The 58,249-nt window shown below is 39.4% G+C and overlaps 4 protein-coding genes across 4 annotated transcripts; 1 reads left to right on the top strand and 3 right to left on the bottom strand.

Moving 5' to 3' along the window:
• Positions 1-923: 923 nt before the first annotated feature.
• Positions 924-4,205, top strand: LOC121886047 (keratin, type I cytoskeletal 13-like). Its single transcript, XM_042395947.1, has 8 exons — positions 924-1,434; positions 1,829-1,911; positions 2,010-2,166; positions 2,303-2,464; positions 2,626-2,751; positions 3,455-3,675; positions 3,794-3,807; positions 3,923-4,205. Exons 1-8 carry the CDS (start codon positions 1,018-1,020, stop codon positions 3,970-3,972), a joined length of 1,230 nt encoding a protein of 409 aa, XP_042251881.1. The 5' UTR covers positions 924-1,017; the 3' UTR covers positions 3,973-4,205.
• Positions 4,206-10,255: 6,050 nt separating this feature from the next.
• On the bottom strand, positions 10,256-20,959 carry LOC121886024 (stromal membrane-associated protein 1-like). The gene is made up of 10 exons (XM_042395910.1): positions 20,657-20,959; positions 18,712-18,845; positions 17,263-17,348; positions 17,078-17,153; positions 16,835-16,897; positions 16,660-16,735; positions 15,005-15,135; positions 14,424-14,631; positions 11,688-12,025; positions 10,256-10,936 (listed from the first exon to the last, which is right to left on the bottom strand). The coding sequence occupies exons 1-10, from the start codon at positions 20,772-20,774 to the stop codon at positions 10,802-10,804; spliced, it is 1,365 nt and encodes a 454-aa protein (XP_042251844.1). The 5' UTR covers positions 20,775-20,959; the 3' UTR covers positions 10,256-10,801.
• A 1,291-nt stretch (positions 20,960-22,250) lies between these two features.
• On the bottom strand, positions 22,251-27,281 carry cenpk (centromere protein K). The gene is made up of 10 exons (XM_042396022.1): positions 27,126-27,281; positions 26,819-26,920; positions 26,666-26,722; positions 26,073-26,136; positions 25,778-25,824; positions 25,586-25,668; positions 25,380-25,478; positions 24,996-25,131; positions 24,825-24,878; positions 22,251-22,670 (listed from the first exon to the last, which is right to left on the bottom strand). The coding sequence occupies exons 1-10, from the start codon at positions 27,126-27,128 to the stop codon at positions 22,515-22,517; spliced, it is 801 nt and encodes a 266-aa protein (XP_042251956.1). The 5' UTR covers positions 27,129-27,281; the 3' UTR covers positions 22,251-22,514.
• Positions 27,282-33,951: 6,670 nt separating this feature from the next.
• Positions 33,952-35,987, bottom strand: lbx1b (ladybird homeobox 1b). The gene is made up of 2 exons (XM_042396011.1): positions 35,410-35,987; positions 33,952-34,882 (listed from the first exon to the last, which is right to left on the bottom strand). The coding sequence occupies exons 1-2, from the start codon at positions 35,735-35,737 to the stop codon at positions 34,395-34,397; spliced, it is 816 nt and encodes a 271-aa protein (XP_042251945.1). The 5' UTR covers positions 35,738-35,987; the 3' UTR covers positions 33,952-34,394.
• Between the last annotated feature and the right edge of the window lie 22,262 nt (positions 35,988-58,249).

The raw sequence follows: 58,249 nt of genomic DNA, 5'->3' as shown, positions 1-58,249 counted from the left end.
ACACACATACACACACACAGGATACAGTGCTGAGGGGGGATGTTGTGTGTGATACGGTGAACAATGGGGTGCTGACGAATTCCTTCAAATGGGTTTGACTGAAAATATAGAAAACAAGGTCGGTTTGTGTTTCAAGGCTACAAAGACTTCATGCAACTGTCAATCGGTAACAACTTTATCAATTACCTTCTAATTTGATTTGTGTGACTGCAATGCCACTCAGATAAAATCTACATGTAATTAAATGCCAAAGGCTATAACTGAACTTGTCTGCTATTTCTTCCTATTCTCTTTTGCCTCTGAAAGATTTACTGCCCAGAACACACACAGTAACAGTATGTTGCTATAAATTAATGATGCTAACATTGCAAACAAGGATTCATCAGACCAGTTTGGACACATCTACTGGATAAAATACTATAATGGCTGTACAATTAAATGTTTCATTTGGATTACTTCAACTGTAACTTGATCTTATCGTCATGGGTAATTTCTGACAAAAGAACACTGATGAAAGATATTATTTACAAAGTGTGTAATGTGAATGTTGACTTATGGTGGGACACTAAAACAATAACCATGCCTATTTGCATGAGGATATAAAATGACTGCTGTGGTCGAGACTAGACTAACAGGTATTTATAAAAGCATGCAAAAATGATACACTCACACTCAATGAGATCCTGACAGACCAACACAGCCCCCTTTCCCTCACACACAAACAGAAGCAGAAACACACACACACACATTCCATAACAGTGTCCTCACAGGAGAGGAAAGAAACCGGACCCTGGTCCTCAAAGGAAAACAAACGGTGGTTCTGCCAAGCTGAACTGTAAAGGAAAACTCCCTCTTTCCCTCCCAACCTCCCTCCTCCCAGCCAGGCCCGCCCCAGGTCAAGCACTATATCAGGAGGCTGCCTCCCTCTATCAAACTCCAGAGTCCTGCTACAGTCTACAGCTGTGTAACGCTCCTTTCTCCTCATCTCCTCTCTTGACCAGCAGACAGTCAGCCATCATGTCGTACAGCTACAGCGTGCACACTGGCCCTGCCATGATCACCAGACAGAGCCGCAGCTACACATCAAGCTCTGCCCCCAAGGCTCACAGCGTGTCAGGATACAGCCTCAGGGGAGGCCCTCGCATCTCCTCTACCACCATGCGCACCGTCTCCTCTGGGTATGGTGGTGGCTATGGGTCTGGTGGATTCGACCTGTCCAACGCCCTGGACCAGTCCAACGTGCACCTGAACGAGAAGGCCACCATGCAGAACCTGAACGACCGTCTGGCCTCCTACCTGGAGAAGGTTCGCTCTCTGGAGGCTGCCAATACCAAGCTGGAGAAGCAGATCAGAGAGTACTACGAGCAGAAGGGCCCTGCAGCAGAGAGGGACTACAGCAACTACTGGGCCATTATCAACGACCTTAAGGACAAGGTATAGTGGTTGCCAGCCTCAACCACACGAGTTAAATGTTTACCGTACTGTTAATGATTATCAAGGGAGGGTTGGAAAAGGTTAGACACATTACAGGCATAACTAGAGTCTGCATGATCTATTGAGCTTCTGAAGCCTTGACTATAAATAATGATGTATAATGTGTAAAACCACAAAATAAACAAGAGAAGGTTATACTCTGCATAGGAGTATGACCCCATGTTGCCAAATCAGATGTAGCTGTGGGACTTAAAAGGGTGATGCTTCTGATACAGCTGAGAAGTTAACTGATAAGTTTTAAGTTAGTTGATACTACTGCATGTAACTGCAAAGTTAACCACTGAAGTGAGACCTTTGTCTTTTGACCAACTCCCAATGTTGTTCCTCACTTAAGATCGCCGCCGCCACCATCGGCAATGCCAACATCCTCCTCCAGATTGACAACTCCAAACTGGCTGCTGATGACTTCAAAATCAAGTGAGTATGACTCTCCAGACTAGAACTCTTCATCGTTTACAGCAATAATTTAGGGATTAGGGTTGTCTGACATGTTCTCTACTCTCCAAACAAATTAGATTCGAACATGAGCTGATGATGCGCCAGTCAGTCGAGGCTGACATCGCCAACCTGCGTCGCCTGCTGGATCAGACCACTCTGACCAAGGCTGACCTGGAGATGCAGATCGAAAGCCTGCAGGATGAGCTGGCCTACCTCAAGAAGAACCATGCAGAGGTACCTGATGCACATCCTCTAGTTGTACTCATTACTGTGCTTGCTATGACAACAGTACCTTGCTCAATCACACCTATAGAACTGTATGAAAAAGGGTATTAATGATGACTCCCCCCCCCCCACCATGGTTGTTCAGGAGCTGGCAGCACTGCGTTCTCAGCTCACTGGCACAGTCAACGTGGAGGTTGATGCTGCACCCCAGCAGGACCTCAACAAAGTCCTGGAGGAGATCCGCGCCCAGTACGAAGCCATCAATGACAAACATCGTCGCGACCAGGAGTCTTGGTTTAATGAGAAGGTGAGAAAATTCTCGGATAAACAAAAGTGCCATAACACACACGTTGCAAATCACTGGGTTTTACTCCTTCAGGAGTCGAACCTGTAATTAAACATAATCTCAGTGAAACTCAGACAGGTAATCACTACGACTTCTAACTGTGTCTGTGTTTCTTGCTCTAGTCGGCAACCTTGTCCAAGGAAGTGGCTATCAGCACAGAGTCAATCCAGACATCCAAGACAGAGATGAGTGACCTCCGGCGCACACTGCAGGGCCTGGAGATTGAGCTGCAGTCTCAGCTCAGCATGGTGAGAAAAGAAAAAAAAAAAAACCCTGAACACAGACCATCTGTTCACGTCCCACTGATCTTGCCTTATATGAACAAAATTCTCAGATCCCTGTCTTGTCAGGGGACATGAAGAAAAAGAGGGTAGAGGGTTAAGAGCAGAGGGGGAGCGGTCAGAGAAGGAGGCTTTGTTGAAAGAATGAAGGGAGGGAGAGAAAGATAGGAGAGATGGGTGCTGTGGAGGAGCGAGGAGGAGGAAAACATTTCACAGACATCTGCACAAATTCTGGGAGACATAAAAGAGCTTGAAGAAAGCTGAAGGAATGCTGGACTGGATGGCCCAAACTTTGTACTCCGGTGGGTTATCTGTGCCCAGCTGGAGTTAATCTTTCAACACTCTGTGAAAGAACAGCCCACTGCTTCTGTGTAACACTCGGGGCGCAGCTAAAATGCATAAAGGAAAGAATGAAAAACACCATACATAGGTCTCTGTGCAAATTATCCCTTTGTAAAGGAATAGAGAATACTATACAAACACATGCATGCTTTTGTGTCTGACATATAGTACATGTCTGACATATACAATCCAGGGTGTGGCTGGTGGATAAAGAATTGTCAGAACTGTCACAACTCACACTACCACAATTAATAGGTTTGCAGGTGTTTTTTGTGTTTGCGATTCACCTGCATGAATTCAGCTTCTTTTCTGCTTTTATCTCTAACAGAAAGGCGCTCTGGAGAACACGTTGGCAGATACAGATGCTCGTTACAGCGCCATGCTCACCGGTTTCCAGAACACGATCAACATGCTTGAAGCAGATCTAGCGAACGTGCGCTCCAGCATTGAGCAGCAGGGCCATGAATACAGGATGCTGCTGGACATCAAGACCAGACTGGAGCAGGAGATCGCCACCTACAGGAGCCTGCTGGAAACAGAGGAGTCCAGGTAGACCTAGTTGTGCAGGACTCATGAAACAATTTAGACCAAAATTCACACATTTACTTAAACAACAATGCACTCACTGTTATCTCTACTTTTTTTCTTCCCTCTGTCTCTCTTTTAGGCCCATCAGCTCAGGTAAGTGACGTCTGTTTTAATGAGACATTACATAACCACAGAGAAGTTAGTGTAATGAAAGCTTGAAGCACTGCCATGATATTTTTTTCTCTCTTTTTTTTTTTTTTTTCAACAGGGGGCTCTAAGACCACAGTCACAACCTCCACTGTGAGAACTTCCAGCTAGAAGGTCTAACTGGCAGGACAAGCTGTTCTCAGACTCACACACACACACACACACACTCTGACTAAGAAAAGCTGTTACATGAGAAAAGTGAAACTGTACTGAAAATACCTGAGCTATGCTGATAATGAAGTCCGAGTTAAAGTTTATGAAACAACTCAGAAGAAATGCTTGACTCTCTGTGAGTGTGTGTTTGTGCGTCCCGTCTGAAAAATAAAATCTGCTGGTGAATACGAGCTGTGTTGTTTTGTGACTTTACTGGACTTTCAGAAATGATGAGAGCCTGCTTCTTTTTTTTTTTCCATGACATTTCTCTGTTTATACAGTTGTCATGGCAACTGAGTTACATTCTGGGAGGTGGGGAATGGGCTTGTGGAAATCCATGTTATGTAACAGTGTTGTCAGGAAAGGGTGAACAATGGTTAACAGCACCAGTGTGGAAAGCATTGGGAGTTTTAGGGGGAAAAGACCACTCAGAAAGTTCTTTTACTCTTGATGCTCTCAAAACTCAAACAGAACAGGAAAACCTTGAAGAAAAGTGCAAGTTATGTGATCAAATAAAAATGAATGACCCTGAGGTTTGCCCAGAGAGTTTTTTTAAACAAGACACACCCAAATGGTTGACTAATCTTTGCCCCGGAGGCTTTCAACACAGTGTTACGTGTATTCTGTCTCCCTCCTGTCACCTAGTAACAAGAACACACATGGTTTGGTACGGAAACACTGAATGTGAACACAAACACGGACTAACTGAACTAAAAGAGCCATTGTGGAAACAGGTGTTATCAGTGTTGCACTTTGGCCCCTTTTATGAGGACTGATTCAGAGCAAATGATAAATGTGTAGTCATGATAAAGTATTGTGAAGGGTGGGGCTCTGTGGCTGCTGGCTGATGATTTAATGTGTGTTTTGTGTGAAAGAGAGGAGGGAAATTAGTATGTTCATGCAGAATGTGTTTGTGTGTGGAAGAATAATATTGTTATTCACATTATTTTTTGTTAATTTCATTCCTTATCATTGTCCTTTCATGATCGTAATTGTGCTCTGGCAACACATCTGAAATGTCAGGCCAATAAAGCTTGTTAAACTGAACTGGAAGAGAGATAGAAGCAGAGAGAGAGAGAGAGAGAGAGAGAGAGAGAGAGAGAGAGAGCAGCGTTTGAACCTTTGCACACAGTTCAGCAGTAACAGCAGTTGAAATTACGGTGAAATCCTGTGAAAAGGTCATAATTCTCAAATGATGGTGTAATGCTGGTTTTAGACAAGACAGAGATTATGGAGAGGATCAAATTGCAAAATCCAACCCCCTGTGAGAAGCTTGACTCACCCATATTAGGACCCATTTGGTTGCGCACCAGCGTCTCCTCTGCACTGTTATAATGATAGTTTATGACAAAGCCCTTCCAACTATGCCTGTTATTTGATAGGAAAATCCAAAACATAGGTCATGAAAAGATGTTGCCACCATCAGAGTATTTCTCTCAAATCAGTTTTAAAATATGTGGCTGCAGAATCACTGGTCTATAAGAGGTGAACAAGGAGCAATACTGGACATAATCAGCTCTTGGGTGGTGACATCTTGATCCATGACTCATTTCTTCATTCTGTCCTCATTTTTTCTTCATCAGTTTCAGTGTTTTTCTGTACAAATGCTAAAAGGCCTCCTAATATGTACATTAAAGGATGGGTTCACAATTTTCGAGTCTGTCTTAAAACAATAGTCAAGTGTGCAATGTTCATTTGGGCTCCTGACTATTGTTTTTGGTCTCTACTGGTTGTCAATTTCACTGCGAGGACAAGACCGATAAGTGGAAATAGTCCAACATCTATCAATAGTCCAATCTCTTCCTTGTAAAACCACAACATCTCATTTATATACTTTGGTTTCTGTACAAACAAATTAGATATAATGTGCTGACTTTAGAGGTGAGCTTTAGAGGTGCGGCTGAGCAGATATTGTTACCTTTGGACAGAGCCAGGCTGTTTCCAGTTTTCAGTCCTAAGCTAAGCTAACCGCCCACTGGGATAGCTTCCTGTTTAGCATACATTTAACTCTCAGCAACAGAGTGAATAAGCATATTTCCCCAAAATGTCAAACAATTCCTTTAATTACTCGCCAAACTGGAATGGTAGTCATTGTTCTACTAGACTTTGTACAGATGAAACAGAAACTAAATATCCAGTGCAGCCAACTCTATGTGGACAATTATGCAAAAGACCTACATAGCTACAGTGGAAGAGTTGTTACCTTTTAATCATCCTGATCTGTAGGTAGTAGGTAGGTTAGTTTGCACCACAGGAGAGGCTGTAGCTCAACATGCATAAAATGGCGCTAATGGTGGATTTTAGATGCACCAGGTCACCAGTTCTCATTATGGGAAAGACATGAATTGGGTGGTCAAATTTACAATCGGTTTTATGAAAGATAGCTAAACCACCATCATGCCCATATAATTAGAAGTGGTAGCGATTGGAGGATTTGCTTCATTTGGTGGTGATGCCTCACTTTGGCATATTAGCTGGAATCATGAATAAGTAAACTGTCAAAGTGTATGAGGAAGTTTTGGCTGGTGATGGATTTAATGAGCTAGGTGAGATAAGGGGCAAGACCAGACAAGCCATAAAACTGACGCTGAGTAGTAGGTTATTATTTGCATGATTAAGCAGACTGCTTGCGCGTGGCCGCACAAAGGAATACGATGGGAAGCAGTGTTGCCAATAGTAAAGTCTGTATTTTCTTCCTGTCATGGCTGTCTGCCATGCAACGCTGGCCTGAGGCTAGCAGAGAGTGAGCTCATGGTAGAAAATAAAAGATGTTACGCACTTGATGTCATGACAAGTTCATGGTGAGAACATGAAAGGCGGCATTGTTTAGCATACTTTGATGCTTTCTGTCTTGATATTGTCAAACATTCCTACACAGTCCCATGTCTGCAACCCTTCCTTGTCCTACAACTAAATCCCCAGTTCTTAGCTGTAAAAATTATGTTAACTTACTGTATCTAGTGCAGCAAGCTTCAGAATTACATATTCTTTTTGCCGAGTCTGTACGAATAATATGAAGCTACCCCCAGCAACCAGTTAGCTTAGCTTAGCACAAAGACTGGAAACAGGGACAGAGGTTGTTTAGTACTTCTGTTTTTGTACTGATTAAATAATGTGTTAAATAGTGAGCTTGAGAAGTGCTAGCAGGACAGAGCCAGGCTAGCTTTTCCCCCCATTTTCAGTGTTTGTGCTAAGCTAAGCTAATTGGTTGCTGGTTGTAGCTTCATATTTAGCGTACAGATAAGACAGTGGAAACCTATCAATCTTCTCATCTAACTCTCAGCAAGAAAGCAAATAATTGTATTTCCCAAAACTGTCCTTTACAGTAGTAACACAATTTAAAGTATTGATTGATTGACTTAAAGGATGTAAAAAGTTGAATCGGCAAAACTCACTTGAATGTAGGCCTGCTTTACTTCAATAGGGAATTTTCCCAAATTACATTAATCTTTTAGGCTTTCATATCAGTGAAATGTTAAGTTAAGTGTTAGTCACGTCTGCAACAGTTAATCTGGAGGCTGACGTCAGTATCAGCAGGAATGTTGATGTCTCAGGGTCAAGAAGTCCATTAAGGGGTTGGGGTAGAGAAGGAACATTCTTCACTCGGCTGGCGGACTCTATTCTGGATCAGTGTTAGGTTTGACACACAAGCTGAGAGGAATGCCTAACCTCTTTGCTAAAGGTCTCAGACGCAGTATGGTCTCAGACCTCTCTGTGAAAGTTTTCAAACTGTGCCTGAGTTGCAGCAAGGCGTAGGAGCAGTTGAGAGATAGACAGTGGAACACGACCAAATACACTTCAGGGGCTTTCAGGCCCTGCCAAGCATGAGATAGATGTGATTTTTCATCCATTTGCATAGGTGTGAGTTTGATCCTCCTGTGCAAGTGAGAACAGTCACTGTCGGTCAATTCCCACCATGAAATTACTGTCACTGATGTTGAGCATGCACCCCTCATGGGCAGTGCAGGGTGGCTGAAAGGTGGGAGTTTAACAGGTAGGGCTGCTTTGAAGAACCACACCCAAGACAGAAATTCAGCATGAAGACCAGGACATACATATGTGGGCAGGGCTTACAGCGCTTATAGCAGCACTATATATACAATGCATACTATTATGAAATAGTCAGCTTATAGAAAGAATGAGTTTAAAGCCTCTTGTGAGCTGGGTGGATGTGTACTGTACTGGAACATATCCCAGCATGAGCTGGGTGGAGAAACCCAAACCTAGATGTGCTGTTGAAATCCCTATTAACAGACACAAAACTCAGAGTAACTTCCGAGGGAAAGAACTACTGATCAAAACCGCTCAGATGCAGAGTGAGGCACATTTTCCTTAGAAAACTGCTACTGACTGTAAACTTGTAGTATTACTCTGATTTTCCAAATTCTGTAGGTTTGTGTGAATGTGCCTTAAAGGCTCACAATAAAATTCAACAAAAGTGCATTCATTGCACCAGCTATAAAAAAAGGTAGGAGTGTTAATAAACCAGTACTACTTTCAAACCAATGTTAGGGAGGGGAAAATGGCTTAGTGTCAAGTGAAATTCTCAAACAAATTAATTAAATCATGGAAACTACAAATTAAATCAATTAAAACACAAATGAAAAATACAGTATGTGCATTTTGGCACTGCACAGTGAGCGTACAGCGTATTGTGATTTACAGAAGGTCATTTAGGCCACATACCAACTCGGCAACTCCCTTTTCTTTTAAGAGTTAATGCAATACTGACATCAAGTGATGGTTTCCTGTAAATCTAAGAATAACTGTCACTTTGTCAATAAGAGTTGACTAAGATAAGAGAGAATAAGATAAGATTTAGACTGTTCAGTCATTTTAAGACCTAAAGAAAAAACACATGTTGCACATTGTGACGACCAAAACCACACAGCCATTCATCATGCCTGAAATTAGCTCCATACATGCAGGTACTTGCCAAAACGAATCCTTGCATCATAAATCAGCACTCAGTTTCTCAACATTTAGGCAATTCATAAAGACTTTGTAAATGTGTCAGTTTGAGGAAAACATCAAGCAGATATTTTTGTTGATAGTTTAAGGACTGCTCCATTTTAAAAATGTGTTTGAGAATCTTTTCTTCGTAGCAATAAAGACTGAACCAACTATGCACACTTATATCAGTATAAAGACTGAATTATAAAGGCTTCTTGCACGCAAGTTACATAATGTGGATGCTTCTATATAGTGATCTATCACACTCAATCTCTACATTGTTTTAGCTCTGCTAACAGGAGCAATTATGATGGAAGATGGTTCAACAAGAGTGCACAAAACGAACAAACTCCGAAATCTGTTGACCCTAAAGGTCCATCTCTTTCACTCTGTTCTCTCCCAGCAGACAAATGTGACCCACTGCTGAGCAACTGCACACATTTACAGGCCTGAGTGCCTTTTAAGGACGTGTTCTTTCTGTTAAATAAAACCCAGCTCTGAGTAACCTTGTTCAAGCTATGAAGCATTTCTGACCTGCTGGGAATTTCAAAAATGACAATGCTGCCACCTGCAGGGCAGGTTTTAAATGTTTGGTTAGCTTTTGCATGTTGTTTCCAGAATAAGTGATATATTTTGTATCTACAGACCTTATTAATTAACCAATACTATTTGTATTCTGAAATTATAATCAAATAGTTAGAAAGTTGTGGTGTAAGTTGTTTTTTTTATTCACTTTATTTTTCCTCTCTTTGTGATCTGCCAAGAGGAAAGGCTCTTAACCTGCCTTAACAATGGATCTGTTATCAAATTACCAACACACAAAATCTGCTGCGCTAGTTACTGTAGGTTTAGTGACTTCATAGTTAGGCAAATACAACATAAAAGTGGGAGTATCCCAACAAATGTATGTCTTCCCGTGACCATGACACCAGTCACAAAGACATTTCTTGCTTCCACAGTGGTTTGGACAACATTCTTCAATTGCTCTGTTGACTAAATTGCAACCAAGAATAATCATTTATTATATACATGGTTAAGCAAAAATCATAGTTTTCAGCCCCTTAGTTTAGTTTGTTATGGTTCACACAAACATGCACATAACTTTACTTTTACAATAGAGGATAAATACTGACGCTAACTGATCTGAGAAAGATGAGAATAAGTGAACACAGATCAAAGGCAACATCTTGATCCAGATAGATTAATTAAAGCCATTCAATGACGTCACAAAACCTCACACGTTTTCCTCTATTTTAAACTTGAATCACAGAAGACACGACAAAGCAAATCCTTTATTATCACTTTAATTTTATAGGGGAACCACAAGTACTTTAAAAGAAGGTTATACAGCGCTGTACATTTGGGAGCAGTACTGACAGACTTGATAGTCATATCTTCTCCCGTTAAATACTATTCATTTAAATGTTCTATAATCTTATAATGATACAGTGATACAATAAAAGCTTGTGTAACTGGTCCTGCAGCTTTTCTGATATGTCGATATCATTTTTGTTAGGACTGTTATTTCCTTGTCATTTTTTTTTTTTTCCAAAAAAGGAAAATAAAAGTTATGATCAAAAACCATACGACAGGCAGAAACTGCCAGGCTGTAATCCTGTATGACTCCCAATTCACTCACACAATAGAGAGAAAGAGAGACAGAGAAAGGGAGAAGGGGGGAAAAAAAAGAGATACAATTTTCATATTCTGAAGGCTGGTCCATGATGGAAATGGACATCAGTTCATAGTGAGGTACAGAGAAGCACAAGATATATTTTGTACTTTCTGCAACTTTGACTCCTTACTCTGCCCGACCATCAATCCCATTGGAGGCTCACTTCCATAACTGAGTGCTCAGAGTCTGGCCAGATCCAGAGGCAGCCCAACCACCCATAGCTGACGGAGGCTGACCGAAGGCCATCTGACCACCAGCACCGTTCAGGGCCAACCCTGACATCTGCTGGTTCACCTGGGGGTGTTTGAGAGATCAGTATTAACACTAATAATCAGGATTAAATCATGGACTAAAACCTGTAGTGGTCAACTGGCCTCTAGCCTTAAACTACTACAAGCTGAAGATTTATTGACGCATCATTATACCAATCACTATCTACATGTTGGATGCTATTTTTACCTCTTTTCAAAAGTGGTAAAAGCATGTTTTTAAAAATCTGCTCTCAAAGTTTGTCTCAGACTAAAGCTCTTCCTGTTCCACTGCTACCTTTACACACAAAACTCACTTCTCTCGCTTAAGTGTCTCGTGTTCTGCCCTTTAATAGTCAGAATTCAAATACTGCAGATCTAAAAAGTATCTAAACCCAGTTTTAAAATCCTGCTTGAGGTGCCATCTAGTGGTTGCTGCAAGCTCTGTCCACACGCTGTACAGTGGAGCTTTTCACATGACACTATTGTGCAATGCATCATCACAGCCGGGTGTGGTCATAAGTGAAAGATCTGACGGAAGTGCTACACACTTTAACCCAACCCATAGTGCAGGTGATGTGTTTGTATTAAATACTTTCAGGCCTCTAAAAATCCTTCAAATGCAACAATCCAAGAATGACAAATACTGCTACTGATCCTGTAATGAGGGGACACATATGCTTCTCTTTAAGGGGCCACAAGCCAAATAGAGCTGTTATTGCAGAAGAACAAGATATAATGTGAAGTCGTTTGTTAAATAATCTATGACAATAGTGCTGTTAATCTGATTGTCATACCTGACCCATGTTCCACTGAGCTTGCTGCCCAGGCTGGATGGCGTACATGCCCTGAGCAGGCACCATGCCTGCAGGCATTGCACCACCCTGTGGTCCCATCATTCTGGGGGCCATGCCCATCACACCAGCGGCGGGCGCATTCCCCATGAAGCCATTAGGCATTGTCATCCCAACCATCATGCCTGGACTAGGCCCCATCATGGCTGCCCCGCTCTGAGCCATCATAGCGCCCATGACAGTTGTAGGCGGCATGGCTGTGCCCATGCCAGGGAAGGCCTGATAACCAGCAGGGGCCTGGACAGGAAACTGCATCTGAGAGGGGCCCATGAACATGCCAGCTGTGGGGGGAAGGAGACATGGAAACAGAGAAACAAAACAAGTTCATATTTCGTTGTATGCGTTTCAGGAGCCTGTTAGTGAATCAGGATTAGAAGTTAGGACAGCTATGTGTGACTGTGTTGGGAAATAAAGACAAGCATCTACTTGCTCCTTATGGATTCAGTTCTAGTGATGTCACCACATCCTCAAGTCTTAGCTACTACTTGGTGAGTAAAATGTTACTCTAGCCGACAGAAATGATGGCCAGAACTAAAAAAATAACATCTATGTTGTCAAAAATATGGGCTTCCAGATGGGCTGGAAGAGGTTTTATCTGAGAAGAGCAGACAGCTGGGCTTTGGGTGTGTCCGACAACCAGAGATGTAGAGGGTTTCAGCATAGAGGAAGGTTAGCTATCAAACCTCAGTACTTCTTTGGTAAAGACTCAAAAGTGTCTGTAAGACTGAGAAACCACAGCGGTAACTTTCCTTTTTACAAAACGAAACACAGCCAGTAGTCCTTCAGCAGATCCGGAGGTGTAGAGATATGAAATGCCAAAGTACACGTTATCACGAGCTTGTTATCTTTAGAAATATTTCAAAAGAAATCGTCATCAAATGTTTGCATTGTACAGCACCTTGTAATTCTGGTTTTGAAAGGCGCTTTATAAATAAAATTTACTTTTTTACTTACTAATTTAATTCATAATGTCTAATTATTTTCTTGACATGCATATACATACATTTTTTTCCTTCTTTTCCCCCGAATTGTTTTTCATGTATTTCTTTGTTTTTGTTGGATTGTTGTCTACTAATTGGTTAGTTTTTCTGCTCATTTTGTTTGCTTCTTGTTGTCATTTATTTTGTGTTGTATCTTTCTAAATTATGTTAGCTTACTTTGTTTTTCTTTCCCCATTCTTGTTGTTTGTTTTTCTCCATAAGTTGAGGAGAGGTCCATTGTGTAAGCCTGTGGCTTCTTGATCTCTCCTAACACATCTCTTTATTTTTATTATTTGGATTTTACTGCAGTCCTATGTGTGTGCAAATAAAATAACAATAATAATAATAATAGTAATAATAACAGTCATATACCAAAAGCTGGCAATGAGTGGTCAGATTTGTAAGATCTGTAATAAAATATAGACTGCATTTTATAAAGTTAACAGGCTTGTGTTTAGACAACATTTTTCAATTTAAAAGGTGCACTATGCAGGATTTTCCTAAAAAAAATAACCAAACATACAATACAACAATAATCCCTCTCAATCATCACTTATGACCCACTAGAAGTGTGTGGCAGTGTATTTATCTACAGAGACGCTTTGCTTTAGAACGTAACCGCCGTGAACATTCAGAAAACAACACTGCTTTGTTCAACCACTGATGCTCTCTCTCTCTCTCTTTCATTCGTGCTCTCAGCTCGCAAAATGGGGTGGTGGTGCAAAATTTGACCATTTTTAACCACTCGAGAATTGACAAAAACGGTCAAAAATCCCTCCAAAATACCACATTAAGACATCAAGACCTTGAGGAACACCACAGAAAAAATCATGCTGTGATTTGGTAACAAAAACATTTGACATTTAGAGTTTTTTGTAAGAACTGCACTTTTCAGCGATTGGATGGCGAGCACTTCTGCTCTGGAAATTGCTCAGAAACCCCCTTATTGTGAATGTACCTAGGAAAGCCACACATCCTCTGAATGCCCTCAGTCTTTGGTTTGTGGTTGTAAAGTTTCATGAGGCTGTGATTATCCTAGAGGTCACAATAGGTCATTTTACAGAGTGAGGCGAAGTTTCAAAAAATTGGTCTCACTACAATGAAATGGCTATTATGAGGATTAACATCATCACACATGAAAAAAATTGGGCTAATTGAATCCACAAGAGTCTCAGCTTTCCAGTCATACCAAATTTATGAAATTCAAAGACTGTTTAGGGACCCCAGTGTGCCAAAATATTCCAACCCACCATTTTTAGAATAGGCTGCAAATAAGCCTATACTGCATGCAAAAAACTGCATGGGATTAACATAAAGTGGGCATGTCTGTAAAAGGGAGAGTCATGGGTATGCCTAGAACCCATTTTCATCTGTCTTATCTTGAAGTGAGAGGTCAAGAGACCCCTTTCAAAATGGCCATACCAGTTTTTCCCTCGCCAAAATTTAGCCTAACTTTGGAGTGTTAATTTTTTATTTAGCCCCCTTCCTGACGAGCTAGCATGACATGGTTGGTGCCAATGGATGCCTGAGGTCGTCTAGTTTCATATAATACCAGTATATTCACTCTAGTTTTAAAACTGAGCCCACTACGGCCTAAAAAAACATTTATATTTCTCAATCCACAGAGACTAGTAACACAGATGAGTTACATCATAATAACAGGTTAAACTTCTAAATTTCTGAACATTAGGGTCCTTACCAGCAGGAGCCTGCTGGGACATGCTGTTGGTTCCATACAGGGACAGGATGGAGTCCTTGGACAGCGGCTTCTTGGCATTGTCCTCCGTCTTAGTGGTGCTACTGCTGTCACTGAACAAGTCGAGGTCTCCCTGTCCTGACCCTGAGCTGGCTGCACCTCCTGCTGCTGGAGCTTGTGTTGGGGTGCTGGCTGCGTTACTGGAGCTCACCTAGAAGGAGGAAAAGGACTCTGCTGTTTAGAGGACACACTGATAAAGAAAAAGTATGAAGTGACAACAGATGTCTCAGATTCACTTTTTAGGCTAAATAAATAGTGAAATGATTGACAGAGAAGCGTTAGCATACTAAATTTGGACTGGCCATTTGATTGGTACTGTAGCAGTAAGGTCATTTATGACAGAGGGAAACTGATGATGTTTCTTCTCTTTCATTTGGTTTCACTGACTCGGTTTCACTATCACTGCCTTGTGGGCTGTGGATGCTGATTTTTTATTTTTTTTACTGCACTGTTAATTTCAGTTTTTTCAACTAGACAACCATTTCTGTTGAGCTTTGGATGAGGGAACCTTTGCTTGGTTTTACCTGAGAAAACTGAGCTGTTGATGTGGATGCGGGGAGGGGGTTGGATACCATGGGGCCAAATATATCCAGGTCATTGTTGTTCTGGCTTGTGCTCGTGCTACCGTTGTTAGTTGATGCAGCTGCCGGTGCGTCTGCGACAGAAAAGTGAACAGACTGGTTTTACAGGTGAAAAAGTAGCTTTAACAGGAAGAAAAACAACACCGTGAGACTCTTAACATCAATTCAGAATGTCTAACTGGTTGTTTACCAACGTGAGGCTTCATTTCACTGAGAATAAAAATCCTAATCCAACATCTAACTGCTGTGAAAAAAAGAGAGAATATTTATTCTGCAATCCACCCTCACTGCCACAGAACTGCCCACACAGTGACAATAACTATTAATATAGTAGTATAATAAAAAAATAAATCAGCTTATGCTTATTGGCTCACTGACCACAGAGCAAAAACAACAGTAAACATGCTATTCTCCTTAAATAATGCCTAGTCCCCTCTAAGCCAATTGGTAACATAAATAAGTAATCTTTTTAAACAGTAAATGCTGTAATGAAGTATCAACATCCAATCACAGTCTGAGCTACCTCATTAAATAAACAGATGGACGAGTACACTGACAAATGGACAGATAATCAGGTGTGCCTCTACCTAAATGTTTGATCACAAAGGACAAGAAATATCGACAAGAGCACAACTTTCTACACATCAAGACACAACTAACTGCTATTTGTACACTGTAAGAACTACTGCAACAGATCCATAAAAAACAAAATTATCTCTCCACTAGAGTTAGGCGATATGGATTTAAAGTAACATGCCATGTCTCTATATGTTTGGGATGCCTGTGCTGTGCTGTAGGCAAGTGTGATCATGTGTTGCCTCTTTTTTGGTGAGACAACAGCTACACCGCTTCCTCTAGCTGCCTCACAAAAAAAAAAAAGCCTTGCAGTGGTTCACAAAGTGTGTAAAGCAGCAGGAGGAATTTTATACTTTCCTTTTAACAGGAACTTAAAAGAACAACAGACTTCCTTACAGCTCTGACACAGAGAGCGCGCTGCTGCCTGTTAGTTGAAAGGAACAGGGGCATACAGTCATAGTGCTTCCTTTGTTAGGCGGGTGCTGCACGACGAGTAGCAAGCAAGAAAGGTGACAGTTTCTCTCTAATCCGCTGTTTGATCCATACAAGCTGAATCGATCAGTTTACAGTGACAACACGACTCGGCTGAAGAAGGAGAAAGTCACAGTTTGATGCAGGATCACAACACGTCGGTCTAGTTAAGTCGTCCCCTGCTGTGAAGGTATATAATGTCAGACACAGCTCGATCATGCTGCATCAAGCCAGAGGTGAAACGGAAACCTGCACCCATCATATATATACAGTGAAATGACTGTATACTGTGGCTCCTTATGCCATATACATATTAAATATCAGTGTGAAATATCAGAAGCTTGATCAAGAATTATGAGGCACCTGAAGTCCACACAAACTCCAAACAACTGGCTCAATCATTTTCATCTAATCATTTATTAGATGAAACTTTATTTAGGCTGATTCCATAAACAATATCTCGGTCTTAGTCAGCAGATTTTTATGGCAGTTTTTTGACAATTATTTTTGTCCAGTAACATATAAACAGCAAAGATATCAGAAACACTCACCAAGGCCTAGTAGGTTCACAGCGGGTTCTGAAGTCTTAGCGGGGCTGATTTTGGGGGCTGGCCTGGACTCTTCACTCTTTAAAAGAAATGTAGTAGTTGTGATAAGTAGGACACACTCAGTATGGGTGAAAAACAACACTGAGGAGCATGTTTATGCAGCTCTACTCATACTTACTTTGGTGTAGGATGACACCTTGCTCCCTCTGTCAGGCTCCCTCTCTTTCTTACTATCTTTTGGCTGAAAAAACAAAAAAAAAACTCAACAGTGAACAGCAGGCTTGAGTACACAGAGAAGTGTACACCAGCTGAAACCAGTTGTCAGTAAATGTGCGTACACTAATTCACTGAAAAAAACCCCTCAAAGTGAACAGTAGGGAATATACACAAGAAATTATAGAGAAAATGAAGTGAAACATACACTGCTCCCATTGGTCACATTCTTGCTGTAGTATTTCTTCTTCTCATATTTATCCCTGATGAAGAATTCCACTGCTCTGAGGTCAGAGTTAAGGGAGAAAAATGTGTCAAGCAAGCCAAAATGAATTACTATATATACAGTTTGGCACTTTTAGGTTCAATGTGTCTGCTGATAGTGAAGGATACTGGTCTGTTTGAGGTCTTCTGAAGTTTTCTGGAAGGTTGGCCTCATAAAGCTGCCTGGCCTTGGTGTTACCCATGTCCTGTATACTCTGAGAAAAGGAAACACAAAGGGTTAAACAGAAGACAGAAACTGTTCATATAAGCTGAAATATTTAAAAGGCACACTCCATTGAGTTTACACATGATGATCAGCTTGCTCATCACGAGGAGAACTACTCATCCTGTGAAGACGGCGGTATAAAGTCTGTGGCTCGAGCGCAGCTTTCGCATGTATGAGAAAATAACCCTGATGATGTCATAAGGGTTATCTTGGTTTGGATTTAAGAGCTTGAGTCTGTGTTACAAACTGGGGGTGTGGAGTTTGTGACAGGTGGGTGTCTAACAAGTAGCACATCAAATGAGATGGGGGGGGACTTACAAATGTGTTTTTTATATTGTTACTGCAGCTGGAATGTTGACCTTCACTGTACACAATGATGTATGTGCAGAGTCTGACACTAGAAGACTGTTTTCACATTCATCTACTGAAAGTGCAAATTTCTCTGTGCTCACTGAAAATCTGATTTTAAGGGGTGGGTGTAAGAGCAAGATTTTGTGACATCACAACTAGTTGGAAGCCAATAATGGTCGAAGTAGCACTTGACAGAAGTGTGTTGTGAGAACCTGAAGAGTGGGAGACATCTTAGTAGAAGTTAAACCTTTAGATATTCACAGATTCTGAAGTTTTCCAAAGAGGGAGAAGGAGTAGATTTTAAGAACATATGACAGGTAATTTAACTTTTTTTGTGCAAAAACCATATTAGTACAACTGGGCTGATGTATGACATCAATATTTGTTTAACTTTACCATCACTTCCATATTAAAAAGCAGCAAGTCAGATACATTTCAGGTTTCACAAAAATGTTTCCCGGTTGTAATTATGACTCAGATCTTCAAGTGAACAGTAATTTGAAAGTTGAAAACTAGTCATTATGGTAACATCCATATGACTATATAATGACATATGAAGTCAGCATACTGAAATACTCTGTCAAGTTGCATTATGGGACGCGTAGGATCTAGCATTTTGGAAGCTTGACCCACACTAAGGATTTAAAGTTAGGATGTCTCGGCCTCTGCTGCACAGAATCTAAACGTTCTGTTTTTCATCCGTCTCTCCCCAGTCCATCAACTTTATTGAGGTGCAGTGCTAAATTATTGGGAGTGCCCTTTAAAAAGGAAATGGAAATTTGCAATATTGTCACAGCTCTATGGGATTAAAAAGAGAAGGCTGGTGGTCAATAGAGGACAGATGTGCACAAGTAAAAGGATGCTGAAATCAACCTGCTTATGTCCTATAAAACAAAGCCTTTGAAATGATGTTTCACCAACATTACTTAAATTAATTTAGGACTGAGGTGATAAAAGGCAGGACATAAGCAGATACACTGTCATTTTCTGATACACAGTACCTGGATTTGATCTGAGGTCCATTGGTCCAGGTTGACTGATTTGACCCTGGATATGTGTACACCCAGGTTCCTGTGGATGCCAGCACACCGGATGCAGATAAATACTCCCAGATTCCAGGATGCCCATCTTGGACCTGATAAAGAAAAAAAAAACATTGTGATTTGAAAATGGAGAAATGTCTGAAGAAAAAACATAAACATGAACAATCTTGTAGTGACTTAAAAGTGCCAAGAACAGTCTCTGCATTCTTTACCAATGAGCTCACATGAAAGCGAGAATCAATTTGCCACACTTCTCTGAACGCTTGTAAAAAAAACACAACAAAACAGGCAGCTGAGCTGGAGGTGTTACAGTTTAACTGGTGTTGAATCAACTGGTGGTTTCCACGTGTGTGAGGCTGTTGTTGCGATGGTGATCTCAGGACGCTAGAAGAGAGGACTAAGGAATGTAGGTGACTGTGTCGATGTCTGTTCAAAACACTGCAAATATCAATGAATCGTTCAAGTTGTTAGCATCATAATCTGATGTCAAGTGGATCTGAGAACTGTTTAATACAGCACACAAGTGAAACATAATGTTACATGCATCTCATACTCAGCTCAAACGCAGCAGGGATTGAGCAGGAGGTAGAGCTTGCGAAGTGTGATCGACCAGATTAACTTGCAATTCATCAGCCATCAATCGTGTTTTCTATGAAAGGCTATTTATTTCTCACCACAATATTCTACATTATTCATCACACTCATTCACTGGAATCAGACATCACTAGACTTCAGCTTTCATTCTGCAAACAGGAACTGAAATTAGAGAACCTTTCACTGTATGCGTTTAAACACAATCACGTCTGATCAGTACTGTTGTCTGTCCTTATAACAGGTCACATTATTAGGTTAGTTTAGTTACCATGTAACAAGACACAAAGCTGCACCGTACTGTTAATGTAAATCTGTAGGATTGACACTATTATTGTTATTTTTCCCTTTACATCTTTACGCCAGAGTTGGCATGTTGTCTGAGCTGTTATGTTAACTATTTGATTGGTTTCACTGATGCAAGATGTAAAAGGCAGCCAGTATTACTTGTAAAGATACATGATATTATTGTTTAAACAAAAACAACTCTTGATATTTTTCCCCTAACTGGATAAGAGGGCAGTGAGGGCAGACAGGAAACAAAGGTCCCTGGCTGGAGTCGTACCAGGGAAGTTGCAGTTCGGTGGCATGTGCAGTGACCATTCAGCTACTGGGGCATTACACTGTTTGACTATATTATATAACACTACAATTCACTCAAGGCTAAGGTGACCAAGTTCACACCAGTGTTTTTAAAAGCATCCAGGTTTTATTACTGATTACTGATTACTAATGTTAATATCACAGCCAGCTCTGGGACTCGCAGTTTCATGTCTCTCCTATTGCCTCGATGTCTCCATGATAGACTTTTTAAGACAACAGTGGTAATACGTTAAAACGTTCAACGGTCCAGTAGGTCGTTACCTTAATGTATTTCCTCATGTATGTTTGTTCAGACGAAAATGAATGTTCCAGTAAACCGTTTCTATTGTAATGTTTCAAAAGACACCGAGAAGACAAAGGTGATACAGAGAAATACATCCGAATTTATTGTTTATTAATGTTTATTTCCTGGTTAGTCGACAAGCCACGCCTACGACACATCTGTCTCACGCACGCGAGTCCCACCAGTCAAACTGTAACAGAGGCGGCGGAGAGGTAGAGCTTATGTAGATTTAGAGAAGTTAGCTTGCTAGTTAGCCACTTTGTTTAGCTTAAGGGGAAGAGATGTCAGCTGACACACCAGCGAAGTAGCTTAGCCTTGCTTAGCTTAGCCGACGCAGATGCTACATAAACACCAGATTCTGAGTGAAACTGCGAACTTTGTGTGGTTAAAAAAAAAGAGAAATATCCGTCAGTGTGAGTGTTTTACCTTTCGCCTCGCAGTCGGCGCAGTACTTGTTGTCTTCCTCCCTCAGCATTTTGGACAGGATGGCCTGGTGCTGCTCGTTGAGTTTCTGGGCCTTCTCTCTCTCCGAGCGGGTCGTCATATTTACGGCTTAAACTGGACTTACTAAATAAAAAAGAACTCTACTTTAATCAGTCGGCAATCGAAAGAAGTTTCTGATAAAAGAACATAATCAGAGGAGCGAGCGCCTCCGACTGGGATCTGAAAACACCCGGAACCGGAATCCCTTCTCCGCCCACAGGGATTGTAGCGCTGACGCGGCGACCGCACTGGATTGGACGACGAGTTCTGACGTTGTATGACGTCGGCTTATGAGTTGCTTATGAGTTAACTTTTAACAGCTGTTGAGTAAACTGTCACGATTTATTACTGATAATATCTACCCTCAGTTTTTATTACTTTGGAAAAATGTATTGTTTGGATTCACTCACTTAAATCTCTGCTGGCAGCTCTATTTAATTCATTTGTTTACTATTTTGACCAAATTTTATATTCACAAATGCAAATTCTTAACCAAAAAGCCAAACATTTCAGAGCTGACTGTTAATATATCTAACATTTCTTCAATATCTCAATGTACAAACAAAAAAGCTGTTAAAACTTATAACCATTGTAAGCTTTGTAAGATATTTATTAACTGTTTTTTTTCATTACAACTTTTAGTCCTCCTTGCATGTTTGTGATTGTAGACTCAAGTTGTACACGCAAGGCGCTGTAAACTGGTTGTATATTTGTTTCAATAAAGCTGTTTAAAAAAAGAGTTAACTCTTATATGACAAAATGCTCCTCAAAGTTTCTTCATTCCAAAAAAAGAAAGCTACTGGCATGATTCACAAGCATAACTTCACTCCTCACAGGCTTTTTATCTGGAACAATAGATATATTTTGTATAAAAATAAATCCATTTTATAACAGTAGTTTTGTAATAATATCTTATTATGTCAGTTATTCAACCAACATGGTCAACTCTGTAATTATGAAGAATTTATTCAACTCTATGGTATCTCTGTTCCACCAAAGGATTTCTCAGTCGTCTTTGATGCTGTCCCCTCGGGTATTATTTAGCTTTTTAAAGGCTTTAAGAGAAATGGCAATCACCCTATACTGTTAGATGCAAGTCAGTCACGTAAGTTGTACGTTTTATGGGGAGCTCAGAGAAACACTGGTATATTTATTTTGGTCCTGCCTGTATACAAAACAACTTGTACCTTTTGTTTTCAGTCAAGAGTGAGGGACAGCCAGTAGGCCCTGGTCAGAAGACCTCAGTGACCTACTGGCGATATAGGGATAGAAAAGGTCACAAATGTACTCAGATGCCTGTCCATGCAGGGCTATATACATGAAAACAAGAACCTTAAAATGAATCCTAAACCTGATGAGAGGCCAATGTAAAAAACATAAAATAGGTATGATGTGAGTAAAAAGTTCATCCATCATCTCCTATAGATAATTTAGACGGTGAAAGATGCGTCCTGGTCACCTACAGCATTACGAGAAGATCATCGACGATCCGAATTTTGAGCTTTTGCCTCTGAACACAATATCACATCACAACAAATGCAGTTACGGAGTTTAATGAACATTAGGAACATACAAATGAACAAAATCTACATATTTACAGTACATCTTGTAATGGGGTATCTGACTGTTTCAGAGAGTCAACTTAATGAAATTCTTTTAAATGAAACTGAATTTTTAAGGCCAGTTTAACGTAGCTGGTAAAACAGCTAATTGTTGTAGAAACGCTGCCAATGAGCAGACACTCTCTAATTAGAAATACAGGCAGATAAGTGGTGCTTGAGATGCTTAATACACCACTGCCTCAGCAAAAGTCTTCCAGGCGGATCTTGAAGTTATCCTCTTGGTGCCTCACTGCAATACAGTAGCGGAGCAGCATCTCTATGTACGGTGGCCAGAAGGTGGAGTCTATTGTCACGTAGGGGTCATGTGGTGTTTCCAGGGCCTTGTTCATGAGAAGCTGCACAGAAGACAGCGGGAGACGAGGGTTAAGGTAGTAATGGGGAAAGATGATATAAACATCAGGTATACAGAGAGATGGCCGACATTTACACAGGGACCATTCAATAGATTTTGAGTTGTATTTTTCCTTTATCTGACAATACACACTGGAAGCAAAGGAAATAGATAAAATGTGACAAAAGTGCTGTTCCACATTTAAAGGATAGGTTAACAATTTTTCAGGTGTGTCTTAAAACAACAGTCAGGTGTCCATGTGAACACTGAGAGAGGTTTTCCTAACTGTAATCATCCCTCCTGTTCATACTGGCTGTTAAAAGATTCCCTTCAAATGTGCTTTCAGTGTAAGTGATGGGGCCAAAATCCACAGTGTATCCACACAGTCATTTTGTGCAAAAATACATTGAAAAGTTGATCTGAAGCTTATATGAGGCTTCAGCAGTCTGAGTTAGTCATATCAAGTGGATATCTGCCACATTTACAGTCTTTTTAGCATCAAATTCCCTCTTTGTGTTTCCTCGGACAGTGTTTCCCTGTTGAGCTGCAGGTGGAAGTATAGTAACAAAAAGAGGGACTTGACAGATATCTACTTGATTTGACTCATTTGGATGCTGAAACTTCATATTAGCTTCAGATACACTTCTAAATACATTTTTGTACAGAAGGAGGCTTGTGGATTTTGTCCCCCATCACTCATATTGTAAATGCATTATGAAGGGATCTTCTAATGGTCAGTATGAAGAGGAGGGATGATTATGGCAAGAAAACATGTTTTAATGTTCATCTGGGCAATTGACTGCTGTTTTAAGACAGACTTGAAAAACTGTGAATTTATCCTTAAATACAGGATGTTTATGTGTACGTGGTATGTGCCATGGCCACCAGGACATTAGATCTGTGTTTAAGAAGAACTTTTATATACATATTACAAAATGAGTTGCTGACTATGCAAATCTTGACACCTTGAAGCAAATTGTGACTGTGTATTTACTTCTGTACTCTAAGGGGATGTTAGGGATGGGATTATAACTAATTACTACATATTTATATAGAAAATACAAAGAGTTACAGTATAGCTTTTGTTTATATTACCGTCACCACTGCAATAACTAATAACAAAACACAGATGGGAGCTTTTCCTTCACCACAATTAATTAACTAATTCACATTAACGATGCTCTGGTACCCGTAAACCAGCATACAGAATACCAAGGGCTTCTGGAGACGGCTGACATAAAAGATACGCAGCTGTTATTAATTTTATTAATTACAGCTGTGCTTTTCCTGCTATATTTCAATATGACTGCAGTGAAAAAGGCTGTATCGAGACCTGCATCCTTCAAAGAACATAACACAGTCACTACCATCAAGCACTGCTGTGTGAAGTATAGTCAACAAATGTTTTAACACTATCTCAAAAGGTTTTCATCTTACCGTATTTAAGTTGTTATTATTAAGATTATGTTGTAAACCAAGACAATTTACCCAAGATAATTGAACCATTAAATGTTTTTTTCAAATCAGCTTTGCAAAAAAAAAAGAAAAAGAAAAGAAAACTAGTAGAAGCAAACTTATCAGGATATGAGCTCCATAAACACTGTTGCAATTCCTGCTGTTTGTTGACAGAGGTCAATAACCAAAGGTATCTATCACTATCACTGACTGTAGTAAAATCAATGATTTGTCCCGAGTTGCAAGGACGCTGTTCATGGAATAAAACACATTGCTGGTGAGTTTTTCAAATGTCACTTTTGATGCTTTGAACACAATGAACAAAACATTTTTTCCCCCAATTGTACTGTTGTGTCTCAACAATTAATATCACAAAACTTAAATGTAATTTAAACAAGCTGCCTAATTAGGGATCCACCAGATGTGAGTGGATTTTTCTGTTATTTGGGTAAACTGAGCATTTTGCATTCATTCTTATCCTGACAGAATAACAAACATATTTAAAGTATAAGGAGGTGGAAGTTGATTTTTGAAAAACCTACAGATTTTTAAAAAAGAAAATAAATAAATAAAAAAAAAATCCATCAAAACAGAACCTTAGTGGCAGACAGCTAGGCTTAACAAAGCTAAGTAAAGACTGCTTTCACTTAAAGGACAATGAATTTGACACACAAAGCTGATTATGTGGTGCATCAAAACCCACCTCCAGAATTTCATGGAGTGAAATCAAGTCTTCATTCAACTCCTGGGGAACGTTCTGTAAATAAAACCAACAGATGTTAAGCTACACGGGAGTAATAACGACACAGATTTGGCCTGTAAAACAGGCTGCAAAAGCACAGACGACCATCAAACACAAATCGGGTCACTGCACCTTCTTCTTCTTGTTTGCACTGAAATCATTCTTAGGAACAGGAATGTGTTTCTCCAGGATGTCTGCCAGACACTCCATCAGCCTCTCCTGGTAGACCTTCATTTTCTGGATTTTCACCTTGGTGTCCTGTAATATTCTGTGAAATGTCAACAAACACACAAACGTTTAGTGCAATATTCAGAATTTTGAGAATTCTTCCAACATATGTCATTTGTCATTGTTTTTATGAGTTTCAAATGTTTAATTTGAGTATATTCACATTTATTCATTTAAGCAGAACTGCATTATTTTTTCCAAGTTTCTCTTAAGATACTTTGCTGCCCTCCAGTGGAGATACACTTCTTAAACTCCTCTGGTTCAGTGTGTCTTTGCCATCACACTTACGTTTGCTCTGATAAATTCTCCTTTTCCATTTGAAGTCGTTCCAGGTGGTCATTGACAGCTGCCAGCACCTGTTTCTTCTCCTCTAGCCACTTCTGTTCACTGAAAAACATCGACATGAAACTGATGAAATGTCTCCTCCATTCACCTCTGAAAAGCATCGGTAGGAAGTTATGGAAAACCTCCACTCAAACTAAAAGGTTACATACAGTTCTTTAGTTTCTCTCAGTTTGGCTCTCTTGGCTTCATAGCAAGAAACAACCATCTCAAGTTCAGAGCACAGCTTGAGCATCTGTGGAAAACAAAGAGGGAAGAATGGATTACACGACTGGAGCGATGCATTTAATTTGACACTTTAGGAAAACACATTCTTCAGTGTTGCATTTCACACAGAGACGTACCTCCTCGTTCCCAGCTTGAAGTAAAACTTCAGAATTTGCCGCCAGCACTGCAAAGAGCAAAATAAATAAATACATAAAGTGAAAATGATATAATCTCAAGTTACATGCAGCAAATATACAATGTGAATTTGATTTGAATTTGTGTGGAATCACAATTACATATAATCAGGGATGTTTAAGGCACCAGCAAAAAAATCAGGTGATTAGTGTTGATTTATGAAAATCATAATTCAGCTGTAAACAGTCATATTTATTTCATATTTATCGGTGTTGTATTGTTAACGGGGAAACTTACATTTAGGCTCCACTGTCAGCCACTGCTTCAGTTCAGCTTCTGTTGCGATCAGCCTGTTTACTGACTACAGAGATTAATATTCTCAACAAACAGAAGAAAGAACCGCACCACATTTATGATATCAGACAATTAAGTTATTAATACCCCATTTAAACCACATAATGCCACATTTTGTAGAAAAACAAATGCCTGTAAATGATTCTCAGTGGGATTTCATTCTTATAGATGACTGTAAAGTTCCTAATGCACATGAAATCAAAATTCAAGTGACAGAAAAGCAACAGAAAAGATAACTGAAACTGTCATTAATATTCCCTTGTTATGTTGGTTTGGTGAAAGTATTCTGAGCAGCATTTAGTAAATGCCACAAATAAAAACCAGACATTACCCACAAAGCATTCTAATGTAATGATTTTCAAGGCTTTCAAAATAAAAGTTTGAATGAATGACGATAGAAAACGATAGATAGATAGATAGATAGATAGATAGATAGATAGATATAAAACTTTAGTAAGACATACAGGAGAAAATACAGTGTTACAGCAGCAACTTGACATAAATACAACAATGACGTAGGTATGAATGAATCTCACCTGTTCTTGTGGATTCTCACAGAAATCTGGTTCACTCAGTATAATCTCATTCTGAAGCTGCAGCACAGAGAAACACAGTCAGCAGTCTTTAACATTATTCCTGCACATCCAGAGTCTGTTAAAGTCAAAGGGCAGCGTGGATCATGAGTTTACCTTTTCCAGCTGAACAAACTGCTCCTCACACAGGTTCATCAGCTCAGTCTGAGCAGCCTCTGACAGCTCTGCTACTGCCTGGTCACCCGCCTTCACCTCAGCCTGAACATGACAACACAGAAACGATTGTGTTTTAAATAAGTTAACGTTACTGGTTGTAGCTCGTGATGGTGAAATGATGGTTGAACTGACATTCATTTACGTAGCAGCGCCTGGATTATCGGTAATAAACGCGACAACATGGCGCAGTGAGTTATAATGTAAATATCTGGACAACAGAGATGAGCCAAAGGACTCGTAGTCTTACCATAGTGAGTAAATTTCACTTGTTTTCCTTCACTGAGCGGACAACAACAAACACTTCCGTTTCAAAATACCGCCAACATCGATGACGTCTCGTCTGCGACAGAGGGGAGTGTTCAAGAGCGCTAATGCTGCGCAGGACTGCGCTTTAACTCTCCTCCTTCTCCTCCTCCTCCTCCCCCTCCCTCTCCTCCCTTTTCTTAAGCCATTCTTCTTCTTCTTCTTCTTCTTCTTCTTCTTCTTCTTCTTCTTCTTCTTCTTCTTCTTCTTCTTCTTCTTCTTCTTTGGTTTTACTGGCGGAATAAAAACCAATGTTGAAAGTGCATGCCGCCACCTTCTGTATCGGAGTGTGTAATATCATGACTTTAAACAACGAAAACTAACAAACAAACGAAAAAAAACTTTATGAAGAAGTTATATTCTGGATATGAAACCTGTTTCGTTTAAATATTTAAACGAAGCCCTTTGAACCTGTAATTGTTTGTCTCTAAAAGCCTTAACAACCTTTGATGCTCCACTTCCTATATCTACCAGCCTGCTGCCCTTCAGTATTTCTCTTTCCACCCTGAACTTCCTACAACCTATCAGCACATGTTCAACAGTTTCCTTCTTCGTTAGTTACATCTTCTTTCCTACATTTACCTTAATTACTTCTCACTCTTTTGTAATAATCTCTACCTTTGGTGTCGTTATTCCAAATTTCCTGCCAAGATGTCATTACTCCCTAATGAATTAGTGATTCAGTAAATCATTTTTAGAGAGAATGACTTTTAAATGGTTTAAAATGATCTCTGCACAGGTCTTTTAAACTGTTCACAGTCATGTAGATTAAAAGACCAGAAGACCAAAGAACAAATAGCCTACCTTTTTTGAGGGAATGGGTAACTCTTGCTTTAAGGATGTCATACAGATCTCGACTGGTAAGTAAGTAGAAAATTATTGGTTCCCTCAGTTTTTTTGTTGTAACCAATATGAAAATACACAGTTATGATGAAGCATCTTCACAGAGATGCAGAATAGGGCAATGAGGGGCTTGTTGTTTTCTCTACTTAATAGACAAAAATGCTTCTAAGAAAGCCTCCCGACCCTCCTGAATAGCAAACTAAAACAAAACATAAAACAAAACTAAAACAAAACATACATTTGGATGGATTAAATATAAAAGAAATGGATAATGGATACACAAATAAACTGTACCCAAGTTCAATTTAAAGGTACTTTACTTACCATTTTCAGCTACTTCTACTTCACTACATTTCTTAGGGAATTACTGCCATTTTTTTTACTCTGCTACATTTATTTGGCGGTTATAGTCACTAATAACTTCCAGAAAGATCCAGATTTTATGTACAAAAGCACATGATCATCATGTCCAACATGATACATTGTTAGAGAGTTAACTACCCAACATATAAAGTACCAAAGTTAACATCAACAGTCTGCTTACATGTTGGTGCAATAACTCAGTAGGATTATCCTACATTACACTTTTGATAGTAAGTTTTGCCAACAATGGTTTCACTCAAGCAAGGTTTTAAATGCAGGACTTTTACTTGTGCAGTAATTGAGGTATTTCTGCATAAAAGATCAATATTCACTTAATACCTCCACATAGGGTCATATGAATATTATGGAAATATGCTGCTAATTTCAGAGTCCTTTATGCATTGCACCCACCAGTCCGGTCCACTGAGGGAGCAGAAGGTGTCATTATGGTTTCAGATTGTGTTGGTCAGTAATGCAGTGTTGTACAGAAGGATGAAAACAGATACCAGTGAGCTACTATTATCCTGAACATGGGTTCTAATAAGTCTAATGAGACATAAATACTGAGAGTCAGAGGAAACAGACCTGCCCACTGCAGCCTGCATAAAGACATGACAACTGACTTCTTACCAAAATCAAACTCAGCTACCAAGAATTCAACAGATTCTCAGATCAAAACAAAATTCAGTGTTTTCTTGGGTGGAAACATTACGTTACAAACAACATTATGATGAAAGCAGTAAAATCTGTCAGAGCAGGTCAGAAGCTGAGAAAAAACAGAACCACACATGAAACTGTATTAGGCTCCCTCAAATCTTCCTCCTCTTTTTGATTTTTATCTTCGTCTTCTTTATCACCATCATCATTACATTCAATTACTAGACTATTTCTCACCTTCTCACTATCACATTGCAAACTTTACACAACCTGCCTAATCAAGCTACTTATGATCATGCAAATACAGCTAATTTGAAGTTTAATTAGAGAGCGCGAGGTAGACACACACACACACACACACACACACACACACACACACACACACACACACACACACACACACACACACACACACGCACACACAGGCACACATCACGGCTGGTTAACTGCTCACTGTAGTGGAGTACAGTGTCCTGTGAACACCAGCAGGTGTCTCTGTTTATCTCTCTCCTCAGTAGCTGAACAGCTGACTGCAGTTTGCTGCTTGTCAACATCTGCACTTCCTCTTTCCTTTTCCACCTCCTTCCTGTTTTTTTTTGTTTTGTTTTGTTTTTTAAATGTATTTCATGTCGCAGTCACTTACAGATAACCAGAATTTTTTGGTCTTGTATGCTGTACGTGTTGAAGCAGATTTGAATGTGCTTCACTACAATCAGTGATACATGAGGTTGAATATTAATCGTTCATGTTATTTTAAGTGTTATTGCTGTAAGTGTGCCGTTAAGATATTACATTGTCCATCACTTATATCTAAATATAAACAACTTAACCATCTGAGCCCATAATGATCACATTCTCGCCTTCTCTGGCTTGTTTGCTACAATAAACATCATAATATTTCACTTTGGGGGCTACTTCTTTAAGAATGAAATCATATTTATGTCATATATCTACATCCTTGCTGAGCTCTGAGCACACAATGCTGCTTCGGTTGTGTCCACATTCATCTCATCAGATCAGCAGATGTGCTTATCATTAACCATTTATACAACAAACATCTCAAGAGCCAGGTAATAATTCTTGAATAATTATTTTTTATATACAGAATGATCTGCATAGTTCACCTGCAGACTGAGTTTTATTCTGCTTTTTGTCTCACATGATCTTATTGGAAGCTATAGTCTGTTTTAACATTTATAAAACTCTTGTTCTTCTCATTGTGCTGCTTAATCATCTTCCAAACTCCATCCAGCATACAGCTGCAAAACTGTAGCAGTGAAGAGGATTAACCTCCATCTACTAAGTAGCAGTCTGATTTTTTTTCTATTTTTCTTTCCTAATTCACTTTTTTTTTCTAATTAAAAGAGCAAAAAACACAACAGCCTCCTCCCCTCTCCTCTTCCTCACACACATGTTCATTCATAAAACCACACAAGCACTTAGGTTTGCTTCTGTTTGGATGTAATCATGTTAATCAATGCATTTGTTGCAACAAAACTAGCAATTTAGTCCAAATAGTTAGACCGCCTCTTCCTGTGTGTTTGATTTTTAATGCAGTGAAGCAGCAGCAGCAGTCTGAGAGAATATACTGTAGTTATTGAGTTTCTTGTTGTATGTTTTCAAGCTACATCCCCAAAATCACATAGCCTGGATTATTTGAATGATCAACTAGAATTTGATTAATATGCAAATTTTCACACAGACTGTTCCATTTGAGCCTTCAGCGCAGCCTAATTAATCAACAGTTAAAGGAAATTAATACATACATCAATTCTGTCAGAAACATGCTTAGTTCAATCGCCCGTAAAATTGAAGTTTGAAGTATTAACTGGCTCCACAGGAAGGCTATGATTAAAACTCTGCAATTCGGCTCTATTTAGATATATAGAGTGATTTAACTGCAGGCAAATATAAAGTCATTTACAGATCTCTGTTTATACTTATTCAATAATAATAATAATAATAATAATAATAATAATAATAATAATAATAATAATAATAATAGTAATAATAATAATAATTATTATTATAATAATAGTAATAACAATAATAATAATAATGATAATAGTAATAATGATCATAAAAATAATGCAGCCTCTATATATTAGTAATTTATAAATTGATGGACTATTTAAGGTCTTTACAGCTATGGTTGTTCATTTCTTCATCAATTCTGCTTTTTGAGGGGAACAATTGCAAACATTAAACTAATTAATTCATTTAAATGCTTGTCTTAAATGCTGTCACTCGACCAGTATCTCAAATATTAATTTTCACTTTGCACCTGAGACTGTTTTCCACACAGGGTGCAAATAATAAAATGAAGAGAGAGAGGAAGGTGAGGGGAGGGAAGGGGAGGAGATGAAAAGAGGGAGGGCTGTACTATTGTTTCAGTAGGGACTCATGCATCAAACTTCAATTTTCCGGACGATTGAAGTAGTGATTTTTTCCATCTTGAAGTGAAATACTGAAATACACTTAAGACCTCCAGATTAATTACCACGAAGTGGTCCCTCAGACTGTAGTATTACTTATCGCCGGGCCTGCCTGACAAGCCCTCATAAAATAAGCAAGTGAAATCCATAAACTTAGCCTGCCTTAACACTCTCTCCCTTCATAAATATGCTTGATTCAGAATGGGCTGTAGTGTGTGTGTGTGTGTATGTGTACGTGTGTGTGTGTGTGTGTCAGGAGCACACACACACACACACAGAGCAGGAAGATGCATGTTTAATTTTGTGCATTTGTGTATGCATGTATATGTGCCAGTGTAATATATGTAAATAACCTCAAAACAAAAGATCGATTGTTAAAAAGTTTTAAATGGACAAGTTCATATTTGCAAGTCAACATATAGAATAGAAAAAAAGAATAGAAAAAATTTTGTTAGTACTTTTAGTACTTTTAAGATAATTTACAGGAACCTAAATGAATATTAATTATATATATAGTATATATTATATATATATAATACTTATATATATAGTCCTACAAAAATCTAACTATCTATCTATATCTATATATCTATACATATATCTATCTATAGATATATACATACACACACATACACACACATTTATATATATATATATATATATATATATATATATATATATATATATATATATATATATATATATATATATACACACACACACACACACACACACACATATATATACACACACAATATACAATATATAGAACTTATTCAAGTTCTCTTGAATAAAGAATAAAAAATAAATAAAAAAGTAAACACTATAAACAACTCAGAAGAAGACAGCTTCTACTTATCATTTCTTTGAACAAAGAGGGTTAAACGGGAGGCAGCCTTTTGAGTTCCTGTTCTGGACACTCTCTCTTCCTCACATCACCATGTTTCAGCTTCATTAAACTCCTTAAAGACAAAAGAAATAAAGAGGCAGAGGACAGAAAAAAAAGGAGATGAGAAGAAAACAAACAAAAGGCTCCCTAACCAGACTTTGGCATAAATGTCACAGTCTCAACTCTTTATGGCTGCCTACTTAACATTAAAAACACTTTCAACAAAATCCATTTCTTGTTTAGAAAACGTTCTTGGACAGAAGTCAAACATATTATTCCGGAGCTAAAAAGCGAAGAGAGACAAGCGGCTCACAAAAAAGGGGCAGTTTCATTGTAATTCATTGACTTGTTCAAAACGCCAGGCAAAGAAAAGGGCTAGACATTAATAGCCGCAGATGCCCTCATGAAGGGAGAGTCTATGTAGGCATTATGGCCTTTGTTCGCACTCAGTTAAACTGTTTAAAAGGAGGGTTAACTCAATCCATCAAATTGTCTCAAATTGTGTGGAAATTTCAAAAACCATATGGCCTCCAAACGTTTGCGTCCTTTTTGTGCGGTGGGACACACTTGTCTCAGTATTGCTGCCTGCGGGGGACCGGCCCTGCTCCTTTGTGGCTCGTCCCATCAGGGAACGCTGCTCATTTGTCCCCACTTTTCATGCTTTACGCTCAAAATTATGGCCCAGTCCCGCAGAACAAAAAAGGTCTATAAAGGCCTGGAGAAACTGGCCCAAAACTTTGTGTTTTTGTGGCATCCTCGTCTTTTTTCCCCGGGACCAGATTTGTGTTTCTCACATAAATTTTTGCCACGAATGGAGAAACACGTCTGAGGGTCAAGAAGCCATGATACGCATTTAAGACCTGAAAGGGGATGTGAGATTCCGGGCCACAAAATGTTTAGAGCATCCTCGTATAAAAGGACAAAGGGACAAAATACTTGAGTATAATAACTCTAAATAGGCCTCTTTTGATGCGCTTACACGCCCAGATTTGGCAAGGAGAGGGTGTTTCAGATATGTTGCTTTTTTTTTTTTTTGAAATAGAAAAGAAGCCCTGATATTAATTCAAGAATTACAACATAAAAGAAATATTCAGAAAAGCCATTTTATTCCCATAGTAGCCTATATACATTACAGTCTGTGCATTGGTTTTTCAAATAATGTCCTGATTTTAGAAAGGCACTTACAGGTGTACAAAACATAACAAATTTATAACTGTATCTATTGTATCCAAACAATAAATCTAAAAAGTAGCCTAGCTGTTCAAAATCACCGCAATATTCATTTTTGTTTGTCGCCACATCGCATGAGCATTCCCATAAAAACGCATAACTGTGAAATGTCCGAGTTTTGCCTTTCCGATCATCATCATCATCATCATCATCATCATCATCATCATGCACTGCAGCATCTGGACGCCACGTGTGAACTGAAGTCAAAGGGTTACAGTCAGGTGATGAGGAGGAGGAAGAGGAGCCGGGCAGTGACAAAAGTGACTCATGGCGATTTGGCTCACAGAACACAAAAAAAGCATTTAAATTAAAAAGGAATAATAAAGTAAAAATAAATAGATAATGATCACAAATCAAATCATGCATTTACATGCAAGAAAATATGGAAAAAAAACTGGAGCGCTTGAACTGTGGTGTGTGAGCATATAGGCCATGTGAAACAGGAACAGGTGTGTGTGTGTGTGTGTGTGTGTGTGTGTGTGTGTGTGTGTGTGTGTGTGTGTGTTGGCCTTTAGTGTAAAAAAATAATAAGTTACTCACGTCATTTTAGACCATATTGCTTTGATTGCAAGAAGTAACAGTTTGCTAATGAGTACATTGTAAAATACCACTGCATATTTCTTGTTCAGTGTTCATGCTTCACTATGAATAGGTCTATCTGTGCCGATATAAAAGTCATTACATTTTGGTACATGTTCTGAGATATGGTACAATATAAGCAGTAAGTTACAAGTCCTCGGTAGAGATTTTTCTTTTATCGTCTTTTGTGTTTCCTCTCCAGCTCCACGCTGCGCCATCAGTCATCCACATCAATCTCCACGTCCTCGTCCTCCGAGCACTCTTTACTAGTTGTGTGGTCTGAGAAGGGAGACAGCGGCGACGTCCGCAGTTTCTGAGCGAGCTCGTGCTCCTGCTGGCCGCCCCGCGTGGGGGACTCGCCTCGAGGGTGGCCCAGCGTGCCGTTGGCGCATTTCTCCAGGTCCGCCAGCTTGGCAAGCTTATCCAAGGGTACCTGGCCGATGGCCTTGGCCGACTCCACGTCGGCCTTCATCTCCTCCAGGTCCCGTTTTAGCTTGGCCCTCCGGTTCTGAAACCACGTGATGACCTGCGCGTTCGTCAGGCCCAGCTGCTGTGCGATCTGGTCCCGGTCTGCGGGGGACAGGTACTTCTGGTACAGGAAGCGCTTCTCCAGCTCGTAGATTTGGTGGTTGGTGAACGCCGTCCGAGACTTCCGGCGCTTCTTCGGGGTGCTTCGTTGGCCGAACAGAGTCATCCCGTCCCGGCCTGTAAGGGAGAGACGGAGGCTGATTGAAAAACATGGATTCATGCAGGTACAGGGCTTCCTCTGCACCGCTGTAGTGTGCGCGTAAAAGTCATCCTAACGCAAAAATAACAAAGATACTGTCTGATACTGTGTAACAGCAAAGCCTTTAAGCCCCTGCGGGAGCAGATAATTACAAGAATATTACAGAGACACCACTGGGAAATATTGAGCACCACACATGAGGCCCTAATATTAAAGAAAAGCGATGGCGATTCATTTCGTTGAAGAACAGCCCAGAAAATGAACACGCCTTTGTTCGATAAGACATTTTATAAGGAGAGATTTCCACCCATCAGCACAAAATACTTTTTTTTTTTTTTTTGCTCTGGTTATTAGTACATTTAATGGATGTATTCCATGTCAGAGTGCAAATACAAGTTGTAACCACATTGTCATTTTCTGTCTGCTATAAGAAAAAAATTATCTGAGAAAATATTAAATCCTAAAAAGATGTATTTCAAATGCGTTTTGAGGGAAGGAGATTTACCTTCCGCAGCCTGTAAAACGCTGACTTCCAGCCCCTTGAAGGTCTTGCTGGCCAGCTCCTCCAGCGCGCAGAGCGGGGAGGTTTGGGTGAGCAGAGCCCGGCTGGACAGAGGGATGCTGGACGGACGGTGCTTCTCCGAGGACGAAATTAGATGAGCTGTTCCACAAATTGTGTAACTTCGTTTCACAGACGGTTTGTTGAGGATGTCCTCGATGCTGAAAGGGGTCAGCGGCTTGTTGGAGTTGGCAGGAGGCGGCAAGTGGTCCAGCGGACTTCGCCTCCTGTTTTCCACTGCACCACATTTGGCCACTTCTTTGGATGTCATCATTGGTTGCGCGCAGACTTTATAGGACTTCGTCGAAATATCAGCTGTTAAAAAACGAGCGAGGCTATTAAGGGAAAAAAGTCACATAACAGTTTCGAGTATAAAAAAAAAACACAAAGATACGGAGGAGAGGGAAACGAATGAAGAAAAAGAAAATCTTATTCCAAAGTGAGATGCCTTGAAAGTGTCGATCCTCGGGAGCAGCAAGTCCGGAGGAGTGAGATGCCTCCCTGAAAATGGCGAGGTCCAAAGAGTTGACGATTACTAACAAGTTATCATTGATTGGTAGGTAATCAATTATTTCCAGTGGCACTTTCGCCCTCTTCCCTTTCACTCTTTGACTATGTTGCAGTCCAGTGCGGGGCTTTTTGCGACTGGGGGTGTCCCATTAATTAGGACGCATGGCTGGAAGGAGGAGGAGCCCGGCGGAATTATAATGCTTTGTGCTCTTATCATCTTTGGTCTAATTTAGTCGTGTGGTGAGATACCAGAATAGGTATATGTGGGGTAAATGAGGGGAAGCAGAAAGAGAGAGAGTGAGAGAGAGAGAGGAAAAAAAAGAGAGATGGGGGGGAGAGAGGGAGAGAAATCACATCCGTAGCCTATTTAAGCGTTTTTACGCGTAAAACTTCAGTTTCAGTTGGCAGGAGTTTCTATTCGTATTTAAAAGTATTTGGATTATCCGGATGTTGTCAAAAAAGACAAGTCGGCAGAGGGTTTATTTTAGATGTCGCAGCTAGTCAGAAGGATGTTTTCCTCGACCCAAAGCGCGGATGATCCTTTGTTTTGTAAAGGTAATGTAGAGCTGAGCCATATATCAGCTCTGATGATACCTCCTCTGGGGCGGGAGAGAAGGAGCAGCATGCATCCCTCTCAGCAACGCCAAATCCGGGCCATAACTCAGGCGAAAGGGCTCCTTTTATATCATCTGAGAAATATTTCATCTCCTCTCAAATTTCCCCGCGTCCTCCAGGTTTGACATGATGGGTTTATTTTGGCTCTGCTTTGAAAAATTGGCGAAGGACTATTTGCATATAAAAACGAATTTTGGCTGGAGGACAAATATGTGTATATTTTTTTTACATTGAACGAATGATGTTTTTAAAATGCAAAGGGAAAGAAAATTGTAGTTTTTTTTTATGAAATAAGATTTCAATTTTAATTTAATGGATAATTTTACTGTGGGAATGTTAAACATCTGCTGCTACGCGATTATTACTATTATTATTATTATATACTATATTATGTAAAGACTCTATATTATTATTATTATTATTATTATTATTATTATTATATAGTTGTTAATGCTGTTGTTGTTATTTTAGGATTTTATATTTATTTACCTTCATAATGAATTTAGTTCAGGATGCTTTAAGTCAATATTGAAATGATTCGTCTCACGTCACTGATGGTGAAAATAAAGCATCAACAGTGAGATGATGATGATGATGATGTTGATGATGATGATGATGATGTGTGTGTGTGAGAGAGAGAAAGGTAAGGATATGATAAATGCATGGTCGTATTTTAATATTATAATTAGTTATTTATATGTTTTCAACTGTTGTTGTTTTATTCAAATATTCGATGACTATATTTTTTTCAGCCAAGTCCTGTCCATGAATATTACATTATATTGTTATTTGTCTCATTTAGCAACACAGTTATACACATGGTTCCGTTGTGATGAAGAGCCACAGAAAAGGAAACAACGAAAAAAGATGCAGAAATATATATTTTTTTCTTCTCGTATAAAACAGCCTATCAACTGTCTCACATCGTGTTTATGTTAATGACAGCAGACAGCATGACATCTTCATTTTAACAAAACAAATCATTTTTACATTTTTTTTTCCTTTACCCAATGAAATCAGATGATTTTTTCCTCAACCAGCTAAATGTTTATAAAGGAAAGGTTGAGGAAGTTATGAGTCCAGTTTAACTTAATCGAGAAATGAGGGCAAAACAAAGAAAAAAGAGAAAAAATATAAAGAAAAGAAAAGAAAAGAAAAGAAAAGAAAAGAAAAGAAAAGAAAAGAAAAGCTGCCAGACGATTTGAAGCCAGCACAGTTTATATTTGCTACAGTTAAGATCTGATTTCAGAGTTCATTTGCTGTTTTCTTGAAATATAAGCAGCTACATCTGAACACGTTTCTCTCACATTTATCAGAAGTTTCTTTTTTAGCTTCCAAAACATGCAGGTCTGTTAACTTTTATTATTATAAAACCAGTTTGGAACAATCTTAAAAAAAAGAAGGACAGATAAATGAAAAGAATCAGAATAAAACAAAAATAATAATATGTGGACGTCAAACGTAACAATTCAGACTAAAACTTAATACTTTTAAGTTTCATTAATGCATTTAGTTGCATGGTATTAAGTCAAGCTGCATAAAAATGTTAAATGATTTAAAAAAACAACTAGTATTGTAGCTGAAATCTTAACAAACAGGTAATATTTTTTTATTATTCACTACCTAACACATTTATAACACAGAACTGCATTAAAAAAAACAAAACAAAACAAATGCATCATTACTACAAACATTACAATAACACATTACACTTTAGCACAATTTTAAATAACCGAATTACATAAGATGACACACAGGCTGATTCACAGTGAGCACACACAGTATCATTTTGAAGGCATATTAATGGGAATCATCTCCTTCAATTTACATGAAATGTGTGTTGCCAGCTATTTGAGCTCGGGGAGGATCATGATGTTCAGGCCTGTTTATTAAAGACAGATATTTGTAGTGGTGTGTCATCATCTCTGTGTCTCGCTTGCCAAGGTCAACGACACGGCCTGCCTCTCAGCCCTCCTTTAGCCAGAGAACTTAATCTCTTAAGCTACTAGACTGTGCAGGGGACGTTCCCTGGCAGGGGACAGTACACACCCCATCACTGACTGTCTAAAAAAAATGACTCTGATACACTTTTTCGCTCACATACCCCCAACTTTCTGGTATCTGATGAATGTTTCATTTCTGTCAAATGTTTTAGAGGGTTTGTTTTGGGAGATAAGATCTTCTGCGATGTTGACAGACTGGTATTGAATTTATATCTGCAATTAAAACCATAAAAGGCTCTGTTTCCCCACAATCCAGTACTGCTGGTTTAATTAATTACAATATTTTACACCGCTACTGTAATCTGGCACTTGAATGCATTTAAAGAACACAAGAGCCCCCTTTTATCTTCCCAACCAAGGTGTTGATTTAGGCCTTCCACACTGCGGTCTGTTAGCTTAAAGTGCCATCCTGCAATATGTGTTAGTGACCTCATGCAGGAGGAGACACAGCGCTCACTGCAGGCTTAGACTGCGATTAGACAGCTGCAGGGGGAAACTATCCACATTGTAGCCATTTTGTGAGACCCCAAAGATGGGTGTCATGTCTCCCCTTCTCCCAAAGGCCTGTTATCTCACATGACACCAGATATAGGTACGGAGATAGTGTGGCTTGGAAGTGTCTCTCTATTTTAAACATGTACTGTAAATCACACGTCATTACCAGAGGTCACTCGTTGAGGTGCACCATTGGATGGTGTCATCGTGAGGGCCGGTCTGATTGGAGGAGAGTGGATTTATCTGGCGGTTGGATCTCTGGAGAGGCAGCCATATTTTATGTGACTAGAGATGTAATGACAGGCCTCTGACAAATCCCTGATGGCCCGGCTTTTCCTGCCTCGCAGTGCGATGCAGTGCAGTGCAGTGCAGTGCAGTGCCAATGCTGCTGGAACAGCGGATCGTGAGCAGCACCATTATCACTGCACCACATGTAGAGTGCACTGTGCCGCTCTGCAAACTGTTCTCTCTAGGGTCGGGGAGCTCTTTGCTGTGACTTTCACAAGGGTCTTGTTAAAGGGTCAGTTCACCCAAATCACACATTCTCTCATTTACCTCTAATGGTATGTAGTCATGAATACAGTTTTGGCTGATTTTCGCCTCTGAGGCTTCAGATTCAAATTTTTGTGGACCATAATTGCATCAGTAACACTGTATATAAATAGTTATTACAGTAAATGATTAATAACATACTATGATGTAGTTGAAAGCAGATATAATTGTTTATTTGTATTGTATTTGTCAAAAATAAAGTCTTCATGTGGGCACCCACAACTAGAGGCTGTGTGTAAGCAGATAATTAATGACAATATTATGTAAAACACTGTTCATATTATTAAATAATAACTAATATTTAATAAATGATTTATAACCCACTATAATGTAGTTTTAAGCTGATATATTTGTTATTTAATGTAGTTATCAACAACTATAACTCCTGTGGACACCCATCACTGGATATTGTTGTATAAACAATTAATGAATGACAATATAGTGTAGTTATAGATACAGTATAGTTGTAATAATATCAAATATTTGTTCATGGAGGAAAATATAATGGCTGACAAATACTGCACATTAATAAACACTTAAAATGTCCTTATATCTGCAAACTACTACTTTATATTGTGTTATAAACCATTAATTACATGTTTATATGCTGCTTATAAATGCTAAATAATGTTACTGAAAAGTTCACATTTGCTCAATTTAATACACTGCTGTTACAGCTTTATTCAGTCTGGTATGACCAGTAGCTTATGGTGGCAAGTGTTAGCACTAGTTAGATATTTCTATGTTACTGATATTACTGAGTCATTTCACTGACTTTATAAGTCTTCCCTACTTGTGTTACTATTACACAACATTTTACTGTAATTGCATAATTGTTACTAGTGGCTAAACTAAAGTTACACAGTCTCGCGTTACAAGAGGATAAACATTCTTCAAGAAGGCACCAAGTTTACATTTAACTTTTGGTTTAAATTAACTTAAACATAGATGAACGGTTTAAATACATTTCCCTGTTAGTCTGGAACAACTTTATACCAAAGAAACAGACAATTGTAAGTGTAATTTTTCAGTATTTTAAGCAACAAAACCAAAATTTTATTCACCTTCATTGTGTTGAGTAAGAGGTAGATAGTATCTGCGACGATAGATACCAATAAGGGTAAGTGTTAAAATATGTTTATTTTATGATTTGGATGAACTAACCCTTTAAAATCAACTGATCATCTGCACTCTTTCACTCACCAAACTGAGAAAAAAAAAGTCATTTGTAGGGGCTGATTGAGAAAAAAAAAAATCTGAAAATGGTTCACTGATTTCTTTCAACTCTTGTAAAAAGCTGCCAAAAATAAAACATAAAAGTAGAGTTGAACACAACAGTCAATAAATTACAAGTCATGACATTCTCCCCATGCAAGGAAAAGCACAAACAGGTGCACAGTCTCCCAAGAAATACAAGAAGCACAGAAGTTACCCCATGGGGAGTGCATAATGCAGTGTTACTCTCCTTAAAGGAACCTTTTCATGGGTCTCTGGCTGTAGTAATACAAAATATACTCCCTGCCATGGATTCTGTAAAGGACCATTCACTCAATAAATATTTTAATACCACCATTTTTATGTTAACAGACCGGCAACATAGTTTTTTTTCCCCTTCTGATGACAATAAAAACTGAACCTGAACCCCATAAGATCCATTCACCTGGTGGAACAGTTGCTCCTCTCACACAGTTCTGCCAGCCAGTAACAGACTGGTGATCATACTGGTGTGGTTTGGGGCCTGTACACTTGTTGTTGGCGCTGCCTAAACATAAGCATTCCTAATTTACAGAAAGCACACTTTGAAACAGCACATATGTGACTCAGTGAGTCCATGCCACGCCGGTTTTGACTCATTAACCCATCTCTGAAAAACAGGTTTCACATTATTTTCATTCATCCGCTCTCAATCTGTTCTCTTCGTTTAAAAGCGACTGGTTAAACATCTATACAACAGCAGTTTCCACATGTTTCCCATGAACGTTTCCTACATTTGCAGGCTGCTGATGAATTTCTCCTCTGCACTACGCATGCCATACCGTAGCACCAGATAGTGCTTCATTTGAATGTTCTTCCTTTCTCATTCCCGCTTCTTCATAAAACACAGTAAGCAGTGATGCTGAAGGATTGTTTTATTTGGGGTGGCCAGGGTGGTGAAGATTATTCACCGCCTTTGGTAATAAAAACTGCCGGAGGAAAACTGGGGAGAATTATGACAGCAATTCTTTAGTTTTCGTTTGTGGAGGCTGTTTTTTTTTTATTTCATGCAAAGACTTACAAAGGAGGATAAAGAGACGTTAAGATGAGAAGCAAGAAAATCTAGTTTGTCACATTCGGAAATGTAAAATGTATTTGTGACTTATGACTTACTATTTATTGCAGGTTGTAATCACCTGCAACATTTTCTAACTAATGATACTTCATCATCCAAGATGTTTGATCAGTTCAAGCTTTTCAATAAAGACCATTAATGGTGCAAAGGTATGTCAAGCGTCTGTCTTTTTAAACTAAATCCTAGCTTATATCGTTCAAATATGTACTTAAAATAAGATAAGACCATAGGGCCACTCTAATTACATGAAGTGGGTTTGGGTTGTGTTAATTCAATGCCCATAGGGGCTTTTCCAATATGGCCACATGGGAACAAATGGTGACAGGTCAGCTGTTCTTTCTGTGAGGGGAGGAATGTCTCTCTTTCTCTTCCTCGTTCCCTCTTCTTCATTCACTCCATCCTTTGTCAGTTATTTTTCTCTCTTTTCTTTTCTCTATCTCACTCTTCTCTCTGTCAACTCTCCCTCTCTCTACACACCCACACACACACACACACACACATATACACACAAACATTGTCTTTGAGAGATGGCCTCTGTCTTTCAATTAGCCTGCAATGGCCCTCTTACAAGGCTGGCGTCTGGCGAGTTAGGCCCGCAGCAGATGCTGCTGTGGATTGGCCGTTCATCTGCAGCCTGCAGACTGTATTGAATAGTCATTAGGGTGGAGCTGAGTATTCATGACAGAAGAAGTGCCTTTGTGTGGGAGGGGATGCTACTACATCAGGTTATCTTTATTCTCTTGTTCTCTGCTGGGTTACAGTGTTCAAAGTGGGGTGGGGGTGGGGGGGCTCTGATTAGGAGGATAAACAGATTAATGAATGGTGATTCTACTTGACAATCATGTGCAGGGTGGTCTCCTTTTTTAATGTTTAAGTTGTAACAGTTTGTTATATAATTTTGATCAGAGATAGAGAGGAGAGACAGAGAGAAAAAGACAGACAGCTACAGAGAGCCCCCCGATGGGCCGAAGAGCCACGAGCCAGTCTGTTACATTTGTTTATGATTTGTCGACTCTCAGTGGGTCCGTTCATGAAGCACCTGGCAACCCTGCACAGAGGAATATGGTGGCTGCCATGACCATACACCAACACACACACAACCATATGCCCCCATTGTCATTCCAATGAGCTCAGACAACATTCACTTTCCCCTCCTTTCAGCAAACGCTATCAATACAAACCCCATGTGGAGGGGCCCGGGTCAAGAGGGAGGCTCACTACAAAGTGGCCGCGGACACACAGAGAGGCACAAGCAGGGACATACACACACACACACACACATATGAATGTATGCACACACACACCCTGCTGCCTCCCTCTGCTCCCCCCTCCCCCCCCTTCTCCTGAACCCCCGTAGGCTGGACTGAGGAAATGTGAATTAGCTTCATCAATGCAGAGGTTAACATTGCGCAAAGACGATGTTGACCTCTCGTTGTATTCTTGGTTTGATGTCTTTCTTAGGGCCAAATGCTTATGAATAAAAATGGCAAGGGGAGAGGTTGACAAAGGGATTTGTCTGACTAATGCCAAGGGAAAACCCCTCAGGGAAAGCCTGGTTAAGCCCAACACCGCTGAATCCCCCCCTGCAGTATTATCAATCAAGCAGTGACTCACACAGTGCTGTTATTGTTTTTGCCATAATTGTGTCAAAATAGCTTTCATTTGTCTTTAATGAAAAGTGTCTGCATTCATCATGCTAATGCAGTGACGGCATAAATATTACACGTGGCAACATACAGCACCTTTTTAAACATGCACCATTTGAAATGGGCGAGATAAACACAGCGCCTGCATGGTAATAATTCAATTTTACTTTCATGTGTAAAAATTAGAGACACCCGAATACAAAAAAACATATTTTTTTCTCTGGTAGTATCTAGCCACTCATACTGCTTTGGTTATATTTGCTCATGTTTTGAGATATCAGATATGGAAGTTAATGGATTTTAGTTTATGGTGCAAACAGCGATGAAAAATGGCATTTTAAAACATGTAGCAGCTACATTTGTTTCCAGAAACAGCATCTGTTATTCTGTAAAATCAATTGAACACTTGTCAACAGTTTTTATAGGAGCTATTCCTTTGGTCAGAAGTAGTTCCAATAAAGATTGTTCACATTGAGATTTGTTGATTTTCTAGACACTGTTTTTGGGATAACACACTGCTTTTTCATTTTTTAAATCTAGTTTTACAATGCATTGAGCTCAACAAATGAAAGATGGCGACAGAAATCTGACAAATGAAACCAAAACTTTGTGCATGGCTATATTACCTCCTAGAAATAAATGAGAACATTTGTTTTGTAATTTGGGTGAATTTACCCCTTAAACAGTTGAGGGTAAATCTCCTTCTGTCTTCTTCTCTAATGTGAAAATGAATTGTGATTTGTGTGAAACAACAGCTTAATTCAGCAAATACTGCGACCGATTCAACAGAATCAGCACTAATTTTACAGCCAATTTAAAAAGGATTTGATGGCTTCCTCACCATGAAAGCGTTCATGGTAATAACCACTGGTAATAACATAAACAACAGAAAACCCGGGGCGAGAGGGTTGAGGCAGGTTCTCAACCTTTAACCCTGATATAATTGAAAAACATGTCAGTGTTTCCCAGAACAACGGTCATCTCTCAGAGATCTAAGTGCTTCCACGGGAATTTAAAATGCTGCAGTGACATTTAAAAAAAAAAAAAACATTCAAAACTGAGATCTTCTTTCACAATTTTTTGTGACTTTTTGTGTGTGCGGGTGCTCATCTCTATCTCTGAGCTGTTTTTTTTTGTGTGTGTGTGGAAACAAATTAAAAACTACACACTCCCACTCACACACACATTATATGCTCCACAGGGCCTGGGCCTGTCTTTACGGGTTTATTAAAAGTGTCTTGTTTCATATCATGCTCTCCCAGCAAAGAACCATATACCCAATATATCACACTGTTATTGTAGGTAATTAACTCTGAAACTTGGTGTTATATGGCGCCTGTTGTGCATAAGCAAAACTGACCATTTTAATTGCAAAGGAAATATTTGCTTGCACTTTATCTAGCATGAAAGATAGTATTACTCTTCTTAATATTGAAGGAGGAGGAGGACCAGGAGAAGATAGCACAGACATTCATTATACTAACAGTCCCCTTTAAAAATGAATGGTAATGAGACACAACAGCTATTTACTTTGCTTTAATGCTGTGGCAAGTAGCAAGCAAGACCCCCCTCCTTCCTGCAAATACCCCGCTGCTGCCCAAAGCTTTCTAAATCTCCGGACTTGTTATACTGCAAAATACAACATGGCATTAAAAATTTAAGAGATACGAGTCCAGCCCATACGAATTCACCTCCCGCTGATTATCCTGCTAATCAGTGCAATGCAGCATCTGCTTTCTGCTGCTGCTGCTGCTTGCCATGCACCCTCACTCTTACCAGGGAGGAAAAATACCACAGCATCCTCATCCATCAATCATCATTTTCAGCCTCATCCTTCCTCTCTTCCTCTGTTTTCTGTGTCCTCTTCTACGTCTCAATATACTGTGCAGTATTTTTCACAGCGAGCCCAATAACCTGCGTCTCTCCTTCTCCCTAACAGACGAGTGTGGCCTGGAGGAGGAGGGCTGCCATTCATCCAGATCTGTGCCTGTTCCTGCCGTTTAAGCCCGAGCAGGCTCGACTAATGCCCCTGCCTCACTTCTCTGTCGCGCTGCTTTATAGGCTTTGTTCGAGGCGGCTCCTTTATTTCCCTCGCTATCCATCTTTTTCATATTTCTCACCTCCTAATTCTCTCTCCCTCTCTTCTCCTCGCCCTTTCCAGCATCATTTCTGTCCTCTCATCTGCTGCTTCCACCTTCTTCTCCCCTTCCTTCCCTTCTCTTGTGCTTTCTTTTACCTCGTTTACCTTTCATACCCCTCCTTAGCAATTGCTTTCTCCATCTCTTTCTCCTCATGTAAAAAAAAAAAAAAAAAAAAAAGAGGAAGAAAAAAACAGGGGGGCCTTAGACGAGAAGTCGGTGGCGTTGAGCCGAGGAGGACACACTCCACTTAGATAAATATCCCCATCGCTCTGAGCAGAGCCAGAGAGATTTATTCATCCGCCGAGCTGGCAGAAAATTGACTTGTTTCATGGGGGCAGGCTAGTGACGCATCGCCATGAGAGGCAAAGAGACGGGAGGGAGGGAGAGATAAAGAATGATAAAGAGAGAAGGCACACAGAGAGGGAAGGAGGGAAAGAAACACGGCGGAGAGAAATGAGGGGAAAAGGGAAGAAAGAGGGAGTGGGGAGGGAGAAAAACGATAAAGAGAGATGAGAGAGAGTGATGTCCCTCCCCTTGTACCAGAGGATAAAGCTAGTGGGGTGGTGAAACAGTGATGAGGGAAATGGTACAGTTGACATTTATATAAGAGGATATTGATGAAGCAGAGACAATAGCAGACTCAGTCCACTCCTCCTCTTCCTCTTTTGCCTTTTTTCCCCTTGTTTACTACTTTTCACTCTTCCTCTGCCTGTCTTTTCTCCTCTGTCTCCTTCAACATTCTCTGTCTTTGGACTGACAAAGCACCGTTATTGGCCACTACATCCTCATTGAGAGAGAAGGGCCACAACCTTGGGTGACTTAAGACTACAGCCGCCAATGCATCACAGTGATAATCTCTTATTTTCTCCCTCCCGCCGCTGCATACACACTCCAGCCAGCCAGCATGCAGCAGCATCGTCCCTTTATAGGAAGAAACACTACAATGTTCCTGTGTTTCATATCGCGTCCATGCTAACACAGCAAATAGAGAAGAGACGAATGCTGCCTCCCCTCGGCTTCTCCGAAGAGGTGTAGTGAATAGAGTGTGTGTGTGTGTGTGGGTGTATTTGTGTGTGCATGCTTTGTATGTGTGTTTGTGTGCGTCTGCAAGTGTGTATGTGTTCTGGGAGCGATGGTGCGTGGAGTATTTCTGCTTGTATCAGCACCTGGGCTGCACCGAGAGAGAGGTATACAGGGGAGAAAGATGGGGGAACTGGGAGTCTGTGTGTGTGTGTGTGTGTCTGTCTGTCTGTGTGTGTGTGTGTGTGTGTGAGAGAGAGAGAGAGAGAGAGAGAGAGAGAAAGAGAGAGAGAGGTAGGGTGGGGGTGGCTAACAGGGAGTAGAGTATAATTTAGTCGCACTGAAGCTCAAGGCTCATGTCAACCTTGGATAGGGACCCAGGATGATAATTTGAATTGGGAATTAAGTCACCAATCAATGGTTATACTTATGCTGAATCAGTGGTTTATTAAGAGACGAGAACTCAATCATCTGATTGTGTGTGTGTGTGTGTGTGCGCAGGTGCATCTAACCATGTGTGAGAATTTGCACTCCACTCCTCTGTGTGCCCACATGCAGATGTTTTATGCCATATTTTGTTTGTCAGTGGACTAGTGCATTGTGTTCTGATGGAAGTATTTCAACATGTAAGTCCTCACACATCAAGACCTCCACCAAAACAATCCAACAGTCCTTATCTTTGTCTCTGCCATCCAAAATATGTATAATCATTACAAAATTGATTCGTGTTGATGATGTTTTGCGACCAGCCACCACTATGATAAAGGTTTGGTTAGGTTAAGGCACAACAACTATGTGGTTAAAATTAAGGAAAGATCATAGTTGAGGTTAAAAAAACCCTCTTGGTTAAGATAAACATTGTGGTCATGGTTAAAAGAGAACACATTTGGTAGGAAATGGGACACTTTGTTGACACATCTATCCATCCTGACTTTCATCTTACAACGCTACTTCCACCTTTGCTCCTGACAGACAACCATATAATTCTCACGTTAAACTGGAGCTGAACTTTGCTACTGGTAGCTTTAATCACGAAGCTTTAGTTTCAATACCAAAAATACCTTACTTTGAGGAATATATGTATGCTTTTCTGCAAAACCCTTATTTAACAAAATAAAAGTAATAAAATAAAAATAAAATAAAACAAAATAAAAATAACTTATAATAAAAACTTCTGAAATATTTTGATTATAATTATATTGCTTGAATAAATGCTTCACAGAAAACATGTTTTGAGTATCAAACTCACTTAAATGGTGGCTCTAAAAAAAAGTTAGCTTGTTTGTAGCTGAGGTTCGCTTGGATTCAGCAGCTAGTTTCACAGTGAACAAAAGTATCTAAATGTCCACAGAAACTTCTCAAATCACTACTGCAACATTATCAACTTGTTCATTGTGTTCATTTATGTGCTTGCTATAGTATTTTTCCCCCCAAAATATGGATACATAAAGCTTCTGTTTCTTTCTAGTGTGGTTAGCTGTTTACCACCATTAGCAAACAGTGTCGCATGCGACAAGTGCGACAGATACGGGCAAAATGGGAAGAACAGGAAAACCTCCCGTTTTTCCGACTTGGGAGTGTTCATGCATCATTTAAAGATTATTACAGCTTGTGATAGCCTTTTGTCACACCAAATATCCGCTAAACTTGCTTTTTTGTTGTTTGCTTTGTGGTTTCAGGGTTGCCATGGGTGCATATGTGTGTACACAGACTACAAAATCTGATTGATATCATTTGACAAACAAATAAAATATAATTAAGTGAGACAACCCTCTGCTCTGAACACTAAAACTAATTAAAGTAATTCTAGATACTGTTGGCAGTGCACAAAACTACAGCTGATGACAATAAAATCTTTTTGTAAGTGCACTCTCCTGTGTATCTGTATCAAATATAGGAATAGTGTTGTTACCACTAAAGGAGAAAGTAATAATACTAAGTAATATGAATAGAACAGTCTTTTAATATTTACATTAAAGTGGAATTAATTTACATCTTAATATATTAAATACACTTAAATTAAACTACAATTAAATGAAGCCTTGTTCCTATGAAAGGCAAGATAAAGGCTGCAAGCTAGTTTCTTTTCATTAATTAATGATATCGCAAGGAAATGGTCAAACTAGCCTGCATTACCTGAGGTTGCTGATCTGCTAGGTAGCTTTTAAGGAAACCCATTGACAGAAAAAAGGGAAATCCCATTAAAATTCTGATGTTCTCAAGTTCTTGCATCACCTCATTTAGGTCCATGTTCTCTACAGCCATGAAGAAAACATGTTTTAGTTATCGTTTGAATTACTAAGACTGAGAAAAGTGTAAAAATATATACATTGTTGAAGATGTGCAAAGTTAAGCGTTCCCTGACGACATAGAAGAGCGTAGGCCTATATGCTGGGGCTGAGCCCCAGAAACCCCCGGCCCAATTTAACCCCTACGAGAAACAAGATATACCATGCTTTGAAGACGTGTTGCCAGAGGGGTATGTTGACGCTTAATGTCGTTCTTTTTGCCATTTAGGAGATGTTTAATATAGCTATCGGAAATTCCAGATCACTCTTACCCAGAATTACAAGTTGAGGCTGAACTTGGTTTCACACTTGGCTGCTACGTGAATGATATGATGTGAACGTGGCATCAGCAATATTTTGATTTCATATTATATTACATATCATATCATATATTTTTTCAAGGTGTTATTGGAATTTATTGTTACTGTTGTGAATTCAAGCTAACAACAGTTGTTGTGCCCCAAGAGGGAGAAAGCTATAGTCTTATCAATTTCAGTTCAGCCATCTTTCCAGTCTACAGACGGTGAATATTTAATATTTAAAACTTAAAATTTGGCTAAGCATTCAATTTAACTACAGGACAATTTTGGATCATTTGAGTTATAGACACACTTAAGTCGGTACCTAAAATGTATTGAGGTACGATACCCAGCCCTACCAAACACTAACTCTCCTCTGATCTAACATGGCACAATTGTAAAACACCCCCGAACAAACAACTTATACACACACCAATTTAAAATGACCGCAGGTTTCCTTGAGGGACTGTAAGGTGTGCTAGTGTAATTTCCACATATGAGAGCATTTGTACCTCCAGAGTCTGAACAAAATGTGAGTGGCAGCCGTGTTGAAGAGGCATCGTGACCTTCTCTCTCTGGACTGTAACTCAATCAGAGCTCAAGGCGTGACACCGTAACCCTGCGTGGCAGGAAGCAGCCTGGCTGCACCACTCAGCTAATGCCTTCACTAACGGGCGTGACCGCACCACGCTCATATCCCCCCGGAAAACAAAGCTGCTCCACTGCCAGTTCCTTACAAATGAGAGATAAGCCTGGTTTTTTGTGATTCACCGCAAAATGTGTGTTCAAGATGACAAGTTCACAGGTTACCAGCTCTCAGGTTACAGGTTCATTAAGGGAATTAATGATGCTTCTGTGGCAGATGGATTAAGGGAGTATCTGCTTTCCTTCCAGGCATGCTCTCCAAAAAGTCCTGTGGAAACTGTGTGTATTAACCACGATTATTTTAAATGGCCTGCAAATGTACAATGGTCACTTTAAAGAACATGAGCCCGGGTGTTGATTTTTCTCAGGCTATAAGGTGGCATTAGGTTAGGTCAGTAACACTTGTAGATGTTTAGATAAGGGAATCTAGCTAATCTGATTATGTGGAGTTCATCATTGACTCTAAATGGTGGAGGCTGGCTGTGTTTCATCAGCTGCTCAGAGGAACCACACAGCTTATGTTGCTGTGCTTACAGACACCTGCATACTCACTGAGTGGGTGGTGTGTGTATGTGTGTGTATGTGTGTGTGTGTGTGTGTGTGTGTGTCGTGTATTGCTATCGCTGAGTATGTCAAACTACTTCTGTTTTTAATGTGTTAAATTTCTGTTGTGATAAATGCTTTATTTTCCCCCCAAGGTTTAGGGTTAGTGTTTCATGTTTACAATTAAATCAAGATTCATCAAATATGTACCACTTTCAAATTTGGTATACTTTTAAGGGTTTATAACCCACAATCATTGCCATTATCAGTAATTAATAAAGCATGTATTTACTTTATTTCATGTTGGTCTGTAATAAGCTTTTCATAAAAACAAATGTTGGGTTGCTGAGTTGTTAAAAATTCCCTTTTGTTTGTCTATAGCAAACAACATAACTTGCTACATCTTTTAAGCTAGCTCTTTAGTGTAATTGAAAGGTCTCTCCTGGACTGTTTGACCACTTAGGCCTACCTCCTTCAAAAGTGCTGCAGAGCATCCAGACCAAAATCAAAATTTGTCAACGCTTTATTAACATTTACAACTAGAGATTTAATGGATTTTTTTTAGCGGTATAACCCTTTATTAAAGGATGAGGATGGTATTATTTCTATATTTTTCTTATTGTCAACAAATACCATGAAAAGACCAAAACCAACAATGTGTTAGTCCATTTCTCAGTACTTTGTGACTTGCCTACTCTATCTGTGACACTAAATCCCGAGGCCATTGGTTCCAACTGAAGAGGGATTTTTTTTAAAAAAACATGTCGCAAATATATAGTTTCATTTTAAAAAAAGACTTAAGATGTAATTTTCTGAAACAGCTGGGCACTGTAGTTTTTGGCAAAAGTTACTCAAACCAGAATAAATAGTGCATTTGTTAGGGACTATTGTGGATTAACACACATTTGGTGCTCTAGTGAGTATTTACAGCTGCGAGACAGTGTACTGTAGCCCATTTTCACCATAATGAAGAAATATGTCGCACAGTGCAATGGTTTGGCTCACTGATGCATTTTTATTTGGACAACAGTGGAGCTTTATGGCACAAAAGAACGCGTTATATCATCTTTGGCTAGACAGACAATACTTTTTAGTACGATCAATTCATTGATGGTTTTGGTAGTTTCAGGGGTTTTGTTAACAATGATATAAAAATACAGAATGACCAGAAATACCCTTTATTTACTTACTGACGGCAGACCTGATGGGTAATTATCAAGTGAAAAAATTTGAGACCTTTTATTAATGACCTGTCTAATAAGCTACCAAGTCTGCAGTTCTTGGGGTTAATAAGTTATTGATAAGTGGATCTTAATCCTATTACTCTGTACTTACCTTCCTCTTGAGAAGGTAAGTGGTTGAACCATTGGGGAGGTCTTCTAAATAAATGGTTTATCAACCACTAATGAAGCTATTAGTTTCAACTCATAAACCCTTTATAAAATTTGCCTTACTATAAAGTAGGGGCATGAAATCAATTAAATAAGTGAATTAATTCTATTCATTTAATCGTGAGTGAGTACATCTAAGAGATTAACAAGTCAACAAAATCTCATATCAAATATAAAATTAAAAAGAAAGATATCTCTGCTTTTAACAACAATTCCAATTATCCAAAGTTGCATGTAAAAATAGATAATCGAGCCTTTATGTGAATACATCTGGTGGAACAGGTGCAGCTTTTCAAACGGGAGCAGCCCATTTGATGTTTCTTTCTATGAGTCAGAAATCGTGAGAGGGGACAAGGTCGTTCCAATGAGATGAACAATCTTGACCCGGCTCGTAAACTCTGAGGTGCCGCGGATAAAAAAAAATGTCAAAAATTCACGTTTGGACGTGATGGAGAAGTCTGGTGTGCCGTGTGTCGGTATGTGCGATCGGCCTCTGTGTGCTATTTCGGTCTACTGTCAGTTTTTGGTGGATGCTGTGGAATGATCACACATGCTGAGATCTGAATCGGATTACATGCAGCAGAACACAGAAAATGCATGCAGGGAAATGTGAAGTTGTGCAGGCATGCACACTCACACATGAACACACAGTGTCCACAGTGATGTGCTGCCTGATACTCATGTTTATTATCATGGCTGGTGTTGGGGAAAGGGCTTAGTGGCAGATCAGAGGTCACGTTGGTGGGATTTCATGGCTAACACAAAGATCGGGCCACTTGTGAAAGAGCGTGGCCTCGTAGAGGTGCAAAAACAACAAGAATCCCAAATGGAGTCACTGCACAAACAAAGAGGATTAACAACGGACAACACAGAGAAAGAGAAATTGTGTGTTCTGTTGTCTGTCAGTGAGGAAAAATCCTGGCAAAAAATACATTTTTGTGTTGTTTTTGAAATACAACAAAGCATCCAGCATAGCACAAAGCAAAAGAAATGTAAAAATGTTAATATTATTTACTGTCCCTATTTTCCTATTGCCACTCTCCCCCAGATTTGCATGTGTTCAAACTCTCCATTTGTCTTTGCTGGTAAACATAATTTAATATTAGAATAAATTACAAATGGAAGACTGATGCCTGGAATAGATTTTTCTTACGGGAAGTTCAGACTCCGCCAACATTAATGTCCCTTGCACCGTTGGAGGCATAAATCTCTTTTTTTCCCTCTTTTTGCCTTGAATCATATAGTGATATTGAATTACTCCCCTGCACCGCACACATAGAGGCATTGTGCATTACATTGACTGATAAGCTGTCACCGGCAGTTTAACTTAGAGACATTCAAAGAGTAATACACAGTTGAGGATAAACTAACCCCAGCTACGATGCTGTCACCGTGAAAAATACGACGAGGGCATTTCATATAACATGCAGCATCTGGAATCAGGAAAATAGAGGAAAATACCTCTGAACAATGCTTGGTTTATGGCTGTTTTCATACGGGGCGACAGTTTTACCCTTGAACACAAAAAAAGCTTGGATCAGAGAACCAAAGCGCTATAAAAGGCTGAAATACACGCTTCACCGTAATCTTTTGACTCTGGAGGAAGGATTGTACCAGTTTTGAATCAGGAAAACTTGACTTATTCATATAAAACAACGTATTTGGTTTTATTATCAGCCATCATTATTGCATTATGACTCCTTACAACATCACCTCTGCTTGTATTCTGAGCTCATGTGTGTGTGCGAACCTTCATAACTCCTGTAATGGATCACTCTTATTTTTTTTTTTACCTCTTTACCATATTTATGAGAGCAGCTAAAGGGCCTTTTCATGCTACAATCTGGGAACAACCATTAACGCTTGGAGTTGAACCAGTGGGAGCGAGCCGTCTCTCACCCATCGTATCTGGCACGAGAGCGGGCCGATCCATCACGGCAAGTTTGGCGGCTAGTGAGACTTGTGGTGCTGTATGCCACGGTGCTTCAGGGTGGTCTGTCCAGTTCAACATCTGCATGAGAGACTTCGGCAGTGCAGCTGTGCACAGGGCTGCTGCTGTTGTGTGTGTGCGTGTGTGTGTGTGTGTGTCTTGGTTGTTTGGATGCTGCATTGTTACTGTCTGGACTCTGAATGAGTACAGGCTGGAGATAATATGACATCATTAATATAGCATTGCTTAGATGAACACAGGAGAAAGATAAGGGAGGGAGTTGAGATTCTAATATCTTGTTTTTCTAGTATCTTTCATTTTATGATGTTCAAAATCAATAGCTACATAAGAGCAAGGGCTGACTCACAATAAGATAAACTCAGATTTCCTGGTTTTAGGACTGTATGCACATCCTGCAATGACAGTGTGAACATTTAGAAGAAGTCACATTGACTACTGCAGAGCCTTCTGTCTGATTTTATCTGCACATAAAAGATGCCAATCTTCCAGAAAAAATCACAAATCAAAGCTTGTTTATTAAGCAGAGATTACTTAAAACAGAATTGATATGTAATCTACATGTAGCAGGTGTATGTTTTGAATATTGCTGCCAAAGGATTAATTCAGTATCTTTAAATCCAAGGCTCGGCGTTGACACAGAGCAGCTTAAAGGTAAGGCCGTAAAAATGTGATATAGCAAAGGACTGCCACTGACTGAGCGGCTGAGGGAGGACATAAACAAGACGGATGCTCGTCCCCTGTAATATAACATAAAGACTAAGCTGGAGAAAATAAAACACCCCATTGTAATGAAATGCATTTACTGCAGCACAGGCTTGAAATCAGGCAGAAGTGAGCACAAATGTCAAAAGAGCTCTCCTGTTGAGCAGAGAGGCAGAATTAAGAGGCCTGATATCTAATCCATTTCCAGTGAAACCGGCGGTGTAGGGGACATCAAAGAGAGTTAAAGGGGATTCAGTGAGAGCTGTTGGAGTGGCACGGCGGTGAAATATGGCACATTTGGTTTCTTCTCTCCCCCGGCACTGGGCCTTTGGAATAATTAGAGCCTAATTCTGTCTAATTAACGGACTCAATTACTCCTGAAGAAAGCTCATCAAAAAGATGGCGGGAAAGCAGAGAGGAGAATGGTAGCGTTTTTTCTTTAATTAATGAACTGAGTTGAATAACGGCCATGGAATTAAACATTTCCCCCAATGTGTATGAATTGCAAATTGGAGTGTCGTTTTTTTTTTTTTTTTTTTTCCCAAGACAGGAGCCCAGGGGCTAACGCTGCTGTCAAGTAGCTCTCTAAAAAGTCAAAGCGCCGATGCAGCACTAACAAATTACTTAAGATTACCATCTTTAGCACATGCGGAGGTCCTAACGAATAGCGATGAATTAATATGCCGTCTGTGTTCCAGCGCTCCCATTGGCTATGAGTTTTCACTGATCCTAAAAGAGCCAATAAAGCGAGCACCAGCGTGAACTTTATGGAACACTTTTCTTCCTGTACAATTGGTTGTCTGTCGAGTGCATATTTCACATCCTTGAGACGTTGATATAAGTCTTGTTAAATTACTCAGCTGAGACAGAGCTGTGCACACACAAGTGTTTTCAGGGGTTGAAAACTTTTTATGTGCTATCAGGGCCGTGTGTGTGTGTGTGTGTATGTGTGTGTGTGTGTGTGTGCGCGTGTTATGTGTGTGCTGTGCTCAGCAGCTTTAAAGGCCCAAGGGCCGGCTAAGCTAACTCACTGCCTCAGCACTCTTTAGCTCAGCTCCTCAACACATTCGCTGAGGCACTGGGAAACAAACCTAGAGGCCCAATATAATCACCCATATGTAGACGAGGAGAGCAACACAACAGCACAAGGGACCTTTGGTGCTATTCTTGATGTTTTTCTGCAGACTTTTTTCTAAGTAAAATATAGAGCTAACTACAGTTTGTGGTATAGTATTTTGATGATGTATTTTTGGTTGAAACTTTTGAATTTCAAAACACATTCGCAACAAACTATCATTGTATTGGTATCCCATTAATCTTTAGCCCATCCCGGGGTATGATTCCTGGATTTAAAGCTGCTCAACCAAGTGCTTGATCTGCAAGCAAATGTAGTTGTTTTCCCCAAATATCGCTGGTCTAAGACTCAAAAAACAAAAAAAATTTGATTTTAAATTTCACTTCAGCATCTTTAAATGACTTGGTGTTAAATGTCTCCAGGCTAAAATTACCCAGCTGGTAGTCAAATGATTATGAAGCATTTTGTGCTGTTGTGGTTTCATGCTATTATCTGATTTGAGACTCTTCAGATGTAAGTGGATTGACTCTTCATCAGAATAATGTGGAGCATCATTCAATGGCACAACATTTAATCTTCCTGAAACTTTCTAAACAAACAAGATGCACCGTCAAGATTTCCACAAGGAAATTAATATTTTTTGGCTAATTTGCTTTTTGTTTGTTTGATGAGAGCGTTGTACCCCATATCCCATACATTATACCTCTAACATTAAAACATAAAAAGAGATTTGTGCTCAAGATTGGATATAAAATGTACTATTAAAGAAATGTAAAAGTGGAACTATGGCCTGAAACTGGAAGTAATGTAAGACTTACATCTATGCTAATTAAGTTATATGTTCATTTCTCCCGTAAACTCCCCACAAAATTGTCTCACTATTTTGTGAAACAATAGAATAAGGAGAAATATCAGGCGGGTAGAGCAACATGATCAATTATAGGAGCAAAGGAATATTGTTTTAGCCTCACTATTGTATGTAGGCCCAACTAACAGCATGCATGCATCAAATTATATTCAAATGGATATTAATGTTATTTGTAGTGACTCAAACTGTGTCTCATGGCAAGACAAATATATTTATTTATGATATTATTATTATTATTATTATTATTATTATTATTATTATTATTATTACATAGTTGTCTTTATTTATTTATTTTATTTATTTTTATTCTTTAAAAAACAAAAGAATTATAGATATCAATTTTAATTGCATGCTTTCAAACACTGGCTAAACTAAGCTGTTCAAATTATTCCAAAATGCCTATATAGTGATCTCCTTAGAATATATGCCCACAAAAAAATATCATAATACAGAAATATATTTTATCTCTTTAAATGAATAGATTAGTATTCTTCTAACCTTCCTATTAAATGTTCACAGGTGTATCCAAAAGGGCATTATTTCAAACCTTCCTTCCTTCTTTTTAAAGGTATCTCTCAACCCAAAATTAGCAATGGCGTAGGCAAAATATCTGCAGAAATGTTAATGAATCCATCTGAGTCTAGTAGTCAGGAGTTGAATTACACTCACTCAGGAGCCTCAGGAAGGAGGCCTTCCTGCCAAGATTGCCCTGCCTGTTCCTGTGTTACCATTTTCCAAACAAAAAAAGACAAAACACAAGCCTGCATGTATCCCAAAAGCCATACAAAGAAAGAAAAAAAAGAAAAAGAAAAACAAACACTTAAACTTCTGAGAGGCATTTTCAGGAGCTTTCTTCATTTGGTGTTAGATGTGCCATGACATGCCTTGTTTACATTTGAAATTGGGGAAAAAAGGACTTTCAGATCATCCAATTAAAGTTGTACCCCTCCAGAGACCCGATGCCCTTCCTCTCCTCAGCTTATTGGGCAGCACCCACTGAGAAAAAGCATTTGACTGCATTAACAGTAAATGAGGCCAACTTCGTTTTGTTCATTAAAGCACCATTCTGAAGATGATAAAATTGATAGTCGGCAGCATGTATTTCCAAATCTGTGCTCCTAATTTGACGTTTCTTATACTTGGGGAGATTGTTGGTGGTAATTGAATACATTTATAAAAACAAAAACAGATATTGTTACGGTTCAACTAGCAATATAAAAAAGATGTATGATAGCCTGCTATTTCGGCATTGTCTCCGATGATCATCGTTTAGGAGCACCTACTGTGTTTTTAATATCCTGTAAATCTAATTAAGAAGCAATACTGTGGTTTTGGGGTTGTGTGCAAACAAGTGTTGGCCCATGAAACTATTGTGGGTGTTGAAATTGAAATTAGAAAGAAACTAAAACAAACAAATCTGATACCTCATAATTGTCTGTGTCGAGACGTTAAAATCAATAACAAGGGTGTTTATTAGTTTAATCACTTTCCACTCACTTTGTTTGAGTTGTGGGGCTCATATCTCTCAGGCTCCCTCATGTTATTTTAAAGCAGCTGAAGAAGATTTAGCAGGTAGATAGAGAATTATTCAACCTAAACACATTTTAAAAAAAACAAAAAAACAATACAGATGGCTAAAGCGTCCCATCTGTTAAAGAAATGGTGCAATCTCGATCCTGAGGGTTGTTTCACTTTTAGACTGAATAGCATGTG

The sequence above is a fragment of the Thunnus maccoyii genome, chromosome 2 (assembly GCF_910596095.1).
Source record: "Thunnus maccoyii chromosome 2, fThuMac1.1, whole genome shotgun sequence".
NCBI classification, from domain to species: Eukaryota; Metazoa; Chordata; class Actinopteri; order Scombriformes; family Scombridae; genus Thunnus; species Thunnus maccoyii.
The sequence above is the reverse complement of the archived record's forward strand: the minus strand, read 5'-3'. Positions and strand labels throughout refer to the sequence as shown.

Excerpts from the sequence above, each read along its gene's own strand:
- LOC121886047 (XM_042395947.1), top strand. The coding sequence starts at position 1,018 with ATGTCGTACAGCTACAGCGTGCACACTGGCCCTGCCATGATCACCAGA. Across the intron at positions 2,465-2,625 it reads AGTCTTGGTTTAATGAGAAG|TCGGCAACCTTGTCCAAGGA; the intron begins GTGAGAAAATTC and ends TTCTTGCTCTAG. Across the intron at positions 2,752-3,454 it reads TGCAGTCTCAGCTCAGCATG|AAAGGCGCTCTGGAGAACAC; the intron begins GTGAGAAAAGAA and ends TATCTCTAACAG.
- LOC121886024 (XM_042395910.1), bottom strand. The coding sequence starts at position 20,774 with ATGACGACCCGCTCGGAGAGAGAGAAGGCCCAGAAACTCAACGAGCAG. Across the intron at positions 17,154-17,262 it reads AGAAGACCTCAAACAGACCA|AGCAGTGGAATTCTTCATCA; the intron begins GTATCCTTCACT and ends CTCTGACCTCAG. Across the intron at positions 14,632-15,004 it reads CAACAGCTCAGTTTTCTCAG|GTGAGCTCCAGTAACGCAGC; the intron begins GTAAAACCAAGC and ends TCCTCCTTCTAG.
- cenpk (XM_042396022.1), bottom strand. Across the intron at positions 25,669-25,777 it reads TTCAAGCTGGGAACGAGGAG|ATGCTCAAGCTGTGCTCTGA; the intron begins GTACGTCTCTGT and ends TGTTTTCCACAG. Across the intron at positions 24,879-24,995 it reads GTGCAAACAAGAAGAAGAAG|AACGTTCCCCAGGAGTTGAA; the intron begins GTGCAGTGACCC and ends TTTTATTTACAG.
- lbx1b (XM_042396011.1), bottom strand. The coding sequence starts at position 35,737 with ATGATGACATCCAAAGAAGTGGCCAAATGTGGTGCAGTGGAAAACAGG. Across the intron at positions 34,883-35,409 it reads CGTTTTACAGGCTGCGGAAG|GCCGGGACGGGATGACTCTG; the intron begins GTAAATCTCCTT and ends TCTCCCTTACAG.